Source organism: Cryptomeria japonica, chromosome 6 (genome assembly GCF_030272615.1).
Source record: "Cryptomeria japonica chromosome 6, Sugi_1.0, whole genome shotgun sequence".
Taxonomy (NCBI): Eukaryota; Viridiplantae; Streptophyta; class Pinopsida; order Cupressales; family Cupressaceae; genus Cryptomeria; species Cryptomeria japonica.
The window spans coordinates 97,316,986-97,389,074 of record NC_081410.1 but is presented as its reverse complement, the minus strand read 5'-3'; positions in this window follow the sequence as shown (position 1 = coordinate 97,389,074).

Here is a 72,089-nt window from a genome sequence, read left to right as displayed (position 1 = left end):
CCTAATTCGAAGACGAGATGAATGAAGAATGACTCGATGCTCACAAATGATAAAAACCAAGTGCGTGACATAAGAGAAATGTTAATGCGACGCAAAAACCTAAAATGAGGCAATGCGCAAATGTTAAAGTATGACCTCGCAAGTGTTGACCATTTTTAGGTGTCTACAGATTGTATCCAGAGAAACCATCCATTAAGGAAAGCATCTCGTGTCTAGATATTAGGTCTATAATCATGTCTATGTTGGGAAAGGGGAAATCATCTTTTGGACATGCTTTATTGAGTTCTTTGAAGTCTATGCAAATCCTTATGCCCCCAACAAGTTTACCAACAAGTACAATATTGGAAACTCGCTTCGGATAATAAATGGGCCTAATGAAATTGACATCCAACATCTTTTGTAGTTCTACTTTAACAAGGAGATCAATTTGTGGAGCTTCTACTTTACTAGTTTATCATCTAGTCTGACAGCAAGGTTGTGGACTATAAGTTTTGGATCAAGGCTTGTCTATCTGCACGAGGCTAGGCAAAGTTGATTTGTATCTCTTTAAGGAAACTTAGGAAATTTGGTTTCTCGTGATCTGTAAGACTTTGCAATAAGACGTTCTTTGGATTGTCATCTATTCCCATGTTGATGGTGTCAGTTTCTTCAATCAGCAATGATAATTTCTCTTGATATGGGAGTGTTAGGTCCAACAATGAAAGCTAATGTACTGAGAGGGGAGGGGTGAATCAATACTTCAAAACTTTTCTTTAAAAACAATCTTACTAATAAACATAAATTGTATATAGTTGATCTCATAATATATAAAGCCAAAACATAATCATAGAAATTACATCCATACACATTTCACTCCATAACACAAAGATTTTGGTTACGTAGAAACTCTTGGTTAGAGAGAAAAACTGTGGTGGGGATGGCACCCACAACTTTACTACTGCAATAATAAAGGTTGCTCGGTTAGAGCTACATGTTTAGCTATTTCTGATAGCTTACCCTATTAGAAGTATCAAGATCTTTAGATCTACCTTGCTAAAGGATTTTACAAACACTTTTACAAAATGTTGTACCTGGTTAGAGGCTTTACAATTTATAGACCTTATTAGAGTCTTTTACCCTGTTAAAGGTTTCTAACACAGCTCAAAATAATTCAATCAAAATCTTTTACAAAATATCTGCAACTTTACATCTGAAATGTTATAGCAGACTCTATGTGCTCAATATGAAATTACCATTCTCATAGCATACCTTGGTAATTGATAGATCAACTCGGTGACCTCTTTTGTATTCTCTGTCCCTTAAACTATTTTCTGAAAATCTTCTCGGTGACCTCTGAATACCTCTATTCAATCATCACATCTTATCTTTTCACAAGATTTTTATCTTCAACTCTCCATCTTTTCTCTTCTCTCTTTTTTTGATACTCAAATCACTCTGTATATAGATCTCTGAGGTGGTGATCTTGTTCATTCATTGATTATACAAACATGTTTTGTTGAATGAATAAACATAGAAATTATTTCATTGGATAAACTTCCTCAAAATTATACAAAATCTTTAAGTGCAATTACCTATGAAATAACGGTTCCCTGTTCTCGAATCTTGTAACACATTTCCACATATGTGTCCAAGTTCATTGAATCTAGTAACACATTTCCACTTGGTTCAGATTAACTCGGTGTACCTTCTTTGCTACTTGGTGGACATAGGAAATTTACTCGGTAGACAACTCGGTATATATCATCTCGGTGACTAGCCTTTCTTTTGTAACTGACACCCTTAGTGCTTACCGACTGAATCTTTCTATAGTATTAACCGACTAGGGTATATAGGATGACTTTGAACATAAAACTAATGACAACTTAGTAAATAGTAACAATCTCCCCTTTTGACATTAGTTTGGTATGTTTGACAGAACTCCTTTCAAGTCATAACACAAAATCTATTTACTTACAAAATGTGACTGAAATGATGGTATATACATTCATTCAAATACATACTCCCCTTATCAATATGCTAAACAATTGATTTGCATGCCCCTGATGTTCCATGCTCCCCTTGACAATTTCATCTGTACACTCGGATACTCTGTATATACTCGGTACACTCCCCCTTTTTGACAAACATCAAAACTAGTTACCATTCGATGGGGGCAACTGATCAAAAATAGATTTATACTTAGTGAGAGCATCATTGAGAGCGTTGGTAAGGGCACCCTTGACACTTTCCATTAAAGAATTCTGAGCATTAATATCAGCTAACAATGAAATCGAACCATCTAAATTGCTTCCCTCTACTTGTGTGGATAGTTGGGTAGCTCGGTTGATCTGCTCTTGTACTGATGATAGATGGGGAATAAATTATGCCTGAAGAGTCATAATATCCATCCTTATTTTGTGCTCTTCATTCTGAAGTTCTAACTGCTGAGCCATAAGAGTTTGTAGCTTGGTATAAAAAATTTGAATAGAATTTGGCTCGGTAGTTAGTTTATTTGAGAGATCGGTAATCTCTTTTTCAATGACTTCGGTCTTCTGCTTGATATCTTTAATAAAGAATGAAAATGTACATAATTTCTGGAATAAATAAATAATGTGCTTGAGTTGAGGGGACAACTCAGCAATGAATCCAACAAGCTTGATTTTACCTATAGCAATGGCTTTCTACACTTGTTCAGTCATCTTGGCAGTTAGCACTTTTTCTTTTAATTTGCTAAGGTATTATGATGCCTCTACTCCTGATGTTTCCAATTGAGTGAGTAGTTCATCCAATTGCATATGGATGGCAGCATCTTTACTTATGGTAGCTTTAGGTAGCATGTCTGTCAATAATGCTTTAAACCTTCTGAAGTACTTGGTTCTTCTTTTGAATGGCTATCTATTTTTCTTGTTCTGCTTTGTCTTTGCACAGCTCACCAAATTCAATAAGTGCTTGCCCTTTTAGTTTGGAAATGTCAACATTCGGCAGCACAATAGGCTTTGATAGATCTATCTTGAAACTGTGCTTCTTTGCTTTCTTTTCCTTTGATGATGATGTCTTCACCAGTTGAATGAGTACAATGGCTTTGGAGGCTTGATCTTCCTCGGTATGTTGCTCAGTGGGAGCAACACTTTTGTCAGTTTCTACAGCCTCTATTGTAGCCTTCAGTGATTCCTTGCTTGGGGTCTCAGTGGCAGCAGTTTCAGTGCTTGCAGGAGCTTGAGAAGATTGCTCGCCTGTGGCCTGAGGGGTAGATTCACCTTGTGTAGCCTTATGATCCTCTTTGCCTTGTTTTGTGTCCTAAGGTATCTTGGTTGTCACTTGTTGAGTAACCAGAGGATAGGACTTAACCTGTTTCAAGACTGATTCACTGGATACTAGTTTGGCATAGGCATTTCGTTCTATCATTTCTTCTTCCTGTGCCTCAGTGTCCATGACATCCTCATCTAGTTGAATAGCTGAAGCAGGATCTTACTCGGTAATGTCAACTATTTCTACTTCACCTTGAGGTTCTTCAGTCTGAATTCTGAAGATTTCTTGCCATTTTTCTTTGGTTTCCTTTTCGACTTCAAGATAAAGTCCATTCATCATTTTCAAGGCTCTGTGCTTCACTTGAAAATTTGTCTGGTAGTTTTTCAAATGATTTCTAATATCATCTACTGACATGTCTGGAAAGAGATGTACTAAAACTCTTTCTCTTATCTACTTCTCTAAGTCCATAGCATATTTCCATTTGTTGTCAATATGAGAGTATAATGCTTTTGGAAGAAAGTTAGTTACTTCCAATGGAACTACTCAGAATTTGAAAAGTGTACATACTACTGACTCTTCTATTTGTCTCTTTTCTTCTTCTGTCCAGGAGTCATATTTAACATACCTGAATGACCCGAATCCTTCATATTGTTTCAATTTGGCACAAAAGTTGTCAACATTGTGTACATCTTCCTTTGTGCTTTTAACAATCTAAAATTTATTTTTATCTTTAGATTCTATGTCACTTGACTCCTTATTCAAAATGAGTCTCCTGGTCAACTTTCTATAAGCCTTTGTAACTTTAGGCAATTCAACATTTTTTTGCCTCTTACCGAGTGACACTGCAGATGATCTAGTGTTAGATTGTTTCACTGGTGGAGTCGGTGATACCTTAGGTGTATCTTGTTTCTTCCTTTTCAATATTTTGCCCTTTTGATAATTGCTAACAAACTTTGTCCTAAATTGTTTAGATGTGTGACAATACTTATTGCAATTGTAACAATAACTATCAGACCTAGTGACATTCGGTAGCTTACCTTTTCTGATTCAGCACATGTTGGCAGTATGTCCTTGTTTTCCACAGTAGTTGCAAATAGGCTTGTTATATTTCAACTCATCTTTGTTTGTAGCCTCCCTTGATGATTATCCTTTCTCAGTGGTGTTGATTCCTTTGTCGGTAGAGTTGTTTCTTTTGTAACCGAGTCCAGCAGATTTGATGGGTGATCTTGTGTTTAGTTGCTCATCCAACATTCTTGACACTTCATAAATTTTCTTTAGTGTTTCTTTTGACTTATTTTCTGCTTCAAGTTCATCAGTCAATCTTCATAATTCAAGTTTCAATGCTTGGTTCTCATTTTCTTTCAGAGTTGCTTCATGATGTGCATGACCCAATTGATCAAATAGATTATGTTGAATTCCAGTCATCCTTGTGATTTCATCATTCTTTTCAGATACCAATGCTTCCAGCTGTTGTTTTTCTCTTTCTATGCCTTTTATGTTATCTTCAGTTGTTCTCATTGCATCAAGATTTTCAGTCATCTGTGTGCTGAAATACTCATGTTCCCTTCTCATTGCTTTAAGTTGATCATTCAGTGCTTTGTTCTTTTCTTTCAATTCTATAATCATTTCTTCAAACTCTTCTGATATGTTGTTCTCAGATGATGTCTCAATTTGTTCCACCAACTCTTGTGAGTCCTGTAAATCATCAGACAATCTTCTTCTTACTTTCAATGATTTTTGCATTTGTCTCTGCATGTCTGCAATCACTTGATTAGCATGATCCAATTCTTCTTGGAGATTCACAATTTTGCGTGATTATTTATAGCCTTCCATTGATGGGATCTTTCTATTTAGGCTGTAAAACCCTTTTCCAAGAGTATAGCTCTGATACCAATTATTAGGTCCAATAATGAAAGTTAATGTACTAAGAGGGGAGGGGTGAATTAGTACTTCAAAACTTTTCTTTAAAAATAATCTTACTGATAAACATAAACTGTATATAGTTGATCTCATAATATATAAAGCCAAAACACAATCATAGAAATTACATCCATACACATTTCACTCCATAACACAAAGATTTTGGTTACACAAAAACTCTTGGTTAGAGAGAAAAACTATGATGGGGATGACACCCACAACTTTACTACTGCAATAATAAAGGTTGCTCAGTTAGAGCTACATGTTTAGCTATTTTTGATAGCTTACCCTGTTAGGAGTATCAAGATCTTTAGATCTACCTTGCTAAAGGATTTTAGAAACACTTTTACAAAATGTTGTACCTGGTTAGAGGCTTTACAATTTATAGACCTTGTTAGAGTCTTTTACCCTATTAAAGGTTTCTAACACAGCTCAAAATAATTCAATCAAAATCTTTTACAAAATATCTGCAACTTTACATCTGAAATGTTATAGCAGACTCTATGTGCTCAATATGAAATTACCATGCTCATAGCATACCTTGGTAATTGATAGATCAAATCGGTGACCTCTTCTGTATTCTCTGTCCCTTAAACTATTTTCTAAAAATCTTCCCGGTGACCTCTGAATACCTCTATTCAATCATCACATCTTATCTTTTCACAAGATTTTTATCTTCAACTCACCATCTTTTCTCTTCTCTCTTTTTTTGATACTCAAATCACTCTATATATAGATCTCTAAGGTGGTGATCTTGTTCATACATAGATTATACAAACATGTTTTATCGAATGAATAAACATAGAAATTATTTCATTGGATAAACTTCCTCAAAATCATACAAAATCTTTAAGTGCAAATCCCTATGAAATAACGGTTCCCTGTTCTTCAATCTTGTAACATGTTTCCACATATGTGTCCAGGTTCATTGAATCTAGTAACACATTTCCACTTGGTTCAGATTAACTTAGTGTACCTTCTTTTCTACTCAGGGGACATAGGAAATTTACTTGGTAGAGAGCTCGATATATATCATCTCAGTGACTAGCCTTTCTTCTGTAACTAACACCCTTAGTGCTTACCGACTAAATATTTCTGTAGTATTAACCGACTAGGGTATATAGGATGACTTTGAACATAAAACTAATGACAACTTAGTAAATAGTAACAGGGAGAACCATGGTAGGTAGGTCAAGTCCCTCATCTTCTAGTACCTAATCTAGGTTTTAACTAGAAGATACGTCCTTTATTTTTACTTTATCTGATTCTGAAGGTGCCTCAGGGAGGTTTTCAGCAAGGGACTTTTGATTTTTATTTTTATTTTCACTGTTGTGACTAAGGGAGTTGACCTGACTACCAAAGTATGCATCCCTTTTGAGCTAGATTCCATTCATAGAAGCGTGATCCTCAAGGTCTCGTATGTTGAGTAATGTCAAGAGGGAATTGACATCAACACAAATGTCCAAAGTAAGTGGTCCTCATTAGTCCAGATCAACGAGTTTGAGGTGGATGAGTTGGAGTTATAATGGGGTGGAAGGGGTGATGGGGGGTGATGGTGTTAACATAGGCATCATCAAATAGATCATCAAGGTATTCGATAGGCACTTCATGAAATTCCTCTTCATCAGTGTCTTCAATTTCAGAAGGAGGGATTGTTAGACCACTAGTGATAGTGACCAGGTTAGGAACTATGAATAATCCAAGCCCCTATTATGCTTGTATGAGATTGGTGAGATGGGTCATTTTCTTCCTTATTCTTGAGGTCCCAGACCATGTCCTTTATAGTCCATCTTGTCTACAATAGTAGATGCCTTAGGATACATTTCCTTGGGGATATCTGCTAGTGCTTCACCTTCTTCTTGATACAACCAAGAAGTGACACTAGTTTCCAAGCTCTCTTCATCAAGTGGACCCCTCTACTCAAATGTGGTCTTCTTGCATTTCATAGTGGGTTTCTTCTAGATCTCAATCTCTTTAGGTTTTCCATATGACTTAGGAAAGGTGGAAGTTGTCCCACATAGAATGCATTTTGAAGTGTATATTCTCCACAACCATTTTCAATTATTTTGACCTTGATCTTGGGTTAGGAGGAGGTGGATGCAACATTTGATGGATCAGATGGAGGTGGTAGAGTGGATGTATTCAGTGGGAAATGATAGGGGTGGTTTCCCTTAAGAAGTTTGTAAGACTGAAAGGGTTGTGAATCAGCTGAGATTGTGATCTCTCTTACATTGTAGGGGAATTTAAGGTTTTGGTTATAAGTGGATGGAATGAATTGAATGGAGTGGATCCATGGGCAACGAAGAAGGATGTTGTAGGGGAGATCAAGGTCCAACACTTGACATGTAGTTTCAACTATTTCTGTGCTCACCTAAAGAGGTAGTGTTATCGTGCCTTTAGAGACCATTTTTGCATCATCATAGGCTTTAATTGTGATTTTTTCAAATGTGTCAACCAAGTCTTTAGAGATACCTAGTTGTTTGATCATCTTATATGTACAAAGGTTCAGTCTAGATCCACCGTTTATAAGGAACCTCTTGATTTTATGTTTTTGGATAATAGCCTCAATGTGAAGGGGTTTATTATGGGATGGGTTTGTTGATGGAGCATCCTTGGTTGTGAAGATGGGATGGTGTTGTGCAGCAAGGTTGTCGATGAGGGCTTGGAATTGGGTTGCATTAATGTTATTCAAAATGTAGGATTCTAGGAGGGCTTGTTCAAGTATCTCCTTATGGACTAGTGAAGTCTTGAGGAGTTCTAAGATGGAGATGTGTGCAAGCATCTTACTGAGATGATCAAGTTTATTGTAATAGTGAGTAGATGACATGGGGGCTTGTGAAGGAGGAGGAGGAGGAGCTCCCTAAATGGTTACACTCCCTCTATGGGTGGTGACGTTACAATCATTCTAGGGATGTGAGGTAGAAGGTGAAGCACCTTAAATGACTATCTTATCTTGGGAGGGCCTACTTGATGACTATGGGGGAGGGGCACCTTAAATAGTTACCTTGGGCCTATGAGAAGTTGAAGAGGGGTCAGCTTGTTAGATTGAAATGGTGTTGACATGGGTTAATGGGTTCTATGTGGCCTACCAAGGAGTCAAATCCAATGTTGTGGTTGGTGTAATCATAGTGGACTTCATGAGATGATGAATCTTTATCCTTACCATGCTTGGGAAAGGGATCCTGGTACATTTTAAGTTTTTCATTTGAATAGCCAATTTTAGTGGTTGCAACCTCAACATCACCTTTGTAGATCAGGTCTTGGATATAATTCTTAAGTTTCTGGACAAAAAATGGGAAGGGTAAAATGAGACAAGATCGTGTGAATAATGAAGATTATACATGGGATTAGGTTTAAAATGAAGAATGCAGGTAAGACCAAATTTTAGTGTCTACATTTTGCCCCTCTTTGAGACAATGTCATTTAGAGTGTTGTTTCACAGAAAAATTAAGAAAAATAAAAAATAAAAAAAATAATGGCCCAGTAGACTGAGGGATGTAGACCGAGGGATGGAGGTAGGATGGCCCCCTCAAGAGATTGTTTGTGTATGAAAGAAATGAATTATCTCTCAAAAGAAGAGAAGAATGTTAAATGAAAGAGGAAATATGATGAAAGAGAAAAAATGTTAGTAAGAAACAAAAAGATTAGACAAGGAACAATTAGTAATGATGAAACTTTGCTTTCATAAATGCACCTCACTTTTAGAGAGATTTATTTTATATGAAAAAATAGATACATCGCGTCATGAAATATGAGGTCAGAGCAATAATGTGATCCCTTTGCAGAAAAACTGACATAAAATAGACAAGGAATGTTTCAATCCATTATGAAATGTACGGTGTGTATGCCAAGGGTTGAGGTATGTGTCATAGTCATAGAGTGAATGTACCAACATAGACACCCAAGATATGCTTGCCCAGAACATCATGAAAATATTCCACAAACAAAAAACAAAAAAAAGATCATGAACCATCTTGGCAACTCTCTTCACTTGTGGATATCCTCGAGTAGCATAGGAACATGATCAAAGATAAATCAATGGAAAAAAAATCACTAAACCAAGTGAGTCAACAACCATTCTAATCTTGTTGTCAAAGTTGATAAGTTGTGTTTGATAGGATGATCATGATGTCTAGTTTTAGGAATGAATTACCTCGTTTAAGATGAACGTTGTCTGGTTTTGAGTATTCCACACCCTATGTAAGACACGTGATAGTTGATAAAGGACATATAATGTTGATTGATTGATTGATTTTGTGATAAGATGATCTGATTGATTGTTGACTTAATTGATAGGCTTGTTTGTTGATGTGTGATTTGATAAGCATGACGTTTTATGGGTTTTTTGTTTGTCTCTACTCAAATGTTTGTTTGTTGCAAAGGTCAATTTTATTGATGAAATGAAAAATGATTGTTTTACAAATTTCTTTGATGATTTTGAATTTTTTAGGGTTTTGTGGTTCTATCATGTTTTTGGAGAGTTTCTTCAAGACATTTTTTTAATGTTTTTGATCTTTTGTTTTTTAGGACATTATTTGGATGTTTTTTAGATTTTTTCAAGATATTTTGCTAAGTTTTAGGGATTTTTTCAAGACATTTTATAAATTTTAGGATCTTTTCAGGACATTTTGCTATGTTTTTTGGATTTTTTTCAGTTAAATTTACTATGTTTTTACAGAGACATTATGGATGGATGGATGAACTGACATAATGGAAATGGATATAGGAAAGATAATGGGATCTTATGATGGAATCGAAGCTGCTTTGATTGTCAAGGAATATCTGATGATGGGATAACATGGTTTTTCCAAGATAAGGGATTGGAAATGATAAGATAAGATGATAACATGGTGCGCTAGATGGTTTGTGGTCCATATGAAGGGACATGTCAAGAGCCTTTTTTAATATATATCTTTTTGCATTTTTCTTCCTTATTTTATATCAAGATCAAGGGATGGATTGTGATAAGAAAAGTGATATGTACTAAAGGAATGTGGACAAGGTGAAGCAGATAGGACATATGGTACTTAGGAAGATCCTTAGCCTTGTTAAGATCAAAGGTGGAAAAGGGATTATGGATGCAGATAAGGATGATAGACATGAAGGATGAAGGATAATGAAGGACATGATGGATAGGATGCACTAGGATAAAATGAATGGAACTTCCCCCAAGTATGGAATGCAAGAAGATGAAGGATTACACATGATGCTTGTTTTCTAGGTTTTCATCATGGTACTTTCCCAAGGTGCATGAGTTGTTTCCAAGTTTTCACCAGTGCACGAATTATTTTTCTTCTTTTTTTTCAGGATCCCTTTTCAATTTTTTTGTACATTTTTCAGGATCATTTTTCATTTATTTTTTTTAGAAGACAATGGATTCATGATAGGACATAGAGAAAGGGCTCAATCATCTTGTTGTTCATATGATACCCTTGAAACATGTGTTGCAGTAGACCATGGCTACAAGGGTATGCTCAAAGATGTTGGTAGGGTAATAAAATGGATGATTGGATGAAATGGGATAGGGATTTATGAAAAGGATTGGATAAGAGGGATGGAAGGGTGGAAAATAGGTGTTAGATAATGGATTGGGTGTTGGAATACTTGTGCATGAGTGGAGGAAAATGCGGGCAAGACCAACATTGGCACACACCTTGAGGGGTGGTGGAGTAATGGAGGAAAAGTGGATTTTGGATTTTGAGATTTTGATAGAGGAATGACTATGGATTTTGGGACACAATCACCCAAAATGAATTTGAAATTTTGAAGCCATTTAGAAGGAGGGATAACAATTTTGGATGCCAAATTTAATTTTTCTTTGGGATGTTGTTCTTCAAGGAGCCGCTTGGGAATCCACATAGTCTTTCACATTTCTTTCTTTTGTGGTTCCTTGGAACACATTGCTTGTATAATGAACCTAAGAACCCATATGGCTTTTGACTGTCCTTTATTTTTTGCAATGGTCCTTTATGGCCTTCTAGATATTTCTTTTTATTTTTTGTTTTGGATCATATTATGCTTTGTTCTTTTCACATGTTGATTACATGGGACATGATGATCCTTAAATGCATGTGGATTTTTGGACATGGATTTTATGCTTGGCATCCAAATTACTTCCAAATGGAATGGAATTTATGGATAGATAGGAATTATATGAAGGTATTTTGGATGGGTTGATGTAAGTAGATGGTGGGAAGGTTCTCAAAGATGGGTGTCTTTGGTGATCCTGAATAGGGAATGAAGGAATATAAGGACCTAAGATGGATGGAATGAATGAAGGATTTGATTTTGGGATGTGAGGACCCAAAATGGATCTGGAGGATGAGGAATGTGCATGTTTGGACTTAGATGGATGGATGTGGGATTTAGCAGGGGTATAAACATCTTGAGAGTGAGCTATGTATCCAAGGCCATGACCATCAAGATTTTCTTTGATATGGAGGGGTTCTAAAATGCCTTGTTTATGTAGGCCTAACCCTTTGCCTTGATAATGCATGCTTTGACAAATCTTTTTTAACAATGAGTTACTTTTTATTGTTGAAACACGCAAGTTCATTTTACGATGGATATGGTATGGAAGAAATGGTAGGATTATGGAGTAAAGAAAATCTAATGAAGGTGGAGGAACCCATTTATATATAAGGGTTTCATGAACAACTTGTCCAAAGGCATTGGGATCATGAGGGGGACTAGGAGGATTGATGGGATCATCTAGTGAGATGTAATCTCGAGGTAGACATGGAGGATTAAGAAATGGAGATGAAGGGATGGAGGGATCTTGATAGGGATTTGAAGGGATGATGGGATCTTATGGTAGATATGAAGGTGAAGGGATACTTTAATCTTCACTTGGATGGGGATCATTAGACTCCATTATAAGGGTATTTTTCTCTTGATTTTGAATGGAATCATTAGGAAAGATGGAAGGGACATATGATCTTTCTTAGGAAGTGGACTGTCAATGGGACTTGAAAGGACAATGTGTTCTTGAGGTAGAAAAGGATCACCTTGGATAGGATGGTCAGAGACAATAGGATCATCAAAGGAAATGATATCTTGGTCAAATGTTGGATACAATTGGAAAGCTTTAAGATCTTAATCTTGATCTATTTCAAGACTTATTTCTTTATTCTCTAAATTATCCTATTGGCATGGGATATGATTTTGAATATGCATTGGGGATTCTAGGAAGGAACCAATGTTTTGACAGGAGGGTGATGGACTTTGCATGGGACTCTCTAGAATGGGAGCATATGGTGCGATAGGCTCTTGCATTTCTGAAGCATGGAAGGTACTTGCATCATGAATCGGATTAGCTTGGAAACCTACTATGGATATCCCTTGGGAGGTTGTATCATTGGACGTATCATTTGATGGAGATGGTGTAGAATACTCTTGTGAAACCTTAGGAAATGAGGAAATGGTGGGATATATGGAGGCTAACTATGGGCCATTTTATTAATGGGAAGATGAGCCATTTCTAGACATGGGTAGATCATTGTGTTTAGAAATAGTCTCTTGTGTGTAACCTAGTTGTTGAAGTAAACTATCAAGAAGTTTAGGTTGGAATTTTTGTTGTTTGGGCAATCTTGTCTGTGATATCACTTCAAAGTTTTCATGTTGCAAGGTATTTGTTGATTAAATTTGGTGTGCAATAGATGGTACATTAACTATCTTTGGTTTATATCCAAAGGGTGGTGTGTTTTTAACTATACTTGTTTTTGTTTAGGACACCCTTGATTGTGTATTTGAGGACATAAGAGGATATTTATTGGCATGTGATGCGACAAGAGGCAAAGTTGGTTGTGAAATTATATGTGACCTTGGTAGGGGTTGACTTGTTTGCATAATTACTTATGGAATGAGGGGTTGTGTGGTTGCTTGAGGAACACCTAGTAGTATTTGTTGGCATTTGCATGAAGATTACATTGATGAACTATTATGTTATCATTGATATCAATTATAATAGGTAATGATATTGTTATGATGTTGTTTTGCAACCGGTAGGTGAGCTAGTGAAGGAAACTGGTATTACTTGAGAAGCAGTGAGATCAACCGGTAACCCTACTTGTTGATGTGCCAAACCCTTACTGATGGAGCTTGGTGAATTGGTTGTATTGGTTTATGATTAAATTATGAGTGGTAATGATTATGCCACATATGCATGTTGTATGTGAATAGTTTCAAAAGGTTTTTGGCGCGTAGAAATAACGGTTTTATCTTGGGAATGAGCGAGTACATTGCATGAAGTAGAAACCGCATGATGAGTTATAGGGATCGATGAAGCGGTGATCAAGGAGTGGTTGAGGTTGTCTTGAATAGTGTGCAATGATTGCTATGTAATCTAATGGTCATACTTGAACTAATTTGTTTGTAATCTCTATGAGACCTTAGGTTTGTGATGTGTTACCAACCTATTGTTTTTCTTATAAGGTCGATGAGTTGTTTTGTTGTAGTGTTGCCAATTTTTGTTAAGTGTAAGTGTGATTGGTTGACGAACCAGAAGGTCTATCTATAGTATGTGTAAAGACAGATAGAAGCATGAAAAGGATCTGATCAAGTAGAGTAGTGCTATTCACCAGATCAGCAAACCCTTATTGTTCTCTAACAATTATAACAGTCATATCCCTTAACAGGGTAAGCTCTAATAAGCTTAGTGCTATCTAAATCCTCTAACCAGGTGATCTGTTAGATTGGATTTCAAATCCTCTACCGAGGTTACTCCTAACAGGGTATTTCTTCTAATAGGGCATTATAGTCAATCCCTTAATTGGGTGGTCCCTAAAAGGATTTGTTCTTAAAGAACTTTTTGTAAAGCTTTAACAGGCTTGGCTCCTAATAGGGTGAACTTCTGAAGAGTTCAGAATACTTGTGGGTATTCATCCCCACTGTGGTTTTTCCCATTTGGGTTTCCACCTCAAAATCATTGTGTCAAATGGTGAATGTTTTTGTGGTTATGTTTGCTATGGTTAATTTTCTTAACTGCTAAATCCACTTAGATATGATAAGATGACCGATAGTAATCTAAAATGTGCTTTTACTATTGTTAGTAAAGTATTTGAATGTTTTGGTTAAATGGTTTGAGAGTTTCAAAGTTGTTATACTGTTATTCTGTTATGACAATCAACTGGTATACTTGACAGTGATATTGCAATTTGTAGTTCAATGTTTGAACCAGTTAGTTCTGAGATTGACTTGAGAGGTTGTTTTTGAGTTTGGTGAAAGTTTAGTCAGTTTTTTATCTACTGATTCACCCCCCCCCCCCTCAGTAGTTGTCCAGATCCTTATTAATTCATCATACCATCAATTGGTATCAAAACATTTCAGGTCCTCTAGTGTCTAAGCCTAACAACTTGAGGTAAAGATCTTTAAGAACATGATGAAGAAAGAAGGTCCAAAGTTTAATAGGGAAAACTTCTGAATATGGGGTGATAGAATGAAAATCTATATCAAGAGTCTAGGAAGTCAATACTGAGAACGTATTGTTACTCAATATGTTGCACCTAGTAGGACTATGTTTGATGATCAAAAGAAAGAGCAACAAGAAAATAATCAAGCATTGGAGGCCATTATCAGTTCTTTATCTGATTCAGAGTATGTTTATGTCCATGGTCTGGAGACTGCTTATGATGTGTGGAAGAAACTTGAGGAAATCTATAGTGGTGATGAGCATGTGAAGATTGCCAAAGAAGAGAGTCTGAGAGGTAAATTTGATGACATGCAGATTGCTAAAGGTGAGAATATTCAACAATATGGTCAGAGGATCAAGGAGATTGTTGGTGAGATCAAGAGTGCTACTGGTAAAGTGGAGGATGCCATAGTGGTCGGTAAGGTGTTGAGAACTCTTCTACCGGTATACGCTATCTGAGTTACATCCATTCAGAAGCTAAAGTCTATTGATAAAACTAAGGTAACTCTTGACTCCATCATTGATAAACTTATTGCATTTGAATTAAATAGTTATGATGGTAGTGCTCAGAAATCTAAATTTGCATTTAGAGCTTCAGTTTCTAACCCACCTATGAGGAAAAGCAGAGATGTTACTCACATTTATGAGTCTAGATCCAGTAGAAAAGTTGATGATGAAGATAGTTTGATTGAGCTTGAAGCATTGTTGACCAAGCAGTTGCCCAGAGGTACCGGTAAGTACAGAGGTGTAAAGCGGAAAATCTCAGTCGAACCCTAGTTGGTCTCCCCTCTTCTAACTCCGAGGAGAGAGAAGGGAGGTTCGCTAGGATTCGATGGGTTTTCACTTAGGGGGAAGACTTTACATTCAAAAGAGGGGTTGAAACTCATAAGATTCAATCCCACACAATGTAAGATTGGATGCTAAATGAATTTCAAGGGTTTGGAAAGCAAAGCTACCCTCTTTTGTAAAGAATATTGATTAAGGAAATTAAGCTAAGGATGCATAGAAAGTCATAAAGATTCACTTATAAACTGAGTTTAGGTTATAGGATGAAGCTGTGGACCTGGAATTAGCAGTAGAATGTCGATACGGCACTGTCCTGCAAATTTGAGAAAAAGTTGTCGGGACGATGGCGCCCGGCGCCACGGTCCTCCGAAAAATCCGCGAAACGAAGTGGGATCGGTTCGTCTCTGCACAAGGATTCCAAATCTTCAATCTCAGCCGCGTACCTGCAACCTACACACAGAAAAGCGAAGACGATGGGGGGTTAGGGATTAGGGGTTTGCATTTAGGTCAAACCCCGGTTTTGGAATTAACCAAGAAATGAGCAAGTGCTGTAAATGTAAATGACTGTAAGGTAAAACAAGTACTAATACCTTGTTCTAAGGATGTTTGTATCCTTATGTGCAAAGGTTTAGATGTTGTATGTTGTAGTATGTAGCATGTAATAAGTGATCTCCTCTTCAATGGTTGAATCCTTGACTTGAATGCAACACTTAGCCTTGAATGGAGACTTGGAATGATCAATTGCTTGAATGCTTGAATGCTTGAGTATAGTTTCCACGCTTTTTTCCGTCATGTATGTCTTCCTTTCCCTAATGAGAGAGGAAAATGTAGTTTATATACTTGTCAATTAGGGCTGATAGACTGATTTTCCCGACCTTAGGCCGACCAGGGAAGTATATTTCCAAATTGCAATCAAAAAGACCCGATATCACTTAGGAAACCGGGCCCAAAATAGGACCCAGGGACCAGGGCGCTGGGCGCCATGGTCCTGGAGGATGAGGGTGTTGGGCGCCCTGGTCCTGAGGGACCAGGGCGCTGGGCGCTCTGGTCCCACCTCCAGGACAGCGGGGTGCAAGGGGGTTCAGGCCAGGGTGCTTGAAAAATGCAGTTTTCAGTGTCGTGAGCAAGTTTTGGGGTCTCCATTCAGGTTGCGTGTTGCGTCGCCATCGTGAAGACCGAAATGCAGTCGAAATTGCAAGTGTCACAATTCTAGGACGCTACGTTTAGCCCCCACTTTAGCGGGAGTATGTATGCTCATACTTCCGGTAAAGTACAAGGAAACAATCATTGAAAGACTTTCACCATGTCAAGGAGGCAAGACACACCAAGCCCCCAGTGGACTAAGGATCTTACGACTTTGATTGACAAAGTAAAAGGGAAGATCACGAGGGAGAACCATGACTGTCAGTAGTAAGGTTCCCTCACTATGAGTCATGCAAAAGAAATACCAAAAATTTTCAAGACAAAGCTAAGTTTGCCAAGAAATTTTCAAGTATCTTTGAAAGGATAGACAGGGTGCATGCCCCCCTACGTTAAAGAGATCGCACACGCCTCAACGGGGGTGATTGTTTTAACATAGTGATACACATAAGAAATGAGAAAGGAAAAGGAGCACATTATCGCAAAGATTTAGCCCCCAAGTGTGAGATAAACCTAAGGATAATAAACACAAACACAAAGCACGAGGTGACTTCGCTTTCCTCGGGGTCAGTATGCTGTATGATAAGTCATGTATATATATCATATGTATGTATGCATAATTGTTCTTCATTCCCCAATCAAGGAAGGTCACCTAGAAGAAGGGAACACATGTGTCTTTTGAGTCAACATGAGAGAGACCAAAAGAGATCTCAATGCTTTGCATCGTCCTCAAGTAGACAACACTAAGGATGACAAATAGAAGAATGAGAATAACATATAGAAGAAGTAACAAAAGAGAGGGGGAGAGAATCTGCCATGCTAATGTAAGTAGTTTAGCATGTCATCTACCCCCCGATCTTGCTGATCAATGTTTCGGGAAGGCAGGGAACACGCTAGAGGAGGAACATCCAACACAGCAGATGGAGCTATCACAAGATCCAAACAAGGGCTATGTTCATGTTCCAAGCCACGTTGTTCTTGTCTAGGAGCTAGGATAAGTGCTTTAGAAAATTCATTAGATAAATGGTTATCAACATCAACAAGTTCATATTCGCTATCAAAAGCAAGAGGAGTAACATTTTCATCATGAATAACATTTTCATCTATATCATCATCAAGATTTATGAAAATAGGATCTTTAACTCGCACAGGATCAAGACCATCATGCATCTTATGTTTAGGAGATTTAGGCTCAATATCCGGCTGAGGAGAAAATGGAATAATGCTTGTTGAAGGTGTTTTTGGAGATTGTAAAGTTTGAGAAGCAGCTGCTTGAGCCCTAAGACGACGCTTTCGTCGGTGTTCCCGTGCAGAATGATTACGTCTAGTCTTAGTAGGAAGTGTAGAAGATAGAGGAGGAGGAATGTTCTCATCCTTATCACTTGGGTGTTTAGGTTGTGGTCTCTTAGGCTGGATAATAGGAGAAGAAGAAGGTCTCTTCTCTCTATAAAAGGCAGGAGGAGGAACTGCTCCATATAAAGGAGGAATTTCTGGTTTAGGGAGAAGACCAAGTCCATCATGACGAGGAGGTATAGATCTACTCTTAGAAGATTTATTAGGCATAGACATAGTCACATCCATGGGGATGGGTTGGGAATCTTCTTGGGGAAAGACATTAGTTTTGTCTTTCAAAGGAAGAATTTCCTTCTCAAGAATGATAGGAATGTCAAGTTTAGGTGTTCTAGGTTCACTTAGAGATAGGATCATATCTGTTTTCCACTTTTGATAAGATTTAAAAAGATGATCACTTCGCAGAGGAAGAGATTGGAATTGTTTAGGCCAAAAGTAATCAATAGGAACACTAGAGGTTCTTTCGGCTGGTTTAAAGAGACTATGATTGACAGTAACAACTTCACCATTATGGGGAAATTTCAAACATTTATGAATAGGAGAAGCAATAGCTTTCATGGAAGATAGCCAAGGATAGCCAAGCTTCACACGAAATTGTTCGGAAGAAGGAATAATAGAAAAGTTCACATCAAGAGATTTATTATGGACCTCAATAGGCAATGTAATAGAACCAATTGTAGGAGAAGAAAATGCATCAAATAGTTTCACAATCACATCTGTTTTGTCATAGATCACTTGATTCAATTGCAAAGTAAAAATAAATTCTTCAGTAATAACATTAACCATGCACGAAGGATCAATAAGCACTCCACGACAAGGTGTATTTTTGACTTTTGCAACTATGTATAAAGGACCATCAGGTGCTCTAATGGTTTCACTAGAATCAAATGTGATGGAAGGTTCTTTAGGGATTTCTTGCTGCTCTACAAAGTTAATCACATTCGGAGTCATAGACACAAGACCATCAGATGAGAAAGAGGAATCATTAGCCTCAATCGCATTAGAGGTATGAGAAGTATGAGATGGTAATGGATCAGTGAAAATCTGAAGATTTTGGTTAGGAGGAGCTACAGATGTGTTGCCTTTATCATTCACTCCAGAAACAGAGATAGTGTTATTATCAATCAAATCTTGAATTTTACCCTTTAAAGAAAAACATTTTAGAGTATCATGCCCAGGCTGACGATGAAAGTGACAAAAAGATTTGTGATCAAAATAAGGTGAAGTAATCTTTGCGGGATCAATTTGTCTTATAGGAGGAAGAGTAAGCACATTTTGTTCCAATAACTTATTCATAATACCATGCAATGATTCATTCAAAGGAGTATACTTTCTTTCTTTCCTGAAAAATTTAGAAATAGGAGGCACACCTGATGCTGCATTCACATTGTTGTTGATGATGTTTTCATTGAATTTGATGGAATCTCTGTTCAGTTTAAACTTCCCAAATGGTTGTTGACTGCTATCACCCTTATCACTCGGAGCCATAGGATGTGATTGTTCCATTTGACTCACAGTCAGTTGATAATTGTGAAGAGTGGCACACAACTGTTGGAAAGAAGTAAACTCAGAAAATAGAAGTTTGTCTCGAATATCTTTTTGTAAATTAGAAATAAAGATTCTTTGAATATCATTATCAAGCACTGGAAAAGAAATTTGAGCATACAAATGCTTATATCTACCAATAAAATCAGTCACTTTTTCTTTAACACCTTGTTTACAATGCATTAAATCAATCAAAGTAACTTTAGGACTTATATTGTTTTGAAATTGTTGAATGAAAGCATTTGCAAGTTGTTCGAAAGAAGTAATAGAATAAGAAGGCAACGAGCAATACCATTGTAGGGCTTTGTCTCTTAATGTTCTGGTGAATAGTTTTGCAAGCAACCTTTGGTCATAAGCAAAATCAGTACAAATTGTTTGAAAAGTCTTAACATGTGTTAGAGGATCTCCTTTACCATTATAGAGCTCCAAATGCGGGATTTCAACATGTTTAGGAGGGATAGCTCGAACAATGTCAAGAGAAAGTGGGCTCGCAACATCAAATGCGGGCACACTAAACTTAGATTGATTCATAGAGGCAATTTGTTGCTGTAAAGAAGAGACAGTTTGTGCAAGATTATTAATGGTAGCTTCAGTCGAAGAGTTCATATTAGGTGTGTTAGATTGAGATGGAGCTGTGATGTTATTGAAAGAGGGTAAAGAGTAAGGTGGTGGGACCCTATGATAGTCAACCATAGGGGATGATTGGATAGGAGGAACACTACAAGGAGGAAGGGAATGGTTAAATGAATTGCCCCCTTGCATCATGTTCATTTGTGAAGATGTAATAGGAACACTCATTGAAGGAATGTACAAAGAAGTTGGATTGAATGAAGGAAGAGGATTAATTGAAGAAGGAGGATTGCCCCCATGACTGGTAATCACAGGAGGAATGTCTTGTATAGAGGTAGCCATGATGTTTGATGTAAAGGTAGGTATGCTAGCAATAGGAGTTGTCAAAGGAATAGAATGATTGACTTGTGTAGGGGGTTGTGTATAACCTAAAGATTCAGCACAACTCTTCATAGGAATCACATTCGAATCCACAATATGTGTGATACCATGCAAAACATCAATTCCATTCTTATCACTTTGAAGCATACGTTTTAGACCCTCAATTAAAGGAAGAGCTTGACTATCAGGGTATTCTTGAGACATCCATTGTCGAAAATCGTCAAATTGGTTATCCAATTTCGAAAGTTGTTCTACAGAAACCTCATGGAGAGCTTCTTCATCATTAGGAGGATTAGAGGAATTACCCATGTCCTCGTTAAAAAGGCTATTCAAATTAGATTCCATTTCCTCAGTAATTAAACCTTGGAAAGACTTAATTCTACGGCTTCGTCTAACGGGAATAGTGTAGGTAGGGCTTTATTGTTGTAAAACTCATGCACTAGAAAGAGAGAGAAGATTTTGAATTTAGAGGTAGCAATTTTCAGTAAAATCAGCCCATCTTCTGGATTTAAGCTGTTAAATGCAATCACAACAGTCTCCCGAAATTTCGGAAAAAATGTCCGGGACCGTGGCGCCCGGAGTGCAACACGGTCCTTACAACTTTTTCCGAAATTTGCAGGGATGAAAGGTATGATGATTTTAGGGCTAATCTGAAAAAATTGAGTGATTTTACGATCTGTAGATAGGCCAAATTAAAGTTGTAATCTCAAAATTGAACCCTACCAAGATTGTCGAAAAATGCAAAATTTGAATTTTGAAAAAGAGAGGGAAACTGAAATTTTGAATTTTATGATTTTAGAGGGAATGTCCAGAGCAATGCAAATTTTGAAATTTGAAAATTGACTCAATTTCACACAAAATTCAATTTTGAAAGCGGAAATCAAAGTTGTTGTAATTAAGCACTTAATTTCAAAAGTCACAAAATGCAAGAATTTGAATAAAGCACTGAAATTTTGAATGAATGCAAACACAATTTTCAGATTTAGGACAGTAAGAACACAATTTTGACACAAAATTTCAATTTCCACAATTTTTGAATGATTAGGAGCCTTAAACCAAGCAATCACAAGACCAACTTTGACTGTAATTTTGAAAGTGTTATAATTGACAAAATCAGCCAAAATTCTGGATTTTAGCAGGAAAATACAGCAAGATCTCGCTCCCGAAATTTTGGAAAAAATGTCGAGGACGATGGCGCTCGGAGTGCAACACGGTCCTCACAAATTTTTTCCAAATTTTCAGGGATGAAAGATATTGTGATTTTATTACAGAATCGAAAGTTACAGCTGATTTGGAGATGTTTTGATCGGTCAAATTGTCAAACAAAGGTTGAATTAAGAGGGTTTCAAAAATTAGGGTTTTGACATTTAACCACTTAATTTTCAAAATTAAAGTACAGATATGAATTGATAATTTATAATAGAAAAGCAGATCTGAAGCAAGCATTAATAATTAAACATTTCGCAAGTTCAATGTTCAAAAAAGAAAATTTAGGGTTTTTATGCAATCACCTCTAAAATTTTGCAAAAGATCAAACATGGAAATGTAATCAAGGAATCAATTTTCAGATCTAATCATGAATAATCAGAAAGGATGTTCACGTTGGGTTCACCAAAATGTAAAGCGGAAAATCTCGGTCGAACCCTAGTTGGTCTCCCCTCTTCTAACTCCGAGGAGAGAGAAGGGAGGTTCGCTAGGATTCGATGGGTTTTCACTTAGGGGGAAGACTTTACATTCAAAAGAGGGGTTGAAACTCATAAGATTCAATCCCACACAATGTAAGATTGGATGCTAAATGAATTTCAAGGGTTTGGAAAGCAAAGCTACCCTCTTTTGTAAAGAATATTGATTAAGGAAATTAAGCTAAGGATGCATAGAAAGTCATAAAGATTCGCTTATAAACTGAGTTTAGGTTATAGGATGAAGATGTGGACTTGGAATTAGCAGTAGAATGTCGATACGGCACTGTCCTGCAAATTTGAGAAAAAGTTGTCGGGACGATGGCGCCCGGCACCACGGTCCTCCGAAAAATCCGCGAAATGAAGTGGGATCGGTTCGTCTCTGCACAAGGATTCCAAATCTTCAATCTCAGCCGCGTACCTGCAACCTACACAGAGAAAAGCGAAGACGATGGGGGGTTAGGGATTAGGGGTTTGCCTTTAGGTCAAACCCCGGTTTTGGAATTAACCAAGAAATGAGCAAGTGCTGTAAATGTAAATGACTGTAAGGTAAAACAAGTACTAATACCTTGTTCTAAGGATGTTTGTATCCTTATGTGCAAAGGTTTAGATGTTGTATGTTGTAGTATGTAGCATGTAATAAGTGATCTCCTCTTCAATGGTTGAATCCTTGACTTGAATGCAACACTTAGCCTTGAATGGAGACTTGGAATGATCAATTGCTTGAATGCTTGAATGCTTGAGTATAGTTTCCACGCTTTTTTCCGTCATGTATGTCTTCCTTTCCCTAATGAGAGAGGAAAATGTAGTTTATATACTTGTCAATTAGGGCTGATAGACTGATTTTCCCGACCTTAGGCCGACCAGGGAAGTATATTTCCAAATTGCAATCAAAAAGACCCGATATCACTTAGGAAACCGGGCCCAAAATAGGACCCAGGGACCAGGGCGCTGGGCGCTCTGGTCCCACCTCCAGGACAGCGGGGTGCAAGGGGGTTCAGGCCAGGGTGCTTGAAAAATGCAGTTTTCAGTGTCGTGAGCAAGTTTTGGGGTCTCCATTCAGGTTGCGTGTTGCGTCGCCATCGTGAAGACCGAAATGCAGTCGAAATTGCAAGTGTCGCAATTTTAGGACGCTACAAGAGGTAAATTACCTTTGAAGTGTTTTGCATGTAACAACATTGGACACATTGCGGCTAACTGTCCTAATGGTGACAATGAGCATAAGTGTGAGAAGTACAAGAAGTACAAAGGAAAAGGAAAAAGAGATTGTCTCATTGCAGTTGATGGTGGTATCACTGATGAGGAATATGAGGGAGATGGTAATGAAGACATTGTCTTTATTGCCATTAAAGATGAGACATCTTATCAGAAGGCATTAGTTTCTTGCATGGATAGTTTTGATGATTGGATCATATATAGTGGTTGTTCACACCACATGACTGGTGAGTGGAGTAAATTTCTCACTTTGAAGGAGTTTGATGGAGGAGTTGTGAGATTTGGAAATGACTCACCCTACATGGTAAAAGGAGAGGGAACTATTTCTCTTAATGGAATGAGAAGTGCATATGATGTCTACTGGGTTGAAGGATTAAAGAACAATCTTTTGAGTGTAGCTCAAATCAATGACAGAGGTTATCCATTGGAATTTAGGAATGGAATGTGCAAAATCTATGGGAGCAAAGTGAACTAATTGCAACCAGCAATCAGACAAAAGGTAACCTGTTTCACCTGAATCCTAAAGTCAACAACTGTTTAATTGCCAAAGTAGATGATAGTTGGCTTTGGCATCAGAGACTTTGTCATATAAATTTTGATAACATTATCAAAGTCAGTAAGTCCAATTTGGTAAGAGGTTTGCCTCAGTTGGACAAACTGGTGAATGCTCTGTGTAAGGAATGTCAGTTAGGAAAGATGACATCCTCAACTTTTAAGAGCAAATCCTTCTTAGCAAAACATTTGTTAGATTTGGTTCATACAGATCTTTGTGGACCAATAAGGACTAAGATTATTCAAGGTGACAAATATTTTATGATCTTCACTCATGATTGCTCAAGAATGATGTGGGTCACATTCTTGAAGGACAAAACAAAAGCCTTTAGTAAGTTCAAGGCATTTAGAGCCTTAGTTGAAAAGGAAAGTGGTAAGAAGATAAAGTGTCTGAGGACTCATCAAGGAGGTGAATTCACTTTAGAGAAATTCACTAGATATTGTGAAGACAATGGAATTAAGAGGAAGCTTTCTGCACCAAGGACACCACAACAGAATGGTATTGCAAAGAGGAACAACTGGTCAATTGTTGAAGATGCTAGAATGATGCTAATACAAAGAGGTGTAGATAAAAATTTATGGAGAGAAGCTGTCAGCATAGCTATCTACACTATGAACCGAATATTGGCAAAGAGAGGTAAGGACAAAACTCCTTATTAATACCAGTATGGTAGATCACCTAATGTCAGTTATTTTAAGATTTTTGGTAGTAAATGTTTTATCAAGAGAGGTGACTATGTTAGTAAGTTTGAGGCTAAGAGTGATGAAGGTATATTTCTTGGTTACTCCACCAAGAGTAAGGCCTACAAATGTTACAACAACAGGACACAGAGAATCATTGAAAGTGTTGATGTCCGAGTGGATGAGTGTCCTGAAATTTCAGGAGAAACCAGTAAGGAAAAGAAGGAAGATGAACCTTAAATTTTGATTTTGGAACCAAAACCAGTGAAGCTAGAAGCTGGTGAAGTGAATGATGTATTACCAATTCAACCGGAACAAATAGATTCAAAAGAAGATGATGATAGTGAGGAAGAAGAACCTAAAGATATTGATCATGTAATTCCAAGGTATGTGAGACTTTATCATAATCCTGACTAGATTATTGGAGATAAAGATGCTAGAGTTTTAACCAGAAGAATAATTAGAGAGAATTCTTGTATGATCTCCACTATTGAGCCTAGAACTGCTAAGGAAGCATTTGGAGATGATCACCGTGTCATCGATCCCTGTAACTCATCACACGGTTTCTACTTCATGCAATGTACTCGCTCATTCCCAAGATAAAACTGTTATCTCTATGCGTCAAAAACTATTTGAAACTCTTCACATACAACATGCATATGTGGCATAATCATTACCGCTCATCATTTGATCATAAACCAATACAACCGATTCACCAAGCTCCATCGGTTAGGGTTTGGCACATCAATAGGTAGGGTTACCATTTGATCTCACTACTTCTCAAGTAATACCAGTTTCCTTCTCTAGCTCACCTACTGGTTGCAAAACAACATCATAAAAACATCATTACTGGTTATAATTGACATCAATGATAACATAATAGTTCATCAATGCAATCTTCATGCAAATGCCAACAATCTCCCCCTTTGGCATTGATGGCAATACAAGTATCAATACCCTTGATTGTGATGATTGTGTATAGGAATCCTAGTTTACATTTTACCATGTACTCTCCTTCAATTGAGTCTCCATGTCTTCAGCTGGTAACTGGCTATAGACCTTTTCTCTATCAATCATACAATTATTCTCCCCATAATCATATAGTTCTTCTCCCCCTTTGACAATAATGCCAAAGTGAAAGTAAAACATGCAGTGTCATACTTCAGTGTTCTGCATCAATAATCTGCAACTTGATGCTCCCCCTGTGAAATAACTCCACTCTACACAAATCCTACTACAAGAATCTTCAATTAGCTCTAGGACTGATGTATTTCACATCTGCTCAATTGACCTCATGTAGGGGAAAAACCCCTAGCTGACCTCTAAGATACTCAAAAGTACTCTTAGGTAGAGGTTTAGTAAAGATATCTGCTAGCTGCTCCTTAGTAGATACATCCTCTAATAACATATCTTTACTCTACACTTTCTCTCTCAAGAAATAATATTTCAGCTCAATATGCTTGGTTCTAGCATGCAACACCAGGTTCTTTGAAATATTTATTGCACTTGTGTTGTCACATAAAATCTTTATTGGTTTTGTAATCTTCAGCTTGAATCCTTCAAGAATGTGTTTCATCCAGATTGCCTGGGTACAATTCATATACCCTGCAACATATTCAGCTTCTACAATGGACTATGATATATAACTTTGATATTCAACAAGGGCCACAACCAAAGATTGAACCAATTTTTCTTCTAATACTACCAAGTGTTCCTCAAGCAACCACACAACTGTCATGCACCAAACATGTTAGTAGTTTGATTTTGTTTTGATCTTCGTCCCACAAATGTCAAAATGATGCACAAATTAATTAGTAACACATGAAATCTATAAGCTAAGAAGAAAAAGCAACATGAAAATTAAAAAAGTGACACACAAATAAAAAAAGTGGCATGCAATGAACAACGTGACATGCAAGAAAAAAAAGTGACATGCAAAAAAGAAAAGCGACATACAAATCAAAAAAATGGCATGCAAGCAAAAAAGTGACACAAATAAAAAAAGTGACATGCAATGAAAAAAGTGGCATGCAAGCAAAAAAAGCGACATGCAAATCAAAAAAGTGACATGCAAGCAAAAAAAGAGACATGCAAGCAAAAAAAAAGCGACATACAAAAAATAAAAAGTTGTTTATGAATTAATACCCTAATTAGACTATGTGCAATTTTTCAAACTGAAATTGAAACTCAATTACTGCCTAATTAGATCTATGTACAATTTGTCAACTGAAATGGAAACTCAATTAACTGCCTATTTAGATCTAGATGCAATTTTTCAACTGAATTGAAATGGTTCATTAACTTCCTAATTAAGCTATGTGCAAATTGTAAAATGAAATGAAAGGGAAAATTAACCACCTAATTAGGCTATGTGAAATTTATGGTTCATTTTAAACCAAATTAATCAAAGGTTTGATCATTATAACATCATTATGGACTTGAAAACCCTACATGCAAATGATTAGACCTTCAGAAACCTGAATGAAAGAGAAATTGATCAAAGAAACCCTACATGCAAGAACAAATTATGACAAATCAAGCAAAAGGGTCAACTACATTGGTCTGGTTTTTGGAAGCACAAAAGATGGAAATTTTGATCTTGGATGGAAAATTTGATCTTGGATACTTGCATGCACTCAAAATATCACAAAAACATTAGATTGGATGTGTGATTCACGTCAGGTTCACCAGATGTAGATCAAGAAAATTCAAAAATGAGAGAAATCAAACCAAATGCATGAATGAAAAAAACTAAGCTAATCATGAAGCTCAAACAACATGCAAATTATTCCTAATCTAACCAACAAAGTAATTAAAACAAAGCATGATGCAAACCATCCTTGAATTCTTCTTCAATTAGACTTTGTTGCTTATCCTTTCATCCCTAATTTAGGTATGTCACTCTTTGTATGTGAGGATGCACAAATACAATGAAAGCAAGTGTGATATGATATCAAGATTTACTCTGTGTATGTGATTATGATGTTAATGCTAAAATGAAATATTGTTGGGAAATTGGACAAAATGAAATTACTCGAAAAGTGGATTCATTAGACAATTTGACAAAATGACAATGCTAAAGTTAGATGATTTTATTGAAAGAGAGGTCAATTTATAGAAAATTGTAGACCCGATAAATAGACAACATCATTTTTGATTGGGTGGACAGATCTAATTAAATGCATGACAGAGATATCATTCAAGGAAAGATGAAGGAGATGAGGAAAAAGCATAAAAGAAGAAGCAAAAAGCATATTTTCCACTAAGATATTTCCAAAAAGATGAAGAAAATCACAAAGAATATTCGGAAAAATCTCATAAATATCTAAGATATTATTGCCATTTTTGAAAATTAGGAGGATAATTAGGACAAATAATTAAAAAAAATAAAGATATTTATTCAATTATGACATAAATAGCTAATTGAATAATTTAAATAAATTATTCAATTATGGGAGATCTAAAAATTGAACATTTAATTAAATAATTAAGATTATTTAATTAAAGTGTGAAATTCAAAATTAATTAAATAAAAAAAATATTTAATTAATTTTAAAAGGGGATGGTTAAACGATGAAAGATTTAAAAGAAGAATAATTAGTAAAAAGGAAGGCTTAAATTAATAAAAAATTAATTAAACCTAAAAGGGAAAATTAGTCAAATTGATGTCTCTATGGGTCAAATTAAGTCAATTTTGGTCAAAATGGGTGAAATTGGGAAGAATTGGGAAGGTTCAGACAGAAAATGGGAAGATTAGGTCAAACCGGATAAAATTGAACAACAATGAGTAAACCGGGTCAAAGTGGGTCAATGGACAAAAAAGGCATGAATGTGATGCCATGGGGCAGGAGAAGAGGTCAAAATGAAACCATAAACTTGAAATGGGGAGAAACTGATATCATAAGGACAAAAAATGGGAAAGGTGAAATGTGACAAGATCACATGAATAATGAAGATTATATGTGCGATTAGGTGAAAAATGAAGAACGTGGGTGATACCAATTTTTAGTGTCTACAAAATTTAGAATGCACTAATAACATTCCATAATATGAGGCTTTGCTTTTAAGGCTAAAAATTGTTGAAAAACATGGAATCAAGATGTTGAAGACCTTTGGAGATTCAAATCTCATTGTGTCACAAGTAAGATCTAAATACTCCTCAAAGCATACAAGGTTAAGACAATATAGATATATTGTTTGGGACACAATTGAATGTTTTGAGGCATTTTCAATTGATTAGATTGAAAGGAGTAAAAATGTAGTGTTCTATTTCTTGGTAAATGTTGCTTTAAAAGGGGTTGATGTGACACTTGTAGGGATTTCAGAGATTGAAATTAAGACCAAGCCATCAATATCTAATAATGTAGATAATTGGAAAGCATTTGAAGATGATAGAGATATACTAAGTTTTTTTTCAATGTATAGATGGTTATGAGTCACAAGAAATTGATTGTAATGCACTATTTCAAGTTGTAAATGACAAATAAACAATTTTTGAATAGGAGGTTATTCAGTTGAATACAAACAAGATCCCCAGGGGTTTGGTTTCCCTAGAATTGGTCTTTGATGGACATGATATAAGTTTGACAAAGGAGTTCCATACTAGGGAGGATATTTGGAGGAAGTAAATCTAGGAATTGATACTTCTCCATAGAAATTTAATATTGAAAGGAAACTAAGCTAAGAACTCGGATCTAAACGTGTTGCTTTGCTTAGAAAATATAAACATGTTTTTGCTTGGTCATATGATGACCTAAAGGCCTACAAAGAAGTTCTATTTCAACATGCAATTCCCCTAAAGTCTAATGCAAAACACTTTAGGCAAGAGAAAACACCAATAAACCCTATCTTGGCTTCCAAAATGAAGGAAGAATTAGAAAAACTCAGGGATGGAGGTATTATTAAATCTATCAAATATTCTGCTTGGGTCTCTAACTTAGCTCCAATTAGAAAGAAGAATGGAGATATTAGGCTTTGTGTGGATTTCGTAAATTTAAATATATCTTCTTTGAAAGACACTTACCCATTTCCTAACATGGAAGCTATGTTACATAGGGTAACTGGACGTGAATTGCCATCTATGATGGATGGCTTCTCAGGTTACAATCAAGTAAAACTAAAGAAGTCTGAATAGTATAAAATAACTTTCACCACTCCCTGGGGGACATATGTGTATGTTAGAATACCTTTTGGCTTGACCAATGCAAGGGCCACATTTCAAAGAGCCATGGATGTTGTCTTTGCAAGACTTCTTAACACCACAATAGTTGTATGCCAGGATGATTTGATAGCATACTCTAAGATATCAGAGGAACATTGCCTTCATTTGCAGCAAATGTTTGAAAGGACTTTGGAAATTTGAATTTTGTTAAACCTTAAAAAGTGTATATTTTAAATGATAGAAGGAAAATTATTTGGTTATATTGTTTCAAAGGAGGGAGTAAGGATAGATCCAAAGAGAGTAAGTGCAATTGATAAGATCCCTATTTCCAAAACAATCAAGGAAATACAATCTTTCTTAGGTCAAATTAATTTTGTAAGGAGTTTTATCTCAAACTTTGCATAGATAGTTAAACCTATTTCCAAAATGTTAAAGAAAAATACAACAATATCCTAGGATGACCAGACCATTGATACTTTTTTGGCCATTTAAAGAGCAATCAAGGAAGCCCCTATCTTGATATCACCTAGATTTAGTAAGACTTTCTAGCATTTTTTTTCTGATTCTTGTCACACCATTACAACAATACTACTCCAAAAGAATCCTTAGGGACATGAGAATCCCATAGAATTTTTCAATAAATCCTTACAAGGAACTAAACTAAAGTATGATCTAGTAGAGAAGTAGGCATATGCCCTTGTTAAGGCTATCAAATCCTTTAGGCCTTACTTGGTAGGTGCCCAGATCACTACTTATCTTCCTAATGTTGTAGTAAAGGACATCTTTGTTTAAAATGAGGTGACATGTAGAATATGTTGGTGAAAAAATAAATTTAAAGAGTTCAATATCGATATTCAGATCACTAGCCTTGTGAGAGGCCAAGGTTTAGCTAAGTTGATGACAAAGACTAACTTGGAGGCTGCTCAAGTTAATGCAATTGGAACTCAAGATGGAAAGGTATGCAGTTTGGAAACATTTCCTTGGTATGCTGATATTATCTATTACTTAAGGACCTTGAAGTGTCCCGATTCTCTTTCTGATAATAAAAAACAACCTCGAAATTGCAATCACATAAATATATCTTTATTCAAACTAATTTGTATTGGAAATATAGGTATGGTATTTTGTTGCTTTGTTTATATGAATACAAGGCACAACAAGTCCTTAAAACAATGCATGAAGGTGTCTGTGGTGGCCAATTTATAGAAAAACTTCCCATAAGATCTTAAGGGGAGGATACTACTAGCCTACTCTCTTTGCAAATACACATAAAATTGTTCAAACATGTGAAGTTTGTCAAGCAATTTCTAAAAAACTAAAATTCTCAAATGCATTACCTCCCAAGCCCTTTTTCATCAATGGGGCATTAACTTTATATATAGGAGAGATAAATCAACCATATACTGGAGGGCATAAATGGATACTTGTTCCCACTAACTATTTTACCAAGTGGATTGAAGCAATCCCTACTAGGAAGGGCACTAGTAAAGTTTGCATGGATTTCATAATTGAAAACATCATCATCAGATTTGGTGTCCTAGTTAGGTTGGTCATGGACAATTCCATGCATTTCAAGTATGATAAGTTTCATGACTTTTGTGATTCATATGGTATTCAGGTGTCATATTCTACATGCGATCACCCTCAAGGCAATGGACAAGAAGAATAAAGTAATAAGATCTTGATAAAGATTATCAAAAGGGTGTTAGATAAAAATAAGAGAGCTTGGGATTCCAAGCTTAAGATTTCTCTTTGGGCTGATAGAGTAACAATAAAGAATGCAACAGGTAAGTCACCTTTTGAGCTAGTATATGGGCAGATGTAAGACTTCCTATGAACAATTTGTTACCAATATATAAATTCATTCAAGAGTATGATGATGATGTATTTGATCCAATGCAAGACGCTCTCATGCAACTAATAGAATTAGATGAGAGTAGGAGAAATTCCCAAAAGAAGAACTTAAGGATGCAACAATAGGCTAAATATCTATTTTACAAAAGGGCCACACACAGAGAATTTAAGGTTAACAACATGGTCTTGATGTGGAATGCTAGAGCCTAAGAAAAGGGGAAGCATAACAAATTTGAGGCCTTATGTATTGGACCATATGTCATTATAGACATGAATCATGGACCTGATTCATACTTCCTGCAAGATGTTCATGGTGATGTTTTGGATTTGCTAGTGCATGAGTAATTCTTGAAAAGATTTTTCAATGATTCCTTAACATGTATATTGTGTATATTGTGTATATTGTGTACATAGTCCTCTTTTTTTTGTTTTATTTTGTTCTTCTTGGTCTTCTTCCTTGGAGGTCGGGATTCTCATGTCAATTGGTTCAATTAACCATCCCCAACTAGAGACATTGTGGGGACTTCACATTTTTCGCCTCAAATTGTTTACTATCATGAGGTCTCTTAGGGTTTACTATCTCAAGAAATGGTTAGAACCTTAAACCCTAAACCCTATGAATGGTCAACCTTTTGTTATAACTTTTATATGACTACCTACTACAAGTTCCCCATCGTTTAAGTTATCATTTAATTCTTTTGCATCATCATGTCAATCAGCCTTGCACATAAGCTCTTTTGGTTTATCCAAGCTCGTGCCCCTCTTCTTGTTTAAGGACTAATGTATTTTTTACACAAATCTTGTAGCACCAACGATACATTCTCGTTCAATTGCATGGGTAGTGTGAACTTGTGTTTCTACCTATCTCTATAAGGGTGCAGTCAAAAAGTCAAAGCAGTTTTGACGAACATGCATCTTTGTTCTAATCTACAGCTCAGATCATCACGATGTTGCATGATTAGATGAATTTACATACCTAGACCAACTTCAAAATGATGTGGTCAATTTGTCAACAGGATTGAAGTCCCAAGTGCCTTCATCGACATCAACTATCGAGATGAGTGGGCAATTGCACGATTAGCCAAAAGTGCACGTCGGCCTTAACTCCAAATACCTGCAACACTAACTCTTACACAATTTTAGTATTAAGCCTAAATTACATTATAAGGGGGCCTTTTGTCTTCATCAAGTTCTTAGTTTAGTTTTAGGTCTTTTATTTAAGGTTCAATAAATTTTAGTCTCATTTGGTTTCATAATGCTTGTCAAAATTGCTTTTATTCCATTGAGCATATTTTAAATTATGGACATTCAAGTTATCCACGTCTTTATTGAAGCCAAGGTTCAACTTGATATTGGAGGGAAATTTGAGTTCCTATATGGTCAAACTTCTTAACCCCAAGCTCTAACTTGGGTCAAGTGGGAGTAGAAAAGAAAAGAGATCCCTAGTTTCACATTTCTTACCCTCCATAACCACCAAGAATGAAGAAATTTTCAATTAAGAACAGTATATATTAATGATGGACATAAGAAGCCATGTGGTGTAATGGCAGCTGAAGCCAATGGACAATAGTTAAGGGATAGAAGAATACAAATAACATTGGGTACCACGATGAATGATCAGTTTCAAGTTAATGAACAACAGTTGCAAGATCCAACAAGGTAGGGTTTTCATGTAAAATTCAGGAATTTGTTGCTTTTATGTACTCCTTAATTGTTTCAAGGCTCTATTCACCACTACATAAAAGACAACCTATAGATAACAGAAGATAATGATAATGTCTTATAGCAAAGGGTTGTGGATTTTTTTTCCTGTATTATTTTATGAATATTTGGGTTGAACATGAACATCTTCGTTCACTATTGCAAAAGGTTTATTACTGGTATAGATTCCTAGGTCATATGAAAGATGAAATATTTACCATAAACCTATAATTAAGGAGATGGGCATGTAATAGCCCATAGGAAGGTCAGAGTAACATGACCAAGTATTGACATATACAGTCCTTGGTCACTGCTCTCCAAAAGTCAAAAAGCACTATCAAAAATGAAAAGAAGCATGGATTGGTATCAGAACATTTGAAGTTCCACTAACTTTCAAGGATTAAAAAATACAAAGGTATATAAATAAAATAAGTGCCAAGGACTATCATAATAGTCATAAGAGGAATCATTGGTTGAAGACATTCTCAAACCTAGAGCAAGGTTACAAGGTGAAGAACAATGGAGCAGTGTATAGTGAATAGAGTATTGTATATCATAAGAAATGATGAAGGAAAGCACTCCAAAAGGTAGAACACTATCAAGGATGACAGTCTCAAGCTTGTGACAGTAGACACATGAGCTATCATTGAATTTGAACACAAAGAAGGCATTGCAAAGTTATAAGAAAGAAAACCTGTGTTGGTAAGTCTGAGGAGTAAGAGTTGCAACAAAAAGATGTGATTTTGACAATAAAGAGAAGCCTTAGATCAATGAAAAATATTTTGAACAAACCATGATGAAAATAAAGATGATAGACTCTTATAGAAGACACTTTGTAGTGATTTAGATTTCATATTCAAATACATGGTTACATATTTGAGGGCCATTTCGAAGTAAGATATCCATTGCAAATCCAAGCACAAAGAGGACCATCAAAATCATAAAATAGTCCCAAAAGGATAGAAATTCAGAGAGCAATCCATTTAGAGATGCATAAATGGAACCAAGAAAACTAAGACCTAATCCCACTCTCATGCATACATTGGAATACAAAAGAACCTAAGGAGATGATTCACTTTGACTACTTCTTGCAAAAGAGAGTCAACGAATATCTTTAGGTTTTCTATTCCTTTTCTACAATGATAGGAAATGTGCAAAATGTGATAGTGTGATCAACTAGGCTAAGGAGATAACTAGAGATGCTAATATAAACTGAAAACAAATAAAAGTGCAGATCTAAAACTAAGACACAAAGTATAGAAATGGAAATCAAACTCAGATGTGTACATATCACTAGAAATTAGGTCTAACTGAGCTGGACCACGGCACTATGCCATGGTCCCTGATACTGTACAGAGATGGGATCTGAAACCTGGGATTTCGAGCTACAAAACTGCCACAGAAAGAAGAAAAACTCATAGGACCAAGGTGCCATGCCTTAGTCCTAGAAAAATGAGACCTGCCTCTAGCCTTGAGTCTACACCTATGTGTTCTCTCAGTCCTGAAGATCGTGCGTCCGTCGAATTCCTGCAAATGTACTCACAAACTGGAAAATGGTGTATGGGTGGCTATATGGGGTTTTGACTTAGTCAAACACCTTGTTTTGGTGATTTTCAACTCCAAAAATAGTCGATAATGTACTTAAAATGTATGTACAAGATCCTAAATTAATAAGAAAGTAAATCTATAGTTCTATCCTACGCTTGGAGAGAAAACCCTAAATGAATGTAAATGTAAATGCTTCAAATCACAAATGCAATAATGTATGTAAAGCATGAATGTGAATCTGAAAATGAATGTGTCTTTGTACATGTAGTGTCGCGGTTAAAAAACTTCATTGGTGAAGCGGCCACCAAGGTTCAAACCCCTATTGGGCCATTGTGCTCGTGGTTTTGAACAAGTGAAGTGTGGGGATGAGGTCCCCTTGTCTTGACCTCATCAATTTATAGCTTTGGGTCAAAAGTGTTTTACATGGAGCTGGAGGGCATGCCATGCCAATGTCGCCAGTCATGTTAAAAAGTTTATCAGACATTATTTAAAAAAAATATATGAAAATGAATGTTATAAATCTCACACAAAGATATGAAAATGATATGAAACCATACCAAACCCTAACTTTCACTTCATAAGAGGCTTGTGTTGGTTCCCAAATCAATAGATTCTAAGTCCTAAAAGAATAGCCACTAACTTATCAACAAACCTAGAATAGGATTTGGCCAATGAACAAGATTCACTCACAAGACTGAAATCTCCTACACTTTAGGCTCTACAAAACCAAGATGGGTCTCCTTGCAATGTCTTAATAACCTACAATAATTCATGCTTAAGACATTGCATGCTACAATAAATTTTCCCAATGAAAATATACCAAGGAAAGAAGGATAAACTCTTGGTTTTGGCTACAACCTTAGTTTATAAGCATCTATACGACCATTGGGATTGGTTTTTTACACTACATTTACTCCTAATACCCAAAAATAAAAAAATAAAAATTAAAAATTAAAAAATTAAAAAAAAAAAAAAAAAAAAGAAGATTTTGAGAATAAAATGAATCTAAAAATTGGGTGCACACCCAACGGCAGCTGAGTCAACTTACAACATGTAGATATGATACCCAAATAGATGATCATGTAACCAACAAGATCACAATATCAATGCATTACATTTATATTCTCTTTTCTAGTTTTACTATAGTCATTCTTAAAAATCTTATATGCATACAACACTATTTCCTAATCTTGTAAGAAGCAGATTAATCTCTTCCTTAAAGAGAAGCAAAAGACAAGATAAACACCTAATCTTGCAAGGCCAAAACAAAAGACCTTTGATCATTTCATTTCATAAAATAATGCTCTTACATATGAGAGATAGCTGCAATGGAACATTTAAACCTTCTTGTATTATGGCCACAAACTGTTTGAAACATCAAAATACTACAAACTAAAAGAAAATTAACTCTAATATACTCCTAACTATCAGTTGTACATAAAGGCCCTACTTCCAAAATGTTTTTAAAATTTACCTTCACAATCCTTTCTCATGAGAAGAAAAGACGTCTAAATACATCAAGAAGAAACCCTACGAAAACCCTAAAAGAATCTTCAAGAATCACATGTCTTCTTCATTTTTGAATTTTAAATTCTGAAAATCTGCACTTTTCTCCTCATGTCTTCCTTCAATCTGCACTTTTGGATTTGAATGAGACACCTTTGAAATCTGGAAAAACAATCATGCGATCTCTTGTCAAATTCAATATCTTGCCCATTGACCAAAACTTTATATTTTTAGTTGGTTGTCCTGCTCTATTTTTTGCACACCTTTTTATCTCATATCCAAAATTAACATTTCCCTCTTGGTGACTGGGAATGTCATTTTTTACACACCTTTTCCATAAAAAAATCACATTTGACAAAGATATTACAATTGTTGAATACATCCCCTTTTCATTTGTAATTGTTCTCATAATTTCCTTTTCTATACGTGAAACACTTATTTACGAAAATGCCATCCATGCTCTGTCTGATAAAAAACCAATGACCCTCTTGAAGCATCTCCATTGTACATTTGTTCTCATTGGTCAAAGCCATCTCTTTCATGATTTTCCTCCTGGTGCATGATATTCTCATTTAAGAACAGATACTTGACTGCACATAATCTTCTACTTGAGTGAAAAAATTTTAAATTTGCAATTACATTGTGCCTTAGGATAAGGTGCAAGTGAATCTCTTACTTACCCTGATTGGATAGCTTTATGAAAACATGCATGTTAATGCTATAACCTTCATACTCTATTATATAACTGAACATATATACCACTCCTTCACACCTCCTTTTATTGGTGAACATTTTCACATAGGGGTGAAAAATAGAACTCGGCATCATGATATTTTTGTATACTTGTGGCAAAGATTTTTATCTTGTAGGTAAAATTCCACTCATTCTCCTTTAGTGTATTTATGTTCTTCCCCTTTGAGAAGTAGAAGCAAATCCATCCTTAGACATTGTGGTAACATATTCCTTGTTTATGGCTCACCACTTGGCTTGCATTCGCCAGGGCACTTGCAGTTGCAATATTTGAGAAAACTCCTTTATGTAATCTGCATTAAATAGTTCATAGGACTCATGTCATATTTCCACATCCCGCACTCATGCCCACCAAGGTGCTAGGAGAAGCTTTGGAATTTGTCTTTTGAACCTACCAAATGCATTTGTTTTAAAGCCTCGAAAGATTTATCTGCAAATCTACATCATGCACATTTTGCAGTAATGGTGTTGAGAAGGTGTGAGGGAAAAGGGATGTTAGTGAGGTTTGTGGAGTGTGGCTTTAGTCCAACCAAGTGCATTTTCTTGAAAGCTTCTATCACACATAATGTTCAAAAAGCATCCCAACCATTAAAGTGCCACTCATAATATTTTATCCCTTGACTTCTTCATATCTGTTTTGCCCTGTGACTTTTGGCTTGATTTACATTAATCTGCAAGCGATCCTTTGAATTTTGACCTACTATGCATGGCACAAATCTTTACACTGCCATCTACCAAACCTCTCTAGCTTGAATCCTTCATGTCGTTGCTCTCAATAGAGGCTCCTTGATTGTGGGGTTCCATCAACATCCTCATGGGTTCTTATCTCCCTTCATGTTTCTCTGTCAGTAGAATGTAACCCCCAATGAGAATTTATTATTTTGTGATAATTAAATGATCACCATGCCATATTATTAGAAAGGTGTATCGTTCTTTGAAGATCTCAGTTACATTGATCACACTGGCCATTAAAATTTTGAAACCCCCTCTTCAAAGCTTTGTAGGGCTATACAGACTTGAGATGGTTCATCAAAATTTTTAAAGCCCCTCTTCATACTGCAGCCCACATGTCTCACTTAGGTGTTACAAAACAACAAATTTAAAATACATTGTGGCCTTCCTCTCACTGCATTCATTCATTCATATGGAAATGGTTAAGAAAAACATCAGTATAACATTACAATCTATCTCCTAGCATTTCCCACTGCAAATTTGCCTTAAAATAGATTGTGTCACCCCATGATTCATGCCTACCAATCTCTAAATTTTTTCTTGACCTATTATGTGGTGTGCTCGTAGATCAAATAACTCTTCCAAGCATCAGAGGATGCAAAGTGCTGAAACTAAGAGCTAAAAGCCCTAAACCAAAATATGTAAGTTGCATTCACTATCTTTTGCCCTAGTTTGCTTCTTCATTCTGGTGCCTTCCCGCTTCTCATTTACCATGTATCACTTGACCCTAAGGAATGGTGGGGTAGTACATCATCGTGACCATTTTGGTACCCCGCATCAATTTTTGAATGCTTTCCTATGAGGTGCAGGGTGCAGGGGTATTACCTCCCCTTGATCTTCCTCTTGCCCCGAGGCTCTCTTTGGATACCCAATCCTTATGTGCAATATGGTGGGGAGGATAAGCCCCCTTCCCTTCCTGCTATTCCTTAGCCTATCTTGTTCCATTTTGGAGGGCCTGTGAGGTGAGGAAGGCATCATCTCCCTCCAACTCTGCTATCTTGTAGGTCTCCTATCATATGCATTCATTGTGGTCAGGATAAAGATTTTTAAAACTTTACTTTTGTTTGCAATTATGGGCCTATCATCTCATATATTCAATTCTTCTTTATGTGAATAGTAAGTCATATTAATGCAACATTTTATTTTCTATCTTATGTCTCGCAGGCCAAAATCATAAGACGTTAAAAAGTCTTTTAATTTTATTTCTCCATTATATTTTTCACGACCCCCCATAATTTTTAAAGGTAATAAGAACAATAAAGAGTAAATCATCATAATGAAATTATTTATTTAATTTTCTCCTTCAACCCTGTTAAGCTAGCCACTATATTTTTTTATCCCTCAAAAGCCACATTTAAATTGTCACTTAAAAGATTCTAAACATTCCTTTTCCTTCATAATCATACTTCGGGTTAAGACTTTTAACCTTTATTTCTCACCTAGCATATTTTAAGTATGCATCTAAACCATTGCACCTTTCAATCTAAAATAAAAATAATATCATTTAAACTTAGACAATTTATACAATATAACTTTCTTAAAATTAACCAAAGTTGTTGCACCGGGTCATACTTCAATCGGGTCCTAGGTGGGCCTAGCTAAAAAACAAATGTTTCTAAGCAACTGGTCTATTGAGAAAGCATCAGAACACTGACTGGATGCATTTGGGTGTGAAAAATTGAGAGAATGTTCATTAATTCTGACATTTTTGCAACCCCAAGGTCTAGCCTAAAACACCTGAGTATCCTCTAGAACCAGCCTTAAAAATTGATCAAAACATTTCATCAGGGCCTACAAGCTAGTACACTAGCAAATTTCCATACAAGGAATTCAGGACATCAAACGGATTCTCAAAATGATATCCAAGTAAAAATATATTAATCGTCAAAGTCGCCTACTTAGGCCTTTGTGAAACCGCACCTATTAAATCAACCTAAAAGCCATTCAAACCTTGAGCTGAAAAAATATCAAAATTTTGTCACAAGGGCTACCACTTGGTGAGTTGATACATTTGGATACCATAAATAGGTGCGCAAGAGGGTTTGACCTGACATGATCATATGTGCAAAATTTTAATCTCCCAACTTGCCCTCTCTAAAAATTCAGGAAACACTGCTTGAAACCTTAAAAAAAGTTCATTCGAAATGGGCCTTGAAAACTTATCATACAAGGAGTTGGGGGGCTACAAACTAGGAAGGTGGTAGATAATTATGTAGGATATCATGGGGAACAACCACTTTGATGTGCAGATCATTAGGATGTGAAATAAAAATTCAAATGTGCGGGTACAAATTACAGATTTACACTGGTCAGTTTGCAAAATTGAACCTTTTGCAAAAGGAATAGGCTTTGAAAACTTAGCCTATGGATTCATGGGGGCACACCAATTAGAATGGGGCTTCAAAAAGTTATAGATAATTATGGAAAAGCATCGGTTAGGCTTAATATTCATCTGGTGCAAAGATGCAATTTCTCAAAGAGGACTTACTCAAAAATGTTAAACCGCTACAAAAAACAAACTAACTTTTGGACCTTGAAACCAAGACTTCAAAAACTCATCAAAACAATTCCAAATAATATGTAAATAAACATATGGAATCTCTAAAAGGTTCCCAACACTTTCCCAAGAAGATTTTTCATGACAATTCATGGAATACAAACTCTCAAAGTGAGCTACTTGGGCTTATCCAACAAGGTACCTTCTAAGTATTATTAAACAAAATTTTCAACTTGAGCCTTCAAAAATTTGGTAAAATTTTTGAGGTCCCAACTATGGCTCTAGCTTAGGGATGCATGCCCCTCGTGGGCATGGCAATATCCCATATCTCTGGGGAGCAGACCAGATGCCAACTCCATTGGGCGTAGACTCAAAAAAGGTTGTCTCTTCCCATAACTGCTTGTGGCTTGGAAATCAAACCACATGTGTTGGCCCAAGGCCACCAAAAAAGAAAGGCCTACACTTTCCTCTTTCATAAACATGATTTTCTTTTGACTGTATTGAGGCCAATCTGAAGATGTAGCTAGAATACCACTGATGAAACATGTCAAACATCCTTATCTAGCTACTATACTGAAAAGTATAAGTGCATTCACCATGATCAAACATTTGATACTCATGCACAAACTAAAAATACTGATCATTGTGTGATATAGATATACTATGTTCATCAAACCAAACACTCTCACGACTTAAACCATTGTCACACTTCCTGAATATCCCTTCCAGCTGAAAAAAAAACTCTTGCACTAACATACAGTTGGTATCTTTCAAGAAAATTTAATCACAAGTTTGCACATCAAACTGAAAACTCTCATGAGCTTGCTCTTGCAAACCTTGTGACTCATGCATGTAATCCTTCAATGCATGCAAAGACAAAGAATCATGCATTGGCTCACTCAACAACTCACCGTTCTAGAAGAAAGGATTATTAGGAATTTTAAGCATATCCATAAGCTCACTTGCTTCCTCATCCTCACATGAAATAGCAGCACTATCAAGATCCCATATACACTCACAAGAGTGTGATTCCAACTCACAAGAAAGTTCTAATTCAAGATTAAAATCAGCCCCCGCATCCACATGAAAGGGTTAGTGCAGGATCAAGGGGGGCCAAAAAGTGGCGATGTGAAAAAAATAGCCTTCCTCACTCGCCTAAAAATGCGAAAATCCATGTTGACTTTTTGCTTGGCCTGGGTGTTAGTACACCTTGGCCTGGTAATTACCTATGCAAATCAGATATCCGATTTGTATTTGTAATTTTAGTTTAAAAAATATATTATATGTTACATATTATATAATACGTATTATATAATATATTATTGTATTATATTATATTATATTATAATATAATAATATAATATAATATTATATAATATATTATTATATTATATTATATTATATATTATAATATATATAATATAATATAATATTATATTATATTATATTATATATTATAATATATATAATAATAGATATAATATAATACAATACGTATTATATAATATTATAATATATTATTATATTATATATGTTATTTAAAAATAATTGAAGTATAAAAATCGGATATCGGATTTTCTGAGACTTTTATATTTCAACAGTGACAACCCGTGAGTCATTTTTAGCTCATAGGTCACGCAATTTCATCAAAATCCGATATCTTGTGCACCCGATATCCGGTGTTTTGGCAAAAAATTGCTAAAAAATAGATTCAGAAGTAAGAATTTTATCGTTTTCAATCATTTTCATTCATTTTTTGTATTTTTTGTTAATGTTTATTTGATTTTTCATTGAAAATATGGTTTTTTCATATGAAAACTAGGTTTTTTTAAATCAAATACCTAATTGTTTAAATTTGTTAACTAAATTTAATTGTTTACATTCAATTAGGTTAAAAATGGGGGATAACAATGAAAACCCTAACCAACCACAACTGCAATAACCAAACCCTCATTTGCCAACCCCCCCCCCTCAATTCAAGATTTGATTGCACAAAATTTGAATGAATTGAGGGGGATTGCAGAAGTATATCGTAGGATCCCTCGTCTAAACGCAATGTTTGACCCTCTCACGTCGATCATAAAAAGTATGGAAACCATGACTGAGGAGCACAATGCCGCCCTTTTGTGGCAAGATTCTATGAGGGAAAAATATGCAGATGGCTTATCATATAAGGATATCAAGGATCTCGAGATATCCAAAGCCGAAATCGCCTCATTGTTTGTCAATCCCCGTACTGGTCAGCCCGTAGATCCCAAAAGAACAAAACTTTCTATTAAATGGTGCACAAATGATGGGATTGTGAAAAACTTTTGGGATCGTTGGTGGATGGTTTTCGACAAACCACCCAACAACAATCTTGATATCCCCTTCTATTTCATAAAAAAATGTATGCTGAGTTTGTTTTAAACAAACATGTGAACTACTTTGACATCCAACCTTTCCAGGGTGTAGGTTTAGGTATGCCCCAAAATAGACCTGGGGCAGTCAGAGTAGTCCAGGGCCCATATGTCTCCCCTCCTCCTGTTGATCCCCCACCTGCAGTGCAACATCCTGATATCATTTATGAGGAGGCTTCACGGACCATATCGACTATTCACTCTTTGAGTAGCCTTTTGGTTTCTCAGGCTGCATCAGTAGCTCAGCCTACTCTTGATGGTAGCGGTGCATCCGGTGTCATTGACACGTCATCCTCGGCTCCACACATATCCGTTCCCCATAGTTGTGCCATGTGTGGGCACGCATGCTTGGGCCTAGTTGGACAGCCTATTGATCCTCCTGTGGACAATGCAGATTATGAGGTGCATGAGATGCATGATGCACCAGATGTTATTACATAAACTGGAGGATACCCTGGGGAGTCCTCACATGCTAGAGGCAAGGAGGCACCGCCATCATACATTGATGATGTACTGGTAAGATTTGTATTTTCACAGTTCATGTTATATTTTAATTAAATATTTATAAATTAGATAATATTAAGTACTAATTTTTATTTACATGGTCTATTTAACAGTTGATGACCGAGGATGAGTTGAGACAAATTCAGGAGGGCACCTTGTCGGCCATTTCATTTGGCCTTGATAGCTTGACGGTACATATATTATTGCACCTAGTCATTTGTATTTTATTGTACATACATGCTCATCATTTATATTGGTATTAATTAGATTATGTAGTAACTTTCATGTATATCTTATTTTACTCTTGTAGGACACAAGTAGTACGAGTGCGGGGCAGTGTGATTAAGGATCTGGTAGTGCAGTTGGAGACAAGGGAAAGGTAATTGAATGCAAATATGATTGAATGAATAGTTTAAATAACTTATAGTGATTATACATGTCTAGACATAGATTGATAGTTTCATATACTTGTTGTGTATATATACAAAGAATTCTTGGCTTCACATCCTTGATGACTACACCCAGTATACCTGAAGAAGAAGAAGAGATGCCTCGAGTAGATGTGTGTTTATTTTATTTTTTTATTAGTAGATATAATTTGTTATTGTAGACATATAAAAATGACCATATTCCTAAATGAATATTTTATGTTCATTTCTCTATTTAATTAAATCCAATTTAATTAAATTACATGCATTCCTCTATTTAATTAAGTAAATTACTCAATTTATTTAAATTAAATTCACTATACCATTTAATGAATAAATCATTTTATTCAATTAAATCCCCCCTATCCACTTTTAATTAAATTCAAATTTAATTAAATAGTTATCCTAAATTGAATAAATCTAATTTATTTAATTTCCCCAAATTACAACCAAATTGAATTAAATTAACTTTATTTCAATTAAATCCTATTGTCCCTCCATCCGCTTGCATTTTCCTACATCTCCCACTTGCATTCTAAAACCCATTTCTAATCCCTTCTAGACTCTTCTAATCGCTTCTAATTAGTTTAACCCATCTTCTAAACTTTGTCACATCCCTAAACAAAGGGAAGTCACTTCTCAAACCCTTAAAGTCTTTGATAACCATTAAAGGCTTCAAGTCTTCAACCACTTAATTTTCCAAAGTCTTCATAACCATTAATGGTTAATTCAACCCTCTTACATGGTTAGAGACTTTTTGCCTAACTTAACCTTCATCCAACCCAAGGGTCTCATCAAGCCTTTAATGCTTTGACCATGATTATCTCTTAGTCATTTGCACAAGAGTTTATCCTTGGATTAACTCTTAATCCAATGGGTAAGCCTAACTTAAGCTTAACCCTTATCTCTAGATGACCATGCGGTCTTCTCAGGCATTTAATGTCTCCAACCCCTTCTCTCAACCCAACCCTATGTTGACAATTGTCACCATTTCATTGGTGCCAATTGCAAACATGGATTCCCAACTTTCAAATTCAACCCTTGATTAAACCATTCAATCCTGGCCATCCATTGCCTTATTTTTGCTATAAATAGAGTTCTCATTCCTCCATTTTTGAGAGAGATCACTCCAAGTTTGTAGTATCACACTTATGCTCAAATACATTCAAGCTTTCATATATCATTTTTATGCTCATCATTTTAGCCTCTCTTTAACTAGGAATTAGTCTAAATATGCATGTTTAGAATACTTTCTTTATCATTTAGCTCAATCATAGACCAATATATCATGTTAGGATAGTATTTATACTAACCTTGTTATCTTATAGTTAGTTTATTGCATTTCTAGAATCATGCATAGCTTAGGATGCATCTCATATTAAAACCAACAAAAACCATCCCTCATTCTTGCATTTGCCATCCCTAAACCATTTTGCTCAATGATCTGAGAGAAAAAACATTGGTTTGAGGGACCGTGTAAGATAGAGAACCATGGGACCAAGAAGTCATGTGGGTGTGTGAGCAAGGCTCCATAGAGCTCTGTTTTTCACATATTGAGTTCTATCGACCCGCTTTTCCCGCATACATTTCTGGCGCCCACCGTGGGGCTAGACCCCATATATCAAATCAGTTTTTGAATTTAACCACTTTTGCAGGTCCACAGAAAACATGAATCAGCGCGTGGGAAACATTCCCTAGCGCATCCGGTTAACAGTCTAGCACATCCCGCTTACTGTTTAGCGCGTGGGGTCTATACTCTAGTGCGTGAAGTCCTTTCTTTAGTGCATGACTTCCACTAATCTTTTCCTATAGGTATCAACGCGGGAGAAAAACAAAGTAGCGCATCTGAAAAATAGTTTGGCGTGTCAGGTCTGTTAGATAGCGCATCCAGCTCACTGTTTAGCGCGTGCAGTCTATTCTATGGCACGTAAAGTCTTTTCCTTAGCGCATCATATTTCTAACAGTTTTCTATAGGTATCAACGTGAGAGAAAAATAGAATAGCGCATTAGGAAAATAGCTTAGCACATTGGGGGCACATAATAGCACGTAGGTGCTTTTTCTTAGCGCATAGAGTTGGCAGAGCCAAAAATTTATGATAGAGTCAAAAATTAGGCTTGTGACATTTCCTCTTCTCTTTTCTCTTTCTTATACTTTAAGTTATATTCCATATATATTGTCAGGATGTTTGAGAGTGGTTTCGAACCTCTAGGAGTTATAATGCAAAATCTAGTTTTTGGAAGATCTTCCAAATTTCAGACTTAGTCAAATTTCAGGGCATTTCAGGATCAGGATTGTAAAATTTGTAACCAAGATCAGAATTTAGGCTTGTGTAAGCCCACACTAACATTTGATCACTGACTATGTGCAGGTTCTAATATTTTTTGTGCAGGGGAAGGAGCAAGTTTAGAGGCTTTAAGTTTCTTTTTTTACTTTCTTTCAACAAAAGTTGGTTAAAAAGAACTCACTCTCCTTTTTGCAAAAGTTAAAATAAACCTCATCATTTCATTTGGATGCATAAAATGAACTTCATGCCTTCCTTTTTGGTGTTTTAAAATAAAACTTCATCTTTTCTTTATTGCAAGGTAAAAAGAGCAACAAACTTCATATTTGCTTTCTTGCAAGATTAGAGGAAAAACACTTCATTTTGGAAGCTATAAAAATAACCAACAATCTTTACTTTGGCAAAAGTTTTAATAGAACCTCACCATCCTTTGGTGTTTAAAAGGAGTCACTTCATTTTGCAAAGTAAAAGAACCTCATCTTCATTTTGTGCAAAGCAAAGAGGGAAAGTTTTCCCCTATCAACTTTAATTTTGTTGACCAAACATCACGATTTACTTTGTTGACCAGACTTGTTTTACAAAAGTTTTGGAAATACACACTTTGCTATGAAAGGTTAAAAAGAACATCATGCTTGTTGGAGCAACATCTCCAAATAAAAGTTAGCAAATCATTGTCTTGAAGGCTAAAAAGAACAACTTGATTGCCTTGTCTCGAAAGTGGAAGGTATATGCTCTCCCCTTAACTGGGTGATCAAAAAGCCAAACCACTCTTAAGCTTTCTATACTTCAAGCATTTACATCCTTTAGCAGGCCTACCTTCAAAAGGGGTTGAAAAACTCTTAAAGCCATTCTTTGGCTGATGTGAAGGGAACGACCTAAGTGGGAAACGGCTTTGATGCCAAGTGTTCCAACCCACTATAATCAAAAGTGGAGGGTGACGAAAGTCCCTTTCAACGGTTACGCGTAGCGATTATCCTTCCCCCAGTATCCTTGCGATACGTAAAGCCTTTGTTCTAAAGGTTGGGAAGCCTCCTGAGGGAGTTTATCACTGATGGCCGAATAGGAAGCCTGATTACGAACCTTAGAAATAGAAACCTTGAACCGAGTCAGTTGCCAAACATTGGCAATATCATAGTGCAAGGGTGGGGAAGAATCCGCCCCCAAGATCACTCACCATATATCTCCCAAGATAACTACTCAATTGTGAAGCAATTCACTTTGAGTTAATTTCTAGCAAAAGGCAAAAAAATGGGCGCCCTCTAGGGGGTGACAAGGCTATTTGAGCTGACGGAGTATCGAGACTAGTGGGCTATGATATTGTCAATGACCTTTGAATAAAGAGTCTATCTGATGTGTCCTTTGTTGTAAATCAAACCAGTGATAACATCGGGGATTTGAACACATCCTCAAAAGAATATACACTCAATGTTTAGCATTAGGATGATCATTCTCTTCATGTGTGATATGTATTCTTGTTATAAATGTTAAAATATCTTGCAAAGTATCCAACAATCAAACTCAAAAGTCAGTTCAAACAAGGAAAAATCATAAAGTGGAGAAGATTTCCAAATCCAACAAAGCATCTTTTGAGATGGTTATCACCATTTCAACTATCTTTAGGAAAGACTTTCATCCAACAAGATTAGGGGAATACCAAACCACGTAATCAAGATTTTATCTATTCGACTTAGTAAGCTTGAGTATCCAAAAAGAAATCATCCATCAAAATCACAAGTGTTAAAAATTCCAAAAATCACAAAAAAACAACCAAGTCAAAATATATCAGGGCAGTTTAGCGCGTGAGAGAAACTTCTTAGTGCGTGGGGACCATCTTTTAGAGCATTAGACCTTCACCTTAGCGCATTAAGTCTTAACATTAGCGCTTCATAGAAATCCAATTCTAGCAGTTTCAAGTAGTGCATTTTGAAAATAGTTTAGCGCATTGAAGCATCAGCTTAGCACGTGGAAGCCAAACTTTAGCGCGTAGGGTTTAACAGTTAGCGCATTGGTGGCCCATATTGGTGCATGACCTTTTTGAACCAAGGCAAAAGAAAAATAAACCAGTTAGTGCATATCAGGGGGCAGTGTAGCACATGGAGTCTTTTCTCTAGCGCGTTGAGAATTTTTTTTCATGCATCTAGTCTCTGGCTTAGTGCATGGTCAAAACTTAGAAAACTAGAGAGCAAAACAAGCCTTTCTAGAAAAAGTTTTCAAACTTCTTGAGTATCCTTTCAGGTCCAATATCAAACGCGATCACAAGAAATCAAATCAAAACACCAAAGAAATCATTTCCAAATCAAAAAAGTCAGTCTTAGAACAAAAGTTGTCAAATCCAAAATTAGCTAAAGATAAGACTTTATCCTATCAAAATCAGGTATTATCATCACCTTGATTAAAAGGTCCATCATCTAAAGGATTCTATCAAACAACATACCAAGTTTAAACCTTAAGTTGTCAAATCAAGTTTCCATATCGGGAGACTTTATCCATATCATTTGACACACTTTGTCGTGAGGGGGCATCTAAACCTTGATTTGATAAAAGTAGACTTAAGTTTTCAAACAAAGTATCTCAATCCAAACATCGAAGTAAACCATTGATCATTCGTGTATGACCACTCCTCATATTTTGAGAAGAACAAGTCTTCATCACAAAACTAAGTTAAAGAAGAGACAACCTAGTCCTAGGGCCCTTATCAAAAGGAGTAAATTTCTCTGCGTCAACCTATCAAAAGCATCAAATTTGATCATTCATCATCAAACCAAAAAAAAAGGAAACCCAGTCAAAGGAAATGAGTCCTAGCATAAATCAAGATCACGATACCATGGCTCTCCAATCTAATCCCATTTTTGATCAAGATCCCACCTATCAAGAATCTTATGATGATCCCCTAATCTTTTGGTATTCCATCCACGATGATCCCCTTTCATCTCAAGAGAAGATTCCCATTCAACATCCATCTCCTAAGCAAGAGCATGATAGCCCTTCCATCTCCTCCACTATTCTAATTCAAAATCAAGAGAAAAGCACAAACTCAAATGATCCTACTCCAAGTCAAGATCAAGATCAAGGAATCTCTTCATCCTCCAAATCTATCTTAGGTCCTTTCATTCCAAAGTCAATCTCTTCATCCTCCAAATCTATCTTAGGTCCTTTCATTCAAAAGTCAAACTCTTCTTCTTCTAAATCTATCTTAGGTCCTTTCATTCTACAATCAAACTCTCCATCCCTTTCATCCATCTTGGGTCCTTACTTCCCTCCATCCACAAATCCATCACCTCAAATGATCCATAAGCAAGATCAAAAAAGGCACACATCTTTGAACTTCTTTCAACCCTCTATCTAAACATCTTTCCAAAACTATTCTTCTATCATTTCCTCTATCTATTTTGGGTCCTTTTGTCCCAAAATTCAATTTTCCTCCATCTCTTCATCACTTCTCAAGTACCAACACTCATCCTAAAAACATTTCTATATATCCTTGCACAAATCTTCAAACATTCTATCTATTATCCAACACCTCTTTTCTATCCTTCCATCCCTTTCATTCAATCCTTCGCATAAAATCTTTCATCTGTGAGATAGGTGTTTGTGTCATTTTGTCACATACTTGCCCATGCTTGAATCTCATGTTCAGTCCTTTTCCTAGATATCTATTCATGAAATGCTTCAGAATCCGAGGTTGTTCCTCTTTAACATTTTCTTTTGGTTGGGATACACACTCAATCCAGAAAAGAACCACTTATCGTATCTTGGTACTAACATATTTTGATTACTATATCTCATACACTTAATTGATTGCTCTAAATCATTGTGATCTCTTAAATTGAAGACATGGCTAGTGAAAAATCTTAAATCTTGCTTCAGCGCCACTGTAATTATTAGACCCATGTAAGTTTCATCACTTACAAGCCAATGCAAGAAAAATAAAGAGAAAAAAAGAAATATCAAAAGCATGAGCAAGAAAATGAATATCAAGAAAAGCATAAAGCAATGAAATGCAATATCAAAATGATTGGCTATGGGAACAGGCAAGTAACTCCATCGGGGCTATGGATGCCTGGCTGGCAATGGAGCAATATTTGTGAGATTACAGCGATAACCTCGTCGGGGCTATGGACGCTTGCTGGCAACGAGGCTCTATCCAGGATGCTTTTGAAGTCAAGATAACTCATGTAGCTAGCCATGCTGGATTCTGAAGATTACAATGATCATATGAGCCAGAATGAACCCACTTGCACACACATGGGTAATCAAAGATTAAGTAACTTGATCCAATTTTGGATTCTTCTTCCCTTTTGAGTCTACTTCCTAGTTGCTAGAAATGTTCAGTTGAATTTTCCAGAGGTTCCAAGTGTGGGTTGGGTCTCTATCTTTGAAAAGTTCAGAAACACTTATTCAGATGGTGCTAAATACTATGACAATCTTACATATCACCTTTTTGCAAATGGAAACCTCTATGCTTGGGGGAAAATTTCATCCACTCTATTCTTCCTACCATATCTCCCATGTCCTCTAATCCATATCCCTTATCCTATCTATTCATATCTTCTATCATCCAATTCTTTATACAATCTTGCTTCACTTTAATCCATATCCCTTATCCTATCTATTCATTTCTTCTATCATCCAATTCTTTCTACAATCTTGCTTCACTCTAATTCATATCTATATGTCTTATCTATTCATTGCTTCCATCATCCAATGCTATCTATATCCTATCTCTATCCATATCCCCTTTTTCATCCTTGATCTTGATCAAAACTATGGACAACAAATCTATTTCCACCTCAATGGTTCAGTCATCCATTCATCCATTCCTTGTCTTGATATACATTGGGGCAACCAAATACATCTTTCTTCTAATCGAAAAACTCAAAAAAAATCAAAATATCCAAAAACTCAAAAAAATCAAAATATCCAAAAACTCAAAAAAATCAAAATATCCAAAAACTCAAAAAAATCAAAATATCCAAAAACTCAAAAAAATCAAAATATCCAAAAAATCAAAAAAATCAAAATATCCAAAAACTAAAAATCAACAAAATAAAAAAAATCAAAGCATGAACACATGGACCATCCATCAAATCAGATCAACAACAGGAAAATTCTCAAAGTCTGCAATCAAACTTATCACATGTCTTGTTAATCAATTCATTACTTGAAATCAACATCAACATCAAACATGTCTTATACAGGGATAGGTACACTCAAAACCAGGCATATCGGTCTTATACGGGGTACTCACTCTTTGAAACCAGACATTTCTATCAATCATCAAGTCTTGATAATCAATCCATCTATCAACATCAACATCAACATGTCTTATACAAGGATAGGTACACTCGAAACCAGACAGATCGGTCTTATATGGGGTACTCCCTCTTTGAAACCAGACATTCTTATCAATCATCGACCAAATCATAACAATGACATCAATCAGTATGATTGCTGGATTTTATTATAGTTGGCCTTATCTTTATCAATTGATGGAAATACATGTTTCACAAATCATATTGTACATATCATATCCACCCATCTGAGGCATCACCAGAAATTCACAAATGCTTATCAATCTTAGACATACTTAGTGTAGTCACTGTCCTTGGTTTATCTGAAACAATTATCCAAATAATATCCCACCATGGCTAGGTGATCAGTGTACATATCCATATCAAATTAGTATCAACAACAAGGGGCAAAATCCTGACCTCGCTAGGGGCATTTCACCTTCAAGATTTTCAACATCAGACCAAAAACGTAGCAAGACAACAAGGATCAAAACAACTAACAAATGCCAAACGACAATGCGAGAAGGCTAAACATCACAGACTTGAACTAATTTCAACTAAACAAAGATCTATTTGCAAGATGTTTTAATTGACAAGAATACATTTCCAATAGCATGCATGCTTACTTATGGTTGTTAATTTTTGCTTATCATATCTCCTAAGTGACTCAAGGATGTCTTATGACTAGAGAAGCAAGGAAGGAATGTGATGTTTTATTTGTCTTCTATTTGTGAGTGAAGTCTTTTACCATGCAAATTTGTCCTATGAAGAAATCAAGTGGCATATCACTGAGGACATTTTGAATTTGTATGGGACAAAGGTTAACTCTTGTCTGTTTATACGCAATCTGCACTCAGGTCGTCTTGGTTCAATTATACCTTGACGCTTGTGCTATCTTGCAAAATCAAATATCATGTAAATTTTTCTCAGGTCATTATGGTTCAATTATACCATTGTGCTTGTATAAATTTTCAACATATCCTAAACAAATCAATGCTCAATGATGATACCTACAAAGAAAGCAAACAAATATGGCTATATCGGATGGCAAATGCAGAATGAGGATGCTACCAAAAACATAGTTGCATATCATTTTAAACATAGTTGCATATCATTTTAACATAGTTACATATCATTTTACAAATAGTTGCATATCATTTTACATTTTACATCTCATTATCATACATCTCATTTTCAAGATACATATCACAACATATCAAATCATATATCTCATTTTCAAGATACATCTCACAGCATATCAAATCATACATCATATATTATATCATATATTTACGCATTACATCATCATAAAGTAAAGAAATAACCCACATAACATGCATCCAGATAAACACACCACATGATCAAAGAAAATGGTGTCGTATATATATCTCAAAAATGATCAAAATGTACAACATATATCATCACTGTGTCCAGTACAAAGAATACAATGATCAAAAAATACAACAGAGACCCCATCTCTCAATTATGACTATCCCTTGACGGAGATGGTCTGGCTCCAGATGTGCCCACCCCTGGATCTCCAAGAGGGTCCTATCTCGATGGCCCTGTCACACCTCGGCTCTCGGATCGTGACCCAATATCTCGAGATCAATTGGATCTTGACTGTGTGAAGCTCTATACTCGACGATCCCAGGGTACCGCAGCCTCATAATGCCGTCGGTAGTACTCCACCTCCTGAGCTCTTAATGCTATCTCTCTCAGGGTGTCTCTCATCGGACCACCCGTCGTTGCTCTCTACACACTGGTTGCAAGCTCCTCCGCTCGCCCCCTCCGCTCTATCTCTGTGTCCCGCTCAGTGGTCAACTGCGCAATCTGCCATTGATATGTCAAAACCTGTGCCTGCAGCTACTATACAGTCACCTACAGGGTCTGAATCTGAGCATCCTCAACATGTGTAGGGACCTGAACCCGTAGCAGTACCTATGCAGGGGCAACCCCTCCCACTCTGCCTGTCCTCAGTGCTGGAGGTGGGAGCACATCCATCCTCCTCCTCTGCACTGGTCGCCTCGCCTCATCAGTAACCCCCACTGCAGCTAACACCTCCCCCACTCTCCCCTCTCCACCAGCTCCAATAGCTAATCCACCTCTCCCCCTGTCTATCACTGCCTGTCTAACTGCTCTCTCCACACCTCTATCTCCTCTCCTCCCTCTATCTCCTCATCTCCCTCTGCCTCCTCTCCCTCATCCTCCTCCTCCATCATCTCCATCATCCTCATCATCTCCCTCTCCCTCCTCATCATCATCATCGAATGCTGGCAGCATCTCCTCTGGATCAGATATCCTTGCCATTGCCCGCGTAGCAAACAATCTCGCGAACTCATCAATCATGCCCGCATCCAAAATCTCTAGGGAATAATCCCATATTTGCCTCGCCAACCTGACAAACTCCTCCACTGCCACCGCGCTATCAATGGTCAGGCCCCAATCGGCTACATCCTGCCTCCGTCGTGCATATAGGCAAGCTCCCTAAGGTATACCCTGCTGACGACCAAACTGTCTCAAAACTCTGGTCACCACAAACCTCTCTTTAACAAATGGGGTCCTTCCGATCAGATATCTCGTCATAAATACAAAAGGCATCTCCAGCCCATCCTCTGCCCACACCTCACATCCTATATACGGTCACCATGTGACCGTATCGATATCATCCAACACTCTCCTCCAATGATCTAGTTTGCCCAGCTTCCGTTAGACAACTAGACCCCTGTATTCGTATGCATATGCGCATCCCACAGGCCTATCTTTGTCTGCTAATGGCCTCACAGCTGGAATGTGCTCCCAGCACCATACCTGTAACAGTGTCACGCCATCTGACAAACTGTCGTAACCAAGGTATACCACCTCATGCAAGCCCCTGTACAGATGGGCCAGCATGGTTGATCCCCATGAAAACCTCCAGCCCTATGTAACCATCTCCTCTAATACCAGCCCCCATCCCACAAAGAATCCCTCTAACCTGCAATCAGGACAAAGGAATCCACCAATGAACCCTGCTAGTATGGATGGAAGGGGTGCATAATCTAGGTCTAAGAACTCTTGCCACAGGATCTCATATCCGCAGACTGTCTCATTGTGAAAGATGCAACGAAGTGCCTCTGTACCACCCTCCTCTGATTGCTCATATGGTAGTAGTGCACCTACTATGGGAATGCGTAGGATCCTGTAACAGTCCTCTGGTGTGACTATCATCTCTCCAATGGCAAAATGAAAGGTGTTCGTGTCGCTGCGCCACCTCTCTGCCAATGCTGTAAGTAGCCCCCGGTTAACAGTGAACCGAGGCATATCTAATAAGGATGTCAAATCGCATCTCTCAATAATATCAAGGTCAGCCTGGGTCAACTGCGGTATCAATGTCCATGGTCTCGGAAATCTCTCCCACGACTGAACCACACCCAAGCGCTCCTGTCAACAAGCAAAACAAATCCAATATCAGTTTCCACATCAAAACAACGATATCAAAATCAAACTCACATCAACAACATGAAACAATTTTCTCATCTACATCAAGTTCAAAATCCTATCATTTCATATCAACTTGTAACACAACTCAAGTTCTCAAAAACCATATCAAAACTTGTAACACAACTCAAGTCTCCAAATCACATAAACTTGTAAAACAACTCAAGTTTCCCACCCATATCAGCTTGTAAAACAACTCAAGTTTCCAACCCATATCAGCTTGTAACACAAATCAGGCTTCACACATTGAACTTGAAACAGAGTGCAAACACAAATCATATTCTGATCAAACACAACACATTGATATCTATACATAACTTGAAATATCGCAAATCAAAACAAGTTATATCGACACTCATATTGGACAAATCCATAAAAATCATGATAGCACGACACAACAAATTCACAAATCACCTCATCTTGCAAATTTTTTTTCAAATGCACTAAAACAGATTCTCGCTGCGCTAAAATCCACCCACGCGCTAGGCTATTTTTCCTACGCACTAATCTATTCACCCTATGTGCTAGACTGACTCTACGCACTAATCTTTGCCCCCCATGCGCCACCTAACCTACCCTATGTGCTAAAACCTATCCACGTGCTAACATACACCTCGCTGGCGCTACCTGTGAGACCCTATGCGCTAGGTTTACCCTACGTGCTAAAACCCCTTACCCATGCGAACCCCTACAGCCCCTATGCACTAGGTCTACCCTACGCGCTACCATGCTAACCTGACGCGCTACCCTACGTGCTGCATGCACTATTTTCACTCATTGTGCTAACCTAGACTTTCTATGCACTACCCTATTTTGTTTCGGACACAACCCTAAAAATAGAATTGATGCGCTACCTAAAATTTCATATGCGCTAATCTATGACTTTGACGCGCTAAAATGCTAAAACCGACTTTTAAAAATAAAAAAATTACCAAAAACAGCCAAATCAAAAATCAAAAGAGGGTCCAAAGTGTTGACTTACTGGTGGTCCATACGCTGCAGGTCTCTGGTACCTCCGAAAGCGCTCAAAACGATGTCTAGAATATGAAATAGGCATTTTGACTTCAGACCAAATTCTCTTTCTCCAAAGTCAACAAGGCACAAATGAATCAAATCAAAGCTCTTTTCCCCCTTTTATAGGAGGAAAATGAAATTAGGGTTAGCAAACCGGGCATGTACTATGGTCGCGGTCTCCCTTATACCCTAAACTCTGTAAATTATTGGGAGATGAATCAATTTCAACATTTAACATAGACAAAACCATACACACCAAACACAAATCGCCAAATCAAATCGAAATTTTCAAAATATTGATTCATCTCCCGAGGGGACATCACCATCAAATATCGAATCTGGGGCATCATGCATCAAATCAAATCTAGGGCACGACTTGCAAATCAAAAGAGCGACACAAAAATTGCATTTGATCATAAATCACGATAGCGCATCATTTTCTTTGAAATAACATGTGCACACACGTCACTTCAAAGAGGGGCAAAATGTAGACATATAAAAATGACCATATTCCTAAATGAATATTTTATGTTCATTTCTCTATTTAATTAAATTACCTGCATTCCTCTATTTAATTAAGTAAATTACTCAATTTATTTAAATTAAATTCACTATACCATTTAATGAATAAATCATTTTATTCAATTAAATCCCCCCTATCCACTTTTAATTAAATTCAAATTTAATTAAATAGTTATCCTAAATTGAATAAATCTAATTTATTTAATTTCCCCAAATTACAACCAAATTGAATTAAATTAACTTTATTTCAAATAAATCCTATTATCCCTCCATCCACTTGCATTTTCCTACATCTCCCACTTGCATTCTAAAACCCATTTCTAATCCCTTCTAGACTCTTCTAATCGCTTCTAATTAGTTTAACCCATCTTCTAAACTTTGTCACATCCCTAAACAAAGGGAAGTCACTTCTCAAACCCTTAAAGTCTTTGATAACCATTAAAGGCTTCAAGTCTTCAACCACTTAATTTTCCAAAGTCTTCATTAACCATTAATGGTTAATTCAACCCTCTTACATGGTTAGAGACTTTTTGCCTAACTTAACCTTCATCCAACCCAAGGGTCTCATCAAGCCTTTAATGCTTTGACCATGATTATCTCTTAATCATTTGCACAAGAGTTTATCCTTGGATTAACTCTTAATCCAATGGGTAAGCCTACTTTAAGCTTAACCCTTATCTCTAGATGACCAAGAGGTCTTCTCAAGCATTTAATGTCTCCAACCCCTTCTCTCAACCCAGCCCTATGTTGACAATTGTCACCATTTCATTGGTGCCAATTGCAAACATGGATTCCCAACTTTCAAATTCAACCCTTGATTAAACCATTCAATCCTGGCCATCCATTGCCCTATTTTTGCTATAAATAGAGCTCTCATTCCTCCATTTTTGAGAGAGATCAATCCAAGTTTGTAGTATCACACTTATGCTCAAATACATTCAAGTTTTCATATATCATTTTTATGTTCATCATTTTAGCCTCTCTTTAACTAGGAATTAGTCTAAATATGCATGTTTAGAATACTTTCTTTATCATTTAGCTCAATCATAGACTAATATATCATGTTAGGATAGTATTTATACTAACCTTGTCATCTTATAGTTAGTTTATTGCATTTCTAGAATCATGCATAGCTTAGGATGCATCTCATATTAAAACCAACAAAAAGCATCCCTCGTTCTTGCATTTGCCATCCTTAAACCATTTTGCTCAGTGATCTGAGAGAAAAAACATTGGTTTGAGGGACCGTGTAAGATAGAGAACCATGGGACCAACCTTGGGAAGTTGAGTGATACTTCATTACTCCATAGCTTGCACCAAGAAGTCCTGTGGGTGTGTGAGCAAGGCTCCATAGAGCTCCGTTTGTCACATATTGAGTTCTATCGACCCGCTTTTCCCGCATACAGTTATTATCAGTGATAATTATATGCTAACTTGTATCAATGTCATGTTTCTCAACATATGTAGGTTGTGTATGAAAATATTCAAAACATACCTCCTCTACCGAAGACATACATCAAGAGTCCTGCAAAGTTGAAGAGAAAACGTGGAGATGAGGTAAACATGAATAGTTCAATTATAGTTCATTTTTATGTTAACTTTTTGAATGTGAATTATATAATATAACTAATATTAATTGTGTTTTGTTTTTCTTGTGTAGGATCCTTCAGAGCTGAGCAGTGCGGCGAAGTGGATCAATTTTGATGATCCATCAGCAACTTAGGATGTTATAGATAGTTTTGGGATGCTTGCATGTCTAGTTGGCATGTATATTTTGTATATGGACATACATTCACGTATTTAGACATACATTTTGTTTCAGTTGGCATTTATACCATATTTGTGTATGGACATACATTTGTAATCATTTGACATTTTTATATATACAGAAGTTGATATTCGATCATATAAATTGTTTTTCATTTGTGCGTGGTGTTATCATGGAAATCTTTAATCTTCATTCCAATAATTAACAATGGTTAATAATGGCTATTTAATGAACAATACAATTCATTTCATTTCATCGTAAGTGTTGTTTTTATAATGAACAATATAATTCATTTAATGAACAATACAATACAATTCATTTAATGAACAATACAATTCATTTAATCAACAATACAATACAATTCATTCAATGAATAATACTATTCATGAACAATATAATTCATTTAATGAACAATACAATACAATTCATTTAATAAACAATACTTGATACAATTCATTATTACCCTATGCAAGGTCCTATTTTTCCCCCCACCTCGGTCGAATGCTCAAGGTTTTATTAGGGCAGCAATTTTTCTGTTGGCGAAAAAATCATTGGTCTCACTCAATCGAATGTTGTCGCGTGGCCGATTTCTCATTCTGCTCATCGTGATGACAAACCGTCAACTCGAACATGTTCAGTTAGGCATTATTACCCTACGCATGCTCCTATTTTTCTCCCCCACTCAATCTAATGCTCGGGGTCATACCCTATTGGCGTCGTCCCTTGAGTGCCCTAAGTGCTCAAAATTGTCAAATGTTGACGGGCCCTAACTCGGAATCTGTGGCACCTACGAACTATCTATTTGAACCTACAGGGCCACAAGAGGGGTCCCTACAAAAGCCTATCTCGGTTTTTCAAGTTGCCCTATGGTTTTATTAGGGCAGCAATTTTTCTGTTGGCGAAAAAATCGTCAGTCTCACTCAATTGAATGTTGTCGTGTGGCCGATTTCTCATTCTGCTTGTCGTGATGACGAAACGTCAGCTCTGACATGTCCAGTTAGGAATTATTACCCTACGCATGCTCCTATTTTGTCCCCCCACTCAATCCAACGCTTGAGGTCATACCCTACCGGCGTCGTCCCTTGAGCGCCCTAAGTGCTCAAAATTGTCAAACTTTGACGGGCCCTAACTCGAAATCTGTGGCACCTGTGAATGATCCGTTTGAACCTACGGGGCCATGAGAGGGGTCCCCACAAAATCCTATCTCAGTTTTTCAATTTACCCTACGGTTTTATTAAGGCAGCAATTTTTCTGTTGGCAAAAAAATCGTCAGTCTCACTCAATCGAATGTTGTCGCGTGGCCAATTTCTCATTCTGCTCATCGTGATGATGAATCGTCGGCTCCAAAATGTCTAGTTAGGCATTATTACCCTATGCATGCTCCTATTTTGCCCCCCAACTCGATCCAACGCTCGGGGTCATACCCTACCGGCATCGTCCCTTGAGCGCCCTAAGTGCTCAAAATTGTCAAACTTTGATAGGCCCTAACTCGGAATCCATGGCATCTACAAATGATATGTTTGAACCTACGGGGCCATGAGAGGGGTCCCTACAAAAGCCTATCTCAGTTTTTCAAGTTGCCATACAGTTTTATTAGGGCAGCAATTTTTCTGTTGGTGAAAAAATCGTCAGTCTCACTCAATCGAATGTTGTCGTGTGGTCAATTTCTCGTTCTACTCATCGCGATGACGAACTGTCAGCTCTGACATGTCCAGTTAGGCATTATTACCCTATGCATGCTCCTATTTTTCCCCCCCATTCGATCCAACACTCAGGGTCATACCCTACCGGCATCATCCCTTGAGCGCTAAAATTATATATAAACAAGCATTACACTGTAGACACATATTGATCATCAATATTTCCATGTATTGTATACACATAATTACCATTACACTTGCATGTGACATCCATGAAGGGATATGCAAACATGATTTTTTTTTTCATTATCAATACAACTACACCAATGTACTCAGGTACAGATACATGGACATTATCATCAATATAACTAAACCAATTTGCTCATGGACATTGTATATCATCATAACAATGTTACATCAATTCACATCCATATACAAATACAACATCCCACTTCATCTGCATCAGACATCCTCATGTCCTAAGAGAAAAGCTTACGTACAACAATGCCTGCATATAAATGAAGACCAAAATAAGTAACCTTTTTATGTGGAATGAATGTGCTACAAGAAAAAAATTATAACACTTAATACAAATTAGTTTGTCAAATTATAAATAGATCATTTCAAACATTTTTGAGACGCACAAGATTGTATAATTATGAAACTTGCCAGTTTCTCTGCAAAGTATACAAGCATAACTTTGAAGAAAGACGCATGTTGATTAAAGTCCTTCTCACTGCATTTCTCTGCTTGGTTGAAGACGATGGTAGATATGGTCATTTCTAAATAGAAATACATTCACTTGACTTAATGTTTATGCACAAAAGAATATGTACCATCACCAAGAGAGGGTCTTGTCAATGGCGAATGATCTAGCATGAACCTGTATATCATCAAAAATCATAATGTGATGTACTATTGTATATCATCAATAAAGACCTGCATGAGTATAAAGGTTTTACGATAATTATATCATCAAAAATTGTAAAACTCATCAAATGCATGATAATAAGTCATGTTGCAAAAATACGTCCCTTTCGATTATATCGTGCACCCACTATGTGCATGCAAAAACCGTGTTACCAAAAAAAAACGTTCATCAATAGACTTGCATTTTCAAGACATCCTTAATATACACATAACAAACTTGATCATTAAGGTTTAATGATCATTGTTCGAAATGAAATACATGATAAAAAAAATAAGGCACCATTAAAGGCCTACTACTCAAGTGTGCCTGAAGGGTCATCTCTTTGTTTAAGAGTATCCAGTATTGCTTCATGATTAGCAATAGTCATTGTCCATAGCTCTTTGGTCTTCGGTTTTTCTTGATGCTTCAACAACTTGACATTTGTAGCTATAATAAGGTGTGAATACATTATAATGGTTTTGTGTCTCTCGTAGTCTTCAAATGTAGGTATGCCATTTTTTCTAATCATGTATGTTTGCAACCAAGTTCCCACAACAACAACTAAACCTGTAGGATATGTGAACTCATCATCATCGTTCACTGGTTGTGTTAGCTTTGGTTTTCCCTATACACATCTTGCCAACCAATATTCTGATCTCTCTTCATTCCCTTGTCGTGCAACAACTGCAAAAACATGTCCTAGTTGTACAAGATCTGATAGACGATCATACTCAAGTGAACTTTCCATGTCATCGTTTGACAAGGATATTGTTTGAGATAAAGGAGTTAGATAGTGGCGAACCCACGTATCAACCCACTCACTTGACTCGCACTGATCCCAATCACACCAAACACAACTCTGACAAAAACAAGCCAACACTCATGTCCAAATGGTCCATGTACTTGCATCTAAGCTGAGAAATAAATGCATCTTTGAAGAATTTTTAATTGTTTGACAATCCAATCTATCTCCCACTGTTCCCTCCTCAACCAACCAAAAGAATCTGCTCACTGCTGAATCAAGAGTACCTCCATGTGACAATGCTGAACTACACCAATCAACAATAGAACGTGCATCAGAGAAATTTGCACCTGAAATCCTCAATTGCTCCTTAACTAGAGCTCTCTTCAAACATGCACCTGCTCCATCATGCTCTCCCTTCCCATGCCCTGCCTTAGAAAAACACCAAATATGAGGTATACGCCTCTCCACATGCATTCTACTCAACCAATAAAACATATGGGCATTCTTGAATTGACCCATATAGTTATCTAACCATATTATATGTCGGTCAATTGCAATATATTTCTCATGCAAGAACTCAAAAAAATTCTCGAAAGAATGTTGCACATACTTGGAGGAGTGTGATCTATCATCACTCATATAAAAATGATACTCCCTGATTATCTTCTTGTCCTATTCTGTACTATTAGGAGCATGTCTATATGTAATGTGAACAAAAATAGCAATCTGGACTGAATTGTAGTACTGAGACTGTACCTCATTTTGTGGTTGCAATGTATAGTTCTCTGCAAAATCAACCACCGATACAATAGTGCCAATCGGGAAAGAGTTCTTACACATCCTGAACTGTTGATCTAACCACTGAGACCTATGGGTGTGCCTTGCATACTTGTAGAAAATATTTTCCTTAAAATCCAAAATAAAATCAACAATACTCACTTCTCTTGAGACTAATCCACATCTAGAACCTTCACCTCCACTCTTCAAAGTATATGTCATTGTCTCGTATCTTTTTTTCTCAACATAATTATTTCCAAACTCATGTTCACTGCCCTCATGAAAACATGAAACAAACTTTGACAACCCACCGCATTCTGAGCACTTCTCATTCAAACAATCATTTCTATAGAAATAGCAGCCATCATCTCTAGGGCATAAAAATAGATCTTGCAAGTCTCTTGATGATCTCAGAAATATCATTGCACCACACTCCTGCAACATCTCATTAGTATGCATCATAGAACGAATATGACATAAAAGTTCATGGTACATTGAAAACTCCACATGGTACTTGCAACAATAGGTATTGTGAATCTTAAGAGGAACACAATAAAATGGTTTCAAAGATTCAAATGCCCTTTGTGATATTTGCAAAGTTGGATGTAATTCACAAAAAATTTTGTACAACATTGTTTGGCTTGATTCCAAGAAATGTTTGGGATGCGGTGTGCGGTCTCGGTTGTCGATTCTTAATTTCAAAACGTCCTTTACATTGGATGACACTCTAGAATTAGAGTGCCAAAATTGTTGAATCTCTTCCTTCACATTGTCAGTCAACTTTCTATCAACACGTGGAAGCCTCCCACCAAATGCCATGTATCTTGTTGAAGTGGATCATCAAGTCTTTGTCTTCGTGCAAGTACTCTATCCAAAGCTTTACATTTTATGTTAAAATCAACACAAGTTTGTCTCATTTGACGAGCCTTCCTCAATTGATGGCTTACTAAGGAGGTTTTAATCACTCTTTGAGCGGCTCTCTTATCTTTTTCTTTGGTATTCTTTCCAATATAATTGAGAGCGTCAAATAGATTTTTTGCAATAATAGAATTTCTCTCCATCTTCTTGTTCATACGAATCTTCAATTTGTTTAGCAATGGTCTCATCTTTATCATCTTTAGCAATTGAACAAAGAGTTGGCATTGCTCAGTCAATGTCTTATTGCTAAAATTTTGGTTGAAAAGTTGTGTAGCCCACAACCGAATGGTTCTTGTTGACCTCTTGTCTTCAAGATTTGCAATAATGTTCTCATCGATTTCAAATAACCATTTTGGGGTTCTTGAAGGTCTTCATTTCTAAAATAATTAGGTGTTACATATGGTTCACTTGGTTGAGCAATTCCACCTTCAATGTTAAAGTTTTCCACATTTTCACCTCCTATGTCAAAATTTTCCACATGTTGAGTATTTTCATTATCACTTTCAACATTTTCAAAATTTTCAATATTTTCACTTTCAAAATCTACATTTTCATTTTCAATAACTTGTGGCACATTTTCAAATTCAATTTCCTCTTCAGTTGAAGTAACATTAGCAATATTTAACATACCTTGTCTTCTCCTCCTATGACATTCTCTATCTCTTTCTCTATACACTTCAATTTGGTCATTTGAAAGTTTTCTTTTGCGTTTAGACTTCTGATGACTACTACTCCCCATTTCCCTCCACACATGCTCCTTCATGATTGATAATGTAAGTTTTCACTTTAAGAATCTCCCAAAAGCACAAATTTGTCTCTAGGAGAGAGAGAGAGAGACCATATGACCCCTAACGACATGATTTGGTGTCTTAAGGGGTCCAATGGTGTTGTTAGGGGTCATATGGTGTCCATAGGGGTCATATGGTGTCTTGGGACACCATAGGACCCCTTAAGACACCAAATCATGTCGTTAGGGGTCATATGGTGTCCATAGGGGTCATATGGTGTCTTGGGACACCATAGGACCCCTTAAGACACCAAATCATGTCGTTAGGGGTCATATGGTGTCCTAACGAGTCATATGATGTCCCATGAACCCTTATGACCTCTTAGGACACCATATGACCCCTAATGACACCATATTGGGTCGCTTTGGGTCATATTATGTCCTAAGGGGTCATATTGTGGCCCACAACCCCTTAGGACACCATATGGCCCCTAACAACATGATATGGTGTCTTAAGGGGTCCTATGGTGTCGTTAGGGGTCATATGGTGTCCATAACAGTGTCATAACGGGTTGTATAGTGTCCCAAGACACCATATGACCCCTATGGACAACATAGGACCCCTTAAGACACCAAATCATGACGTTAGGGGTCATATGGTGTCCTAAGGGGTCATATGGTGTCCCATGAACCCTTATGACCTCTTAGGACACCATATGACCCCTAATGACACCATATTGGGTCACTCTGGGTAATATTGTGTCCTAAGGGCTCATATTGTGTCCTAAGGGGTCCTATGGTGTCTGAAGACACCATATGACCCCTAACGACATCATAGGACCCCTTAAGACATAAAATCATGTTGTTAGGGGTCATATTGTGTCCTACGACCCCTTAGGATACCATATGACCCCTAACAACATGATTTGGTGTCTTATGGTGTCATTAGGGGTCATATGGTGTCCATAAGGGTCATATGGTGTCTTGGGACACCATAGGACCCCTTAAGACACCAAATTGTGTCGTTAGGGGTCATATTGTGTCCTAAGGGGTCGTAAGACACAAAATGACCCCTAACGACATGATTTGGTGTCTTAAGGGGTCCTATGGTGTCTTTAGGGGTCATATGGTGTCCATATGGGTCATATGGTGTCTTGGGACACCATAGGACCCCTTAGGACACAATATGACCCCTTAGGACATAATATGACCCAAAGTGACCCAAAATGATGTCATTAGGGGTCATATGGTGTCCTAAGAGGTCATAAGGGTTCATGATGTCTTAATCTCTCTCTCTCTCCCCTAATCTCATAAGGGTTCATGATGTCTTAATGTCATAAGGGTTCATAATGTCTTATGATGTCTTAATCTCTCTCTCTCCCCTAATCTCTCTCCCTCTCCCTCTCCTTCTCTCCTTCTCTCTCTCTCCCCTAATCTCTCTCTATCCCTCTCCCCTAATCTCTCTCTATCTCTCTCTCTCCCCTAATCTCTCTCTATCTCTCTCTCTCCCTTCCCCTCCCCATCTCTCTCCCTCTGTCTCTCTGTCTCTATCTCTGTCTCTGTCTCTCTCTCTCTATCTCTCTCTGTCTCTCCCTCTCCTCCTCTCTCTCTCTCTTTCTCTCTCTCCCCTAATCTCTCTCTCTCTCTCTCTCTCCCTCTCCCTCTCTCTCTCTCTCTCTCTCTCTCTCTCTCTCTCTCTCTCTCTCTCTCTCTCTCTCTAAAATATGACTAATAAAACCCGATATCGGATTTTATCGGATATTGGGTTTCTGCCAGCGCCATTAACGTGGCAGTTTAGTAAATTAAAGGCGGCAACGGGAAAAATTTTTGGGACCACAAATTTATATATTAAAATCGGATATCCGATTTTTGTAGTCAAATTTTCAAATTTCAAATTTTGGCTCGGGAATGCTTTGGTATTTGGCTTGGAAGTGACAAGCCTGGAAAGTCAATTGAAAAAACGTGTTTTTCAATATTCCTTGAATTTCCAGACTTTACACTAGTGGCTGACGACTTTTTTTGTAGCCAAAATTGATAAAACGAAAAGGGTTTTTTAAGGATGTTCCTAGCTTTCCAACAATATAAGGCTTGTCTTATTTCAACTTTAATAAATAATTATTATTTATTTTCTAATTGAATTCTGACAATAGTTCTGATTGATATACTGATTGAAAAACACTCATAACTTTCAAATGATATAACATTTTTTGAATCTGAAACATGCGTCACATCCTATGCTTTGTCTACTATAGGGAAAAATTAAAAAAAATTAAATTTCATAAGGTTTTGACCAAGTTAAGGTGGTCAGACTTAGGAGTTTCTGAATTTATGAAAAGCTATAGTAAAAAATTCATAAATAATTATTTACTTTATAAAAAATTTAAAAAAAATATCTGTCACATCCAGACATGAGTCTAATACTTATATTATAATTATTATAAAAAAATATTTTGATTTGATTGTGATTAGGGTGGTCAGACATACGTCTACTTCTTATTTTTTTCCTGAAATTTTAGTACCACTACATTGAAATTTGAAATTTTCATCAAATAGGATTTTTTTTTTCCAAAAAACAACTAGTAGCTTAGAAACTACATTCAATTTTCTATATATTCTCTTCTTGCATATTTTTAAAATAATGTTCACAACTTATTCAAATTTTCATGTCAAGTTGCATAACTCTGATTTTCTGAAATTTCATTGCCACTTAAGGGCCTGTTTTGGCACACCATGATCCTGCACATACCCAAAAGCTTTCAGAATAAGGCTCCAACTCAAAAGAGAACTCATCACCATGGGACTCAATGCATTGGGATAAGGTCTTTCACATATTGAAGAGATTGTATTCATCATCGCTCTTTTTAGACTCATCGCCATTTTGAATATGACAATAAAATGTTGTCTCTCCTTCATGTACATTATCATTATGCATATTGATCAACTCACTGGTAGAAGAAAAATATAAAAAAATTGTGTCATATATGGCCGCACAAAAAGTGTCATCCTTGTTATAAGAAAAACACAAGGACTCGGAACCACTTTTTTTCAAATCTCTTTCATACTCAACTGACAACAAATCTGAAATTCACTCACTGCTTAAAAACATTTTCTCTAATCCACATCTTCTACCTCTGCATCTTCTTGATCGCCAATACTGTTGTTGTTGTCACCAAGCTGCAAATCATTATTAGTTGCACTACTAGCATCATCAAACTATGAAAACTCAATGGTTTGATCATAAAATAAGACTTCATTGTCATAGGAAATTGAATCTCCAACAACCTTATCAAAAAAAAGGTCGTGGTCTTATGTAGAAAGAAAACATTCTATGATTCATGTTGATCTGCATTTGGGTCTTCATGGTTGCGGCTTGCTACTACACATTCGTCTTCAATGGATTGATTACTCTCCTCATTCTTATGCTCTTTAGTACTACACTGAGTGTTATCATTGGGCTTCTCATTACCATCATTTGTTGATTGGTGATCTTCTTGAAAATAGGCACAAACAATGTCATTGCCATTAGCCTTAAGGCTGCAACCTGCTCCATCTTCAACCTCTACTCTTTTGAATACATGCTTGCCTTCATCTGAGGCTAGAATCACTTGGTCACATGTAACCATACTACTATTTGTAGCTTCAACACACTTGCTATCATTACTGAGATTTGTGGATAATAAAATTTTCATGTACTCAAATCTCATTATGTCCATGATGTCCAAGGAAGTATAAGCCATCTGCATGTCCACTATTTTGAAATCTTCTAGCAATGCACTAGAACCTTTTTCAAAAACTTCAAAATACATACTAATCCAAGTTGGAGTATCGGGATTGAAACCTTCAAGGATTCGTGACAAGGCCATTGCAAACCTATGGCTGAAACCAATGCTGGTCTCTTCATCTTGCCTCCTAATCTGAGATAATTCTAAGACAAGATCAACAGGTTCTTTTGCAAACTCTTTTTTGTATGCACCCACTAGTTCATCCCGACGAGAAAAGGATTTTTTAGGAAAGCTCAGATACCGATCCTTAGCTCTTTAATTAAGAGACCTAACAAAAAATCTCATCCACATGTCCTCTTCTTTTTACAAATACTTATTCATGAAACTATGAAATATTTGGATGTGTGCATCCCCTTCACATGCATTGAATTCATCAAACTTGAGCATTTGATTATAAATCTGATTTGGCATACTTTGCATCTTATAATCTACCCATGATAGGTCCAACTGATCATACAATGAATCAAAAGAATTAGTAGGGGTTTCAACATTTTGAATGGAAGGCATACCATGGTAAACACTCAGTTGGGATTGCAAAGACATTACCCTCTTATTCAAATATACAATATTCTTATTAGACATTGCATCTTCCCTTTGGCCTGACACATGTGCACATATACTTGAATGCATGACATTTGTAAGTCTACATGCTTGATACTTATCCAGCTCCTCAATCTTTTTATCTATTTGGGATAAGGCTTCTAACATTTTGGTCAGTCAATCATGGTTGAGCATAGGAACTTGCATATCTAGATTTACAAAAGGTGCATAACCATATCCATAACCCAATGAAGCATTACTAGGATACAAGCTAGTATGACTATACCTAGGGTTTGAATCATAAGAAAATGAAGGACAACCCATGGGACAAACATGCTCATTACAATCAACCATGAATAACAAATCCTAGAATATTGAATAAAATATTTAAGTGTAGTTGCAGTTACATTCAACATAGTAGGATCAATAAATGAGAGGAAGAAGAAAACCATGTACCTTTTCATTTCCAGCTCATGCAACTTTGAATGGAGAAATTTTTCTGAGATGCAAATAAAATTTCTGAGTTCTTCCAGAATCATCTTCAAATTTTGTGTGAGCAAAATATTGATGAACATCACCATTAACAACTCAAAATAACTGGGACATGAATCTTCTTTGGTCTACAACACTTTTTAGCAGTGTCTCTCCATCATCTCTTAAGTCTTGAGCTACTACAAATTAGTATTTTTCAGACCTGGAACTTTCTTCAACATCTAGAGCTCTCTTGGATAACTTTTATCAGGTTCTTTTCATGACATAATCACCACCCCCTTGCAGAGGAACATTATTTGAACAACAGGGAGCTATTCAAGACATTTTAAAATTTTGGGTCCTTTCTTCACCAACAAAATCACTTGAATCTTCTTCACAAAGGCTGCTACAAAACTTCTTCCAGGCAAAAACCAATCAACCAAACACTCTTGGGTAAATTTAAACAATATTTTCATTAACTTATCCCTAGTAGAGTCGCCAATCTGTTGCTTCCCAAATCAACAGATTCTAGGTCCTAAAGGAATAGCCACTAACTTATCAACAAACCTAGAATAGGATTTGGCCAATGAACAAGATTCTAGGTCTCCCTTGAAATGTCTTAATAACCTACAACAAGTTCATGCTTAGACATTGCATGCTACAACAGATTGTCCCAATGAAAATTTACCAAGGAAAGATGGATAAACTCCTGGTTTTGGCTACAACATTAGTTTATAAGCATCTATGAGACCATTGGGATTGGTTTTTTAAATTGAACCTACTCCTAATATATAAAATTAAAAGAGATTTTGAGAATAAAATGATTTTGAAAAATTGGGTGCACACCCCATGACTAGTGCCTTATTAGGGCAGAAGAGTCAACTTACAGCATGTAGATATGATACCCAAATAGATGATCATGTATCCAATGAGCTCACAATATCAATGGATTACATTAATATTCTCTTTTCTAGTTTTACTACATCCATCCTTAAGAATCTTATATGCATATAACACTATTTCCTAGTCTTGTAAGAAGTAGATTAATCTCTTCCTTAAAGAGAAGCAAAAGACAAGATATACACCTGATCTTGCAGGAACAAAACAAAAGACCTTTGATCATTTCATTTCATAAAATAGTACTCTTACATATGAGAGACAGTTGCAACGAAACATTTAAACTTGCTTGTATTATGGCCACAAACTATTAGAAACATCAAAATACTACAAACTGGAAGAAAACTAACTCTAATCTACTCCTAACTATCAGTTGTACATGGAAGCCCTGCTTCCAGAGCTTTTTTAAAAGTTACCTTTAGAATCCTTTCTCATGAGAAGAAAAGACAACTAAATATATCAAGAAGAAACCCTAAAAAAACCCTAAAAGAATCTTCAAGAATCACATGTCTTCTTCATTTTTAAATTTTAATTTAAATTCTAAAAATGTGCACTTTTCTCCTCATCTCTTCCTTCAATCTACACTTCTATATATGAATGAGACACCTCATAAATATAGAAAAACAACCCTGTAGTCTCTTGTAAAATTCAATATCTTTCCCATTGACCAAAGCGTTCTATTTTTAGTTTGTTGTCTTGCTCTGTTTGTTGTACACCTTTTATCTCAGATCCAAAAAATAACATTTCCCTCTTGGTGACTGGGAATGCCATTTTCTGCACACCTTTTCCATAATTTTTTTTACTTTTGACAAAGATATTCCAACTATTGAATCCATCCCCTTTTCATTTGTAGTTGTGCTCATAATTTCCCTTTCTATACGTGAAACACTTATTAGTGAAAATACCATCCATGCTCTATCTAAGAAAAAACCAGTGACCTTCTTAAAGCATCTTCACTGTATATGTGTTCTCATTGGTCAAAACCATCTCTTTCATGATTTTCCTCTTGGTGCATGATATTCTCATTTAAGAATGAATACTTGACTGCACATAATCTTCTACTTGAGTGAAAAAATTTTAAACTTTCAATTACACTTTGCCTTGGGAGAAGATGCAAGTGAATCTCTGACTTACCCTGATTGGATAGCTTTGTGAAAACATGCCTGATAATACTATAACCTTCATATTCTATTATATAAGTGAACATATATACCACTCCTTCACACCTCCTTTTACTAGTGAACATTTTCACATAGGGGTGAAAAATAGAACTCGACATCATGATATTTTTGTATACTTGTGGCCAAGATGTTTATTTTGCAGGTAAAATTCCATTGATTCTCCTTTAGCGTCCTGACGTTCTTCCCCTTTGAGAGGTAGAAACAAACCCATCTTTAGCCATCATGGTAACATATGACTCGTTTATGGCTCACCACTCGGCTTGCATTCACCAGGGCACTTGCAGTTCCAGTATTTGAGATAACTCCTTTATGCCATTTGCATCAAATAATTCACAAGACTCGCATCATACTTCAACATCCTGCACTCATGCCCACCAAAGTGCTGGGAGAAGCTTTGGAATTTGGCTTTTAAACCTGCCAAATGCATTTGTTTTAAAGCCTCAAAAGCTTTATCTTCAAATCTACATCACACACATTCTACAGTAATGGTGTTGAGAAAGTGTGGGGGAAAAGGAATGCTGGGAGAGGTTCGTGGACTATGTATTTAATCCAACCAAGTGCATTTTCTTGAAAGATTCTATCACATGTGATTTTTGGAAAGCATACCAACCATTAAAGTGCCACTCATGGTATTTTATCCCTTGACTTCTCCATATCAATTTCACCCTGTGACTTTTGGCTTCATTCACATTAATCTTCAAGTGATCCTTTGAATTTCGACCTCTTATGCATGTCACAAATCTTTATAATTTCATCTCCCAAACCTCTCCATCATGAATCCTTCATGTTGCTACTCTCAACAGAGTCTCCTTGATTGTGGGGATCCATCAACATCCTCATGGGCTCTTATCTCGCTTCATGTTTCTGTGTCAGTAGAATGCGACCCCCAATGAGAATTTATTATTTTTTGATAATGAAATGATCACCATGCCATATTATGAGAAATTCATATCATTCTTTGAAGTTTTGAGATACATTGATCACACTGGCCATTAAAATTCTGAAACCCACTCTTCAAAGCTTTGTAGAGCTATCAGACTTGAGATGGTTCATCAAAATTTTCATAGCCCCTCTTCGCACTACAGCCCACACGCGTCACTTGGGTGTTACAAAACAACACATTTAAAATATTTTGTGGCCTTCCTATCGCTGCATTCATTCGTATGGAAATGGTTAAGCAAAACTGTAGTATAACATTACAATATATCTCCTAGCATTTCCCATTGCAAATTCACCTTACGGTAGACTGTCTCACCCCATGATTCATGCCTACCAATCTCTAAATTCTCTCTTGACCTATTCCATGGTGCCCTCATAGATCAAATAACTCTTCCAAACATCAGAGGATGTGAAGCACTACAACTAAGAGTTAAAATGCCTAAACCAAAATATGTCTGTTACATTCACTCTCTTTTCCCCTAGTTTGCTTCTTCATTTCAGTGCCTTCTTGCTTCTCATTTACCATGTATCACTTGACCCCGAGGAATGACAGGGTAGAATGTCACCTTGACCATTTTTGTACCTTGCATTTATTTTTGAATTATTTCCTGTGAGGTACAGGGTGGCGGGGTGGTAGGGTATTACCTCCCCTCGATTTTCCTCTTTCTC